This window comes from Mercenaria mercenaria, chromosome 3 (genome assembly GCF_021730395.1).
Source record: "Mercenaria mercenaria strain notata chromosome 3, MADL_Memer_1, whole genome shotgun sequence".
In the NCBI taxonomy this organism is placed as follows: domain Eukaryota; kingdom Metazoa; phylum Mollusca; class Bivalvia; order Venerida; family Veneridae; genus Mercenaria; species Mercenaria mercenaria.
The window spans coordinates 94,090,326-94,162,414 of NC_069363.1; the positions used below are offsets into that span (position 1 = coordinate 94,090,326).

A 72,089-nucleotide genomic window follows, 5' to 3' on the forward strand; every position below is an offset into this window, starting at 1 on the left:
TCGCGTCTCTTCTTTCAAGTCGTTAAGTTTTTGTAGTGAACCTCATGAATTTCGACCGCTGATTGGTTTATGTTAAAAAAATATTATTGGTGGAGTTGTTTATATAACGACGCTCACACAATTTTGGCGCCACTTGTTGAATTTGGTAGATACGTGTAACAAAAGTTAAAAGAAAATATGGACATTCTAGTATCATTTTTCAAATTCGAAGAACGACAGTTTAACGTTACGACACTGAGCACACAAAATAAATTGGTTGTCTAACATTTTACCATTTCCTCTAATCTTGATCTAAAGTCAACACAGACGAAAGTTAGATTGTGCCCGACATGTTGAGGAGATAATATCTATACTAAGTTATATCAAAATCATTGCATTCGCTGTTGCGTGTAAAGTTCAACAAATGTCGAAATCGTGAGAATATACGATGTTCTTACAGTTACGTAGACATACACTTTTCGCAAGTTGCAAAGCTACAACATAATTGGGCTGAAATTGAATACAATCATTAATGTTTTCTTTTTGCCGCCCGCTGGTATTGAAGGCAGAATATTGACAAGACCATAGTCTAATGAGTGTACGAAGCCGGAAATATGGTGTAATTCAGTGCGGATGGTAGTCTATAAAACGGTGAAAATCATTCTTTAACTGATAATTAACTGTAAGTACTAACCATTATTCAGCTGAATAATTGTTAAATGTGTTACAGGCAGCCTTACTTGTACTAAAGATATTTAACCGAATTTGTTTATCTTTGTTTTGGGTTTAACGCCATTTTTCAACAGTATTAAAGTTATGTTACGGCGGGCAGTTAACCTAACCAGTGTTCCTGGATTCCGTACAAACCTGTTCTCAAGCGAGCAACTGCCAACTTCCCCACATGAATCAGAGGTGGAGGACGAATGATTTCAGACACAATTTCTCTTACCAAATCATCACGGAGAACATACGCCCCGTCCGGGGACTGAACTCACAACTCCGCGATCCGTAGATCTTTGCGCTCCCTGTTAAGGGAAAATATCTACTACTTATCTAATGAACTGTATTATGGCTCTCCAACTACTATACTATATCTGTATTTACCGGTGTTTTTGAAAGAAATATTTTCTGAATGTTTTAATTTAAAAATTGTTTTCTATATTTGTTTTGCAACATTTAAAAAACGCAACGAACTTGAAACCGGTAAATTTGTTAAACATTTTCAAGATCAATCTCAAGTCATGATAATGTTATAAATCCATGTTTTTCTAGCATATAATACCGTTTACCAGCACTTCTCATTTAATGATCTGGATAAATTGAGTAATATCCGAGTTAACCACCTAACTGTTACGTTTAGTTGGATATTCTAATCTGCTTCTAGAAAATCTAATAGAAATAATTAATACTATTAATACTACTAATAATTAATACTATTTATCTCTTGAAATCAACAAGACGCAACTAGAATAAACTTTAGCGTAAGCTTAAATTCATGATCTAGGTCATTCTGTTCTATTTTAAATACTTGTGTAACTGCGATATATAATGTTATTAATTCCTTTTTAATAGATGATTGCAATATTTACATTTATATATTCAATTGAACGGTATATTTATACTAATGTAAAATATTTGCTACATCATCTTAATATATCAAAGAATGTTCAGTTTATCATTTCTCGGTCATCATTGTGATTTTGGATTGAAGAGTGAAATGGAGCACTGTATTCGAAATATCACAATGAGAGAAAATTATCGTCTGTTGAAAGGTAGCCTATGCTGAAATAATACATTTTGCCGAATTTTGCATTCAAAGTGTTTAGCCAGATTTACGTACAAAATTCAAAGGTCGTCTTTCGAGCGTCCAGATGATGTAAGAACCAGATAGAAAACTTAGTATCCATGTCAATGAAGCGAACATTCAAAGCCACTTTGAACTATTTGGCCAGTCCAGATGAATAACCTAAGATAGAAAATGTCTATGGAGAAGAATACTATAAGATACATTCTGATACTAAAGATTGTGAAGTTCGATTTTCAAGAATATGTAAATTATTGCACTCCCACTTTAGTGCGCCATCGTCCCGATTTTGTTAATTTTGGTTGTTTAAGTGGATTGAATCTTCATAGTACTGTGTTTACTGTGATGTAGTGAGTCAATGAACATGTTTCATAATACTATTCTATTTTACAAAGTCTACCATTATCTACTCAATTTATATTACGTTTCAATGTATTTAGCGTACATTGATATCTTGAAGTGACCCTTAAAAGGTAATGATACCAATTTACATACTTATTCCCTATAAGGTTTCAAGCAACGCAGAAGTTCAGTTTACAAAATTACGGTCCATTTTTTGGACATAATTTTGGTATACTTGTATGAAACTGGTAGATCTACCTCAAATCAACTTATAAGGAAGGACTAAAATATTCAGTCACATTTGTGCAAAATGCAACAGGGCTTTTTTCAATCCGGACCTATAACAAGCCATTCATCAAGGGATGTTGATGTTACTTTGCACAAGTATTCCTTACAATTATAACGGACCATGCGTCCCAAAGTCTAGACCTATCAAAAAATTCGATATCATACTTTTATAGCGGCCAATGTCAAAAGTATTTTCGTGTTTGAATGTAAATTCGGCCAATTCCATGGATTTTAACTTTTAACTGGCACAACGCAGGTCCATTAGAGTCAAACATTTATTAGGTATTGACGACCCATGTCTATCTGTCCGGTCCGTAACTCTGCCATCCATAAGGTTTTATACTTACTTGGCTCAGTATTTTCATAATGAGACGACAAGGCATGCGCAAACAAAGCCTAACTATAAAAGTAAGGTCACTCTTGGAAGACAAATATCAAATGGTTCATTTGCCTGTCACGCACATTATTCCTGCCATCCATAAAGTGATTTTAATATTACTTCGCACAGATTTCCCTTAAATGACATGTGTCAAGCACAACTCCCAAACCCTAACAAAAGGTCATGGTCAACGTTTGAGGTAATATTAACAGTGTCTGTTTGTTTAATTAACTTGTAAAGATTTCCCAATAATGAGACGATTTGTAACATATGTAAATCACAGAATCCCCAATCAAAGTCAAGGTTCCCAGGTGAGTTAAGGTTACAGGACATGTTTTCTGTCTGCGAATAATGCTATCTTCAAATGATTTAATATTACTTGACACAAAGGTTCTTCAACGTAGCTATGTGTAGTGCGTATTTATCGGACCTGGCTAAATGTCACGATTCGTTGGATGTTTAGTTTTTCTGTCACTTTGCTGTCGTGTTAATATTTCTTATGCTGGATAGCTTTGATTAATACATTCAACATAACAAGTGATGTGTCAAAGGGAAATCCAGTTCATGAATTATTGTGTATTTCTCGTAATCATTTTCCCATTTTATGAGGAATATTTTTAAATTTTTTTTGTTATTTTCCTACGAACTATAAATGAAATGATTATCATCAATACTGTTTTTATAATCCCAACTTACTATACTGTATCTGTATTTATCGGTGTTTTTGAAAGAAATATTTCCTGAATGTTTAATTTAAAAATTGTTTTCTATATTTTTATATTTAGCAACATTAAAAAGAGAACTTGGTAAGACCGGTAAATTTGATGCAACATTTCAAAGGAACATATAAGTCATGAGTAAATTATAATTAATACTATTTATCTCTTGAAATCAACAAGACGCAACTAGAATAAACTTTAGCGATAAGCTTAAATTACATGATCTAGGTCATTCTGTTCTATTTTAGAACATACTTGTGTAACTGCGATATATATAATGTATATGTATTTATTCCTTTTTAATAGATGATGCAATTTTACATTTATACTAGTTCAATTGTAACGGTAATATTTATACTAATGTAAAATATTTGCCTACATATCATCTTAATATATCAAAGAATAGTTCAGTCTTATCAATTCTCGGTCATCATTGTGATATATGCATTGAAGAGTGAAATGGAGCACTGTATTCGAAATATCACACATGAGAGAAAATATCGTCGCCCTTGAAAGGAGTGGACAAGTAATAACATGTTTGCCAATTTTCCTTCAAAGTGTTAGCCAGATTTAGTAGCAAAATTAAAGGTCGTCTTTCGAAGCGTCCAGATGATGTAAGAAGCCAAGATAGAAAACATAGTATCAATGTCTAATGAAGCGAACATTCAAAGCCACTTGAACTATTCGGCCGTCAGATGAATAACCTTAAGATAGAAAAGTCTCTACTGGAGAGGAATACTTGTATAAGATACATTCTGATACTAAAGATATGTGAAGTTCGACTTTTCAAGAATATGTGAAGTTATTGCACTCGCACATTTATTTGCGCCAGCGTCCCGATTTTGTTAAGTTTTGTGTGTTTAAGTGGATTGAATCTTCATAGTACGTGTGTTTACTGTGATGAAGTGATATGCAATGCACATGTTTCATAAAACTATTTATTTTACAAAGTCATACCCCTTATCTACTTCAATTATTAGTTACGTTTATGTATTTAGGCTTACATTGTATATCTTGAGTACCCATAAAAAGGAATGACTAACCAATTTACATACTTATTCCCTATAATGATCTGACAAGCAACGCAGAAGTTCGAAGTTTACAAAATTACGCCATTTTTTCGACATAGCAATTTTAGGTTGATACTTGTATGTAAACTGGTAGATCTACCTTAGAATCAACTTATGGGAATGGACTAAAATATTCCAGGTCACATTTGGATGCCAAAATGCCAACAGGGCTTTTTCAATCCGGACTATAACAAAGCCATCCATCAAGGGATGTTGATGTTACTTTGCACAAGTATTCCTTACAATATAACGACATGTCGTGCCCAAAATCTAGACCCCTATCTAAAAATTCGATATCATACTTATTATAGCGGTCAAATGTCAAAAGAGTATTTTCGTGTTTGAAGTGAAATTCCGTCGTCCATCAAGGATTTTAATTTTAACTGGCAAGATCTGAAGGTCACATTTGGAGGTCAAACTTTCATTAGGTATTGACCGGACCCATGTCATGTCCGGTCCGTAACTCTGCCATCCATAAACAGTTAATATAATTACTTGGCTCAAGTGTTTTTCATAATGAGACGACAAGGCATGCGCAAACCCAAAAGCCTAACATATGAAAGGTTAATGTCACTCTTGGAAGACAAATATCAACATGGTTTCTTTGCCTGTCCGCTCCATGACTCAGCCATCCATAAAGTGATTTTAATATTACTTCGCACAAATTTCCCCTTAAAAGGAGTATGTGTCAAGCACAACTCCCAAACCCTAACTAAAAGGTCATGGTCAAGCTTTGAGGTGAATATTAACAGTGTCTGTTTTGTTTAATTTAACTTGGTAAAATATTCCCAATAATGAGACGATGTAACATATGTAAATCACAGAACCCCTAGGTCAAAGGTCAAGGTCTCCCAGGACGGTTAAAGGTTAACAGGGCGTGTTTTCTGTCTGCCGAATAAACTTGCTATCCATCGACTGATTTTAATATTACTTGACACAAAGGTTCTTCACACGTAGCTATGTGTAGTGCGTAACATCCGGACCCTGGCTGAAAGGTCACGATTACGTTGGAGGTCAGATTTTTCTGGTCACTTTTCTTTCCTGTGTGTAATATTTTCATCTATGCATGGATAGCTTTGAATAAACATTCAACATAACAAGTGATGTGTCAAATGGATCCAGTTCATTGGAATTATTAGTGTATTTTCTCGTAATCATTTTCCCATGTTTATGAGGAAATATTTTTTAAATATCTTCTTTTATTTTCCCACGAACTAAAAATGAAATGTTATCATCAATACTGTTTTTATATCACTAGATATTAAAAGCAGTAAACAACTGCATACAAATTTAAATCCAAACATTTTGCATTATTACATATTGTACAGATAGCACAATAATGTATGTATGTCTTGTGCTTTGTCATGTTACCAAGCTTGGTCAATTTCTAACTAATGGACTGGAATTTAGAGAGGGGATCTAAAGTTATGGAGCCTGCATATCACAGAAACTTCCACAATACAAAATTAAAAAGCAGGCGCCATATCCAAGGAATAGGAGTGATCAGACAACATCCAAAGCTAATGAAGCGGGAGCATGCGATTATACAGTACCACTAACACAACATAAATGTTGTGATGAACGACCTGAAACCTGATTTAAACATAACAGCCCCTTACTTTTACACAGGCATCTCATACTCCAACAAGTACGAAAGTTGCTGCAAGATGCAGCAAAATGAAACTCCGCGCCAAACAAAGCAGTGTATGTAGTACTGATAGAACAAGAGGTGATATAACGATGCTGGTGTCTTTGTTGTAGATCCCAGGCAAACAGAATGTTGGACAAAGAGGCGTGAAACTCACATTTTTAAAGGGAACAGCAATGGGGCTATTTAGATTACCAATTGGCATAATTTAACCTTGAACTATAATGCCATACAAAAGAAAAATTAAGGACGTAAACAACGTCCTTGGTAAAATTATATTTTTTTATGAAAAATAATTAGATTTGATATTTTATTCGTGTGTTTGTGAAAGCTACAATTTCAGTTTTTAAATGTTAAACTATAAAGACATTAAAAAGTGAAGAATTATAAGCGTTTATAAAATACACCCAGAAAGACGATAAGTAACTCTAAAAACTACATTTAAAGAAATAAGTTGTACGAAAAATACCAAAGACGTAAACAATTTATTAAAATAACTGCTTAAATATATGGATCATCTTTTTTATTAAACAGTGTAACACCGTTGATTTTTTTCTTACTTGTGTGTATATTAGTTGTGTGTGTGTGTGTGTTTGTCTTTTGTACGTGGATGTCTGCGCTGCTGTGGTTTACGTTGTAGGATTATTGCGTTTAAGGAGTGTGGCTTTCCCTTTTGAATATTCTTCTTTGCTCCACTTTCCCTAAACATTCGTCACTTTTATCTACCCTTACCCTTTCCCGCCTCTTCTTCTGTATTTTGCATATAATTAAAATGTACTTGTTGGACTTTTGATGCAACCTGTCTACAGTATTTTCCGTTACAGCATCTTTTCTGTTGTGGCTGTGTTTGGGGTGCTCTGTGCTTCCGGGAAATCTACCCTTACCTTTTATCTTGAAGAAATGTACACTTAAAACAGAACGGCTCGGACAATTCACACCTTCTAGCATGTCTGGTTTTTGTCATTTGTATCATTAAACAATTTTATATGAAATGTCCTCTTTTGAAATTTTGTTGGAAGATAATATCAGTATGTCTTAAATCACGAATCATCGGTTATTTGCGCTGCGCGATTACAAAGCGCACAGATTGGTTAAAAATGTGCGTGAAACAGTTGCACAGCCACTGCCAATATCAATACGCAAATTACGCAAACGGTTATTATTGCAACACACTGAATAACATATTTTGATACGCTAACATTTAAAACAATATTGGTAAGCCATGAATCAAAACTTTTTCTTTCTGGCGCATTCATCAAACTGAAAAGGAAAGGATTTTCCAAGTGATGTCTGACAAAAAATGCTTTCTTTTCTGCTCTATGGTTTCTTTCCTGTCTTATGAAACTTATTTTTCTCGTTTATGTTTTTAAAGTTGATGCCATTATTATGGGCCGGGCCAGCCATTAAAAATAAAAACTTGAATTTTTGCAAATCGAAAGGACAAAATCAAAATCGTCATTCACGACATACATTGCACTGACAAAAGGCCATCACAAATACTCCGCTTCTTTTGGCGCGGAGAATAAAATAATGCACGCTGCAACAAATATGTTTTCTCCATTGAAATTTAAAAATGTCAGTAGATCAGTCGTGTCTTGTAGTATGTTTGAAACATTATCAAGAGGCCTTTGGTCTACACTGTTGACAGGCATGATATGTTCCGAATTCCGTCAGATAACACTGAAAATTTTATAACAGACATAAATCCTATTACTTACTTACTTTTATTGTCTCTTTATGCGATAGGTTTTTGTGTGGCTCTCCGCAATAATTTGCTTGTATCACTATAGCCACGTAATACACATTCCCCGGGCATCAGTGATGAGTGATCAGCATGTGGAATGGAATATATTTAATGACCTTTTACAAATGAAAATGAGTATGCTTCCTCTTTTATTTTATTACTTATTCATTATTTGTATATTTCAGTCATTATACAAGTACAGGTTATAGATAATTTATTGACAGTCTAATGCAATTGAGTTTGACGAAACGGAGCGCAGCGTAGTGAAGGCAAACTTAATGCATTATTAATGTCAATAAATGATCTATAACCGACTTATGGTTAAAACACCCCGTAGGTTAAAACAACAAAAATCTCCGTCTAAAGTAAGCTAAACCGAGTCTTCTTCAGTCTCTTGGATATCATTGGCTAGTCTAATCTTCACTCATGATCGAAGGGGTACATGTTTATTAAAAGGTCATTTAATGTTATTAGCAGTCTCTGTATTTGGAAGTTTTTCCGCCGCCTTGAATGTAGGCGTATCTATGAATTCCCATTGATTTTGAACCACTTCGTGATTAAGTGACTCATTTTTTTTCCGTTATGAAATAAGGCGTAAAAAATTTGTTTGTTTCCGGTATCCCGACCTACCCTAAATTTTTGGCCCGACCCTAAATGCTTTAATGGCCTTGGAGAATATTTTTTTCAACTTTTTAACAAAAAGATGCAAAACTGCACTTTTTATGTTTTAAAATAGCCAGCCAGTGATGTTAGAAATCAACTTACTGATGCTCTAAAGGCATAACCCCCTTATTTGTAATCATTTTTTGACAAAAAAATAATTTCCGAAAAGTCTCCCTCAATATAAAAAAATTCCAAAAAAAAAAAATCAATTTCCGACCTACCTACCCTAATTATTTTGAGCATGTTACCGGAAAAAAAGATTTTTTTTAGGCCAGATATGATTTAAGTTGGTTACTTTTTTGAAAATCCTTCGCTTGTTATAAAAGATGTTTGAACTATAAATAAGAAATAAGTTATATAAAATTATGCCAGAAATAATTGTTGTTTTTTTTCCAATGTTCATAATTTGGCAATTAATCCATAGCTGTAGAGGACTTCACAACAGGGGCATTTAAGTGGCGTGTGGCGGTTTACCCCTATCAGCCGTTTATAACTTCTAGAGATAGTACCTAAGTTTTTCAAATCATAGCTTTGAAGTTAAAAAGCTTTGAAATAGAGACAAATGTCCATATATTTCTCAAAAACAGAAATATAGACAATATTTTAACCAGAAGTGCGGAGTTATGAGCATTTAATATTTTCATGTTAACGAAAATTTTGTGATCAAGGAAGTGTAACTCTTCTTGAACATGGAGAGCATAAACATCAAAGGGACATAATATAGTCAATATTTTCTAATTGGGTGCATTTGATTTAACATTCAACTTTGATCTGGATTGCTAAATAATGATCCATGATACTGTGTGCTAAAAATTTACAACATCTGGAACAGTCTATCAACAGCAAAACTATGCTTTAGCAGAATCTAAATAGTTAAGCTCTAACTGGGACTCGAACCCAGGACCTCTCACACCTAAGGCAGACACTCTACCACTTCCCTATAACAGCAGTAGCTAATAGTTATGCAGTTTAATTGCTGGATTACATTGCGTGAACTGGAACAATAATCGGTGAACTCCGGATTATCGGTGTATTCGCTTTGTTACCTAACGGCAATTTTTGTGTAAAGAAAAAATATAATCTAATGCTGCCAACGTTATAATCGGTCAAATCTGCCCAAATTTCTCTGACGTGTTGTTCAGAGTATGAACTTACTAACTGGTAGTACCAGTGAAATATTACCTATTCTGAATCTTTTATATTTGCCCTTTTTGCAGCTGTCGAACGGCAAAGACGGTGAGTTTTGTCCAAATATAAGTGATTATTTTACCAGTTTTGAGAGGATTTCAATTGATGGGAAATTACAGTTACAAACTAAATACCTTTCTGCAACACATTGAGTCATTAGCATTCACTGTCAATCAGTATTATGACTAAGATCGACTGTCATTCATTCATTTCAAAGTTTCATAGACAGAGTCCGTTGTTTACATTTTTATCGTAACCGGTGCACTTGTAAAAATCACTTTAGTTTGAAAAATCAAAGTATGCGAAGAACTATGGTACGGTCTCTATAACTTCATTAATTGATCGTATAGTGGATTGTCTTTAGTACATAAAAACATAAGGGATATAGTTCTTTAAATATGATTTATTCATTCCAAAGCCCTAAATTATGCTGAATTAATACATAAAATCTCTTTCTCTAGCTGCACATTTAAAACGAATAATCTATCTTTCGTGAATTAATTAATCCATAGTTCAGAAATCGTCTTTCAAAAATAGAATAAATTTAAAAGTAATGATTTAGAATCGTAAATGCCAAAATCGAGAGACAGCCATGATCTTGCAGCTCTGTCCGGAAGCTACAATGTAAGGCGCTCTGCAGTCTATCGAGGAGACCAGGGTAATATAGCAGAACGGTAAAGTATGATGTGTCAACTAATGATCATTTCTCATGCCATTTTAGTGGAATTAGTATATTGTATAGTCTAATAAGGTATATTTAAGGAAAACTATCCAGTAACGTCTTATAATAGTGATAAATATCCATACGCCGAATAGATACCACTGTGGCATTTCTCATACTTTATCAAATGTTGCTGACCCCTAAATGTTAGTATAGTCGAGCTATTTTAAAGAAAATGAATATGATTTCAAGTTTAGAATATAGATTAAATCAATCTGAACTCTTCTAAATAATTACCATAATGATACAGTCATAGTATTATAGCGGCTGTAAAAAAGTCTCCTCGTTCTTGGACGCAGTGTTGTTATACTTTCTGGTCCTTTAGGATCACTGAGAACTTTCAGTTTTGCTGTTACAGAATTTTGCTCAAGCCGGTGCTAGGGGACGTGAGCGTTGTAGCATATTTCATTTCCTCCCATGAACAGACTCAATCAAACCGTGTCTGCTATTATGTTTTGCGCTTTATGGTTTGGTTGCGTTATATACTTCCGAAGTATCTTTTCACAGATTGCATTTACTTTCACACCAGGTTGTTTTGGGTGTCTTATGTCGGCTGTAAAATGTCTGCACGTACTTCGACTTAGTGTTGGTATATTTTGTGGTCCTTTGGGATCATTGAGAACATAAGCTTAAGCCGGTGCTTGGGGCGTGAGGTGTGTTGTACATTTTGTTACCTCTCATGAACAGACTCGAACAAACCGGCTCTGCTTTTATGTTGCTTGGTTCGGTTTTATGCTTCCTTATGATCTTTTAACATATATTATTTTCTTCTGTTGGCTGTTAGGTGTCTAATTTATGCTTTACTGCGTTTGTTTGGGCCTTCATCTTCCATCCAGAAAAATACACAGTAGAACAAGCAGATGCAACCATCCGAAGAAAATCCGTCCACAATCGTTGAATTTATTTATTTTGTTGGGCTTAACGTCGCACCGACACAATTATAGGTCATATGGCGGCTTTCCAGCTTTTGATGGTGGAGGAAGACCCCAGGTGCCCCTCCGTGCATTATTTCATCACGAGCGGGCACCTGAATAGAACCACCAGCCTTCCTTAAGCCAGCTGGATGGCTTCCTCACATGAAGAATTCAACGCCCCGAGTGAGGCTTGAACCCACATCGATGAGGGGCAAGTGATTTGAACTCAGCGACCTTAACCACTCGGCCACGGAAGCCCCCAACAAATGTTGCAGGAGTGGTTTGAAAGTTGTCGGTAAAGTAACAGATTAAGAACATATGGATTTGAAATAAGAGACAAAATCTGACAAGTTTGACTGCCAAGATGTAAAATGTTTGAGCGAAGAAAAAAGTCACCATAGTCCCAGGATTCATTCTGTCAAACATCTAATCAATGGACAACTCTAAACATTGAAGTACAGATTTAAACATGATTTGGTAAAATATCAGTGAGAAAATTTGTTCGGGTATGATCTGTTATCAGTATTTATTAAGAAACGTATTGGTAACTCAACTGGTACAACAAATGTCTGTCTCATGTGTATCAAACAGAAATGTTCAATCCATGACATCTAAGAGACAAAATGACGTACGGTTAGTTTTGCTGTTTACGTAATCTGTCCAATAATAAGTCACTTTTTAAGCCAAATAACACTATAAAAAAATAAGTTTAATATTGAAGAGTCATATAAATTCTATGAAATGCAGACCTACTTACGTTTTTGACAGAATGTCAAGCAACAAATTCTAATTGAATGTGAGGACCTCGCTCTTCAGCACGTTACATACTTTGACGTTCTAACTTTGAAAGAGTTGTTTGAAGCAGTTTCTATTCACACTGTTTTATCCTATTTAAATCAGACCGGCATCTGTCAAAAAATCTTAACACGAAATAATTTTTATTAATATCTTTTGCAATGTTATAATATTTACAATTAAATCAGACTCACCGTTCTTACCTTCTGAAGAAAGAAGACCAACTTAAATGTGAACCATGTCAAGCACCATTTACTATTACACATTTTTAATTGATACTGTGTGGACTTCACAGCGCATAACAGACTTTGAAGTTATTTGAAACAGTTGCTACAGACAATATTTTATCCTCTTTAAAGCAGACAAGCATCTAACATAAAATCTGACAATGAAATATTTTGAATAACAGTTATTGCAATTATAGTATTAAGTCTACAGCTAATATTTTAACATTGTTTAAGTTTGAACAAAAATGTTTTTGCAATTGTTTTTCAATGTTCGTTTCCAATATGACTTTTCAGCGATATCTGACCTTTTTTCTTGATTTATCGTAAAAGCAAACACACTCACTCACTACATCAGAGTCTGGTTTGTCTGTATGTATAGCTTAAATGCATTTATTTGCAAGAACGAAAATCATGAACATCCGTAAACTTTATTATGTCATTCACCGTTTCTTCTTCTACAAAGCAATCAACTGGATCTTTTTAATTTTGGTCCAAATTTAAAAACTTGGGTAAATGTACTTTATAAAAACCCGACAAGTTGTATACTATATAACGGTTTCTTGTCTGATTCCTTTAATATTAAAGGAGGAGTGAGACAAGGCTGTCCTTTGTCCCCTTACATATTTATTTTAGCTATTGAACTACTCTCTTTAGCCATTAGAGAAAATAAGAATATTAAAGGATTCAAGATATTTGATATAGAAGTTAAAAACAGCATGTTTGCAGACGATGCCACTCTGCTTTTAGACAGTTCTGAAAACAGTTTTAAAGAAACGATAAACATCTTTGAACAATTTTCGTTTATCTCAGGCCTTAAACTAAACTATAATAAATGTACAGTTCTTAGGATAGGCTCGCTCCGAAATCAACATGACCTAGTATACTGTAGAAAAAAATATGAAAACATTACATGGACTTCAGAAAGTGTAAAAACCCTAGGTGTAACTTTTCATTCAAGTACTGATGAAATACTTAGACTAAATTATGATAATAGATTATCACAATTTCAATCGGACATTAATAGATGGAAAGCTAGACACCTTACAACTATAGGTAATATTTCAGTATTGAAATCACTAATTCTTCCAAAGTTAACTTTTTTGTTTTCTGTTCTACCTAATCCTTCGGATGAAATTATAAAACGAATTACTCAAAGTTGTTATGAATTCATATGGAACTCAAAAAGGGATAAAGTTAAAAGGGATATAATAATACAAGAATTTGAAAATGGGGGCCTGAATATGATCGACATACCAATATTTTTAAACTCCTTAAAATCAAGCTGGATTAAAAGAATAATAAGCGACTCAAATAATGGACTGTGGAAAGAAGTAATAAAGAAACACATGCAACACTTAGGAGGAATATCTTTATTCAAATGCAATATAAATACAAAAGACATATTAAAACTAAAGTTAAAAAACAAATTCATAAATGATATATTAGTTGCATGGAGTAAAATAAATTTTATTGAAAATCCTCAAAACGTATTAGAACAAATCGTTTGGCAAAATTCATATGTGAAGAATAATAACTCTCTACTTTTGTTCCCGCTATGGAAAATTAAAAACATAAACCGTATTAAAGATGTTTATGATACAGACACAAATAATTTCAAAACTTTCAATCAGTTACAAATAGAATACAATATTCCTAATAATGAGTTCTTAAACTATCACATACTTATTTCATCAGTTCCAAAAGAATGGAAACGAAAGTTAAAAAACATTATACCCCCTATAATATCTGACAAAACAAATACGTATGAAATTCTAGAAAAAACAGAGTCATACGTTTTAAACAAAAAATTAACGCAAATACAGAAACAAAAAAGGCTAATGATTCAAAATGTAAAACCAAAGTCCCAATTAAAATGGGAGAATTACTTCCCAAACAGATCCTTTAACTGGCACGAAATATATAAGAATGCGTTTGTTATCTGTCAAGATAACGTTCTACAAAATTTTCATTACAACTTTTTGCACAGAAATATTGCAACAAATAAGTTTCTTTTTAACTGCAGGTTAAATGAGTCCAGTCTTTGTGATTTTTGTAATATGGAAATAGAGAGTCAAGAACATCTATTTTGGAGTTGCCAAAAAACACAAATTTTTTGGAACGAATTGTTTCAATGGCTTATTGAAGTTGGTATAGATGTTACTCAAGATAAATTTATATCCTTTTTTCATTCAAGAAATAAAATAATATCATTCATTCTCATGTTTTCCAAATATTACATATATAATTGTAAAACGAAGAAAACAATACCAAACATATCTATCTTTAAACAAAAACTGTCTAACAGATTAAAATCGAAAAGTATAGAGCTTTTCAAAACTCTTCTCTTGACATTTTCAACAATGATTGGAGAAATTTTATACCAATGTTGAATATGTAATATGTACAAACGATGTTTACTACCAAGGCCGTTACTATTTTTTTTTCTTTACATTATTCCTGTTCATACTCTTCTTGTTTGTTTCCCTTTTTTCTAGCTATATAGTGCATTCAAAATTATAATATTGTATAAATTTCTGTATATATATGATGTATTGATGTATTGATGTACTTACGAAATAAACGGGCCTTAAAAGTGGTTCAAAAAAAAAAAACAAAAAAAAAAACAAAAAAAAAAAAAAAAACAAAGCAATCAACACGCCTTGTGTTCACAAGGGTAACCTTGACCCCGAGTTCGTAACAAATTCAATATGGATATGGATTATGAAACGTTGAAGTCTGTGTAAAATTACTGTATAATATACTATACGAAAGGTTCCATATAAGATTACGACATTATGCCGTGCACGATTCATGTGCAATATAAATTCTTAATATAAAATGTGACACTTCAATATCTGATGTGACACATTCTACATTTTGATAACGGTTAATATTGAAACAGTACGCGCCTGCCACTATCAATCCAATTGCCATTAAACCTAAGAATATCAAAGAATCCGATTCTTGTCAGCTGCCTAGGGAAATAAAGCATTATATTTCTTAAATGAGCCGTGCCATGAGAAAACCAACATTGTGGGTTTGCGACCAGCATGAATCCAGTCCAGCCTGCGCATCCGCGCAGTCTGGTCAGGCTCCATGCTGTTCGCTTTTAAAGCCTATTGGAATTGGAGAAACTGTTAGCGAGCAGCATGGATCCTGACCAGACTGCGCGGATGCGCAGGCTGGTCTGGATCCATGCTGGTCGCTAAGCCACTATGTTGGTTTTCTCATGGCACGGCTCAAATGTGATCCCAGGATCTTCTTCGTCGCAATTAGGCTCCAAATTATTGAGCGAGTAAACTTAATATTGGGTTAGCAAATTACTTTCCAGAAATAAAAGACTGAAAAAAGTACATACTCTATATCAATTACGTTCGGGTCAAAGCATTAGTTTCATTAAATAACCATTAAACAGCGTAAATTGCCTCAGCTGTCTTAAATATTTTCTTTTGTAACTTTGTTTTGCTCATTGTAGTCATGCTTTCAATGCCAGTAGTTATCTAACGAGTGTGTTTCCACTATTTTATTATTTTCTTGTAAACTAGTCCTTTAACCAGGAACTTGTCAATATACTTTCCACTTCTAATGCTCCCCGAATGTGGGGAGCATATAGTCGCACTACTTATCCGGAGGATAACTCAAAAGTATTGAAGGTACTCTGGGTGGTCCCATTTTTTAAATATCTTCCTTTTCTTGAAAACCTTGTCCGGGGCATAATTCAAATACTATGTAAGGTAATGACTTGATATTTTACATATTCATAGAGATCAATGCGAAGAAGTGCAGTGTTAAAGAACCACAACTCTTGCTGACCCCATTTCCCCTTAACACAACCTTCGTGACTGAAAAGACCCTTATGCTACAGTATTTTTGTGGAGCATCCATCGGTGTTACCGATCGCCTTGTTCTTCCTTATGTCTACCTGAATAGTTTGCACGGCCATTCGAAAAAAAAAATATTAGTAAGAAATTGACAACTAATCATTTAATTTAAAAACATAAATCACACTGTCAGGCTAAAATTATAACATAATAATGGAAATGATTAATTTTGTTCACATTAAGTCAAGTCAACAGACTTTACTGCCGTCTTATAGCAAAATTTATGTCTGGATTTCAATGTGACGGAAGGTCCAAAATACTCAAATGTGAATTATTTTAGAGCAGAGACTGTCAATATGGAAGAATCAGGCAACAGGTTAGCTTAAGGTCAGAGGAAACTAACTCAATTTCCATATGCCCATAATGTAATGATTCCGGTATTGGGTAATTCTTAACATTTAGCGCTTTGATGCCACCTACATAGTATGAAAGAACTATTATACAACTTCAACAAATGTTCCTGCTGACCGTCACTTTTGGGGACTTTTTTTGCTCTTGAACTCGCTTAACCATAGTCCGGCAGTGATTTGTTCTTTTTTTTTATTTTTCATGAAAATGCTCTATTGTTAAACAAGCCTTGTGATTTGTTTACACGTGACCTTAAATTTTCACAAGAAAATATTCCATTTAGACTCCATGTTAACCACTAGGTTTCGACAGCCTACGACAGGAAATATTTACTACTAAAGATTACTTAACTCGTTGTAGGATATTTCATTGCAGGAACTGTCGTTGTAAGATATATCGTTTCAGGAACTGACGTTGTAGTAGATCTCGTTGTAGGATCTGCAGTTGTAGGATTTCTCGTTGATAGATTATCTCGTTCATTCATTTAAAGGCAGTATCCATGTCTCAAAATATATGCAGTTATTTAGCTTTATCAAAATGTGTTTCGATAAAATCATTTTAATTTCATAGCTTTAACGCTCTCGAAGTAGTATTCAAAAATCAAAAGTGAAAGCAAGAACATATTTATAAAAATATATAACAGTAGAAAATGAAATATTATATTGTAAATAAATCATTGCAAACGTGCAAACATTTAATCAAGATAAACATGCCACTGTGTTATAGAATCAAATCTACCTATGTGACAGACATTGTCGAACATATTTGGTATTGTCTATTAATAATTGCTTGCGTATTCAGTTTACCAATTTAATATTTGAGAAACAAATTAAGATTACCATCTGTTTTTAATACGCTAAGAGCCTTTCGAACTTACTTTTACCAAGTTATACTGGTACTGATGATAAACCCAGACAGATGATAAAGTCGAACACCTTGGAAATATTTGATTGCAATCGGTTATTTATAAAACTGAACACACCATCTAATAGTTTCCACTTACAACACCAACTGGTGTAAACAAAAACAAAATTGGTAAATATTCTGTTTAAATAAATGACTTACATAAATTTGTATTAAAAAAATTTATCCAAAATTACTGGGGAAGAGGGTGTTTTTTGCGCATGCTAACTGTCGAAACATGAAGGCCTGACATTTGTTAACTTTTCATTACTTGATCAGGAATGACTGTTGCAGCTTTATTGGGGAAAGTTTAAATATAATAATACCAAGAAATTTTTGTAAATGACAAAGGGTTCGAATTTATCATCAGTCAACGTTCATGAAGTCCCCTTTTAACATACCCCTTTCAGGCCTTCACTTCGTATAGTTTGCTTACTAAATATAAATTTGAATTATGTAAAGTTTTCAGCAAAGGTTAAGCTTTATTTTGATACCGACCATTGATTTCAATTTACAGAAATAAAACAGTTACAGGTAAAAAACCTCATTTTCTGTTCGGGTTTATCATCAGTACCAGCACTGCTATATATCATTAGATATAATAAAATAACCATTGCAGAATCAAACGGAACTATGTGAGACCTATGGAAGAACATACTTTGGCATTGCTTAATAATTGCTTAGCTAACTTTATTTAAATTGGAATACATTTATTTACTTTTTACAACAAAAGCTTGGTTTTGACTTTAATGACAGCTTTGCTTTTGTTTTTGGTATTTTTTTTGAAAACAATAAATCTTTCTTGTCTGTTTGTGTATGCAGTTTCAGCTTATCAAAGAATATTTTATTTGTGATCAGGGAAATTGATCTTCAGGTATTACATTTTATGAACTGCAGATCTGATGGAAAGAAAGGTATCCAATGAATATTAGAATATAGATTGGTTGCAACTAAATTGACACGAATAATGTCATCGAAATAAGAAAGCCTTTTACTAAAGAAAACAATGAAGAAATAACATGTTTTGACAACGTCAGATACAGTCGTCTGCAAAAATATAATACTGAGAAGAAGGAGCAACGATCGCCATCTGTATAGCATCAAAGGAAATTAGAAGCCAACATATAGAACTTGTAAACAACGACTAACGTAATCAAGAACGCTTTTTTATTACTTGTTTGGCTTCTAGCTTAGTTTAATCATATTTATTCCCAGTAATACATGTACAAATTAAATAAGTAGGAAAGGACACGAATGAAAGACACATAGTCTTAAAGAACTCTTCTCCTTTGCGGACAAAATAATTTGTGCAAATACTTGAGCTTTTAGTTGTACCGGGGATAATGAATGTAGTCTTAAGAAACAATTTAACTGAATATGGTTGTAAAGACGAGTATGATGGGTACTTTACGATTCATGTGATTTGAAAATAAGAAGCTTGAAAGACAGGTAAATTTTTTTCTACGTCTGCCTATATCGTCCATACACTAATTGCCAAATTGAGTTTGTAGTATTCAAATAAATTGCATTAAAACAATATGTAGTTGTAGATATTCTTCAGTATAGAAACTGATAGAAAGAAATGTTTGATTTCTATAATGAAAACATTCTGACTAATTATTTTGCCTCACCAAATTATCGCTCTAACATGATATCAAGACACTTTTATATATTGTAATAGTTCATTGATAAATATGACGTAACTGTATCAGAAATGAGGTTGATTTTCCATGTATAAAATTAACACCACGTGGGTTCCATGTATAAAATTAACACAGCGAGTGGTGAAAACAATGTAAGTGTCCGATATGTATAGCTCTGGCATCCAGCTGAAATGTAAAATTTAAGATTTGTAATTATAGTAACTGAAATATACCATGATATAAATATAGCAATACAGTTTAAGATTCGTAAGACTGTTGTTAGTGACACTGATAATGTCGTTCTCGTTATACATAAATGCTAAATCTAGTTATTTTCTTCTTGAAATAAATCCAAGGTTTCACTATAAGCATTGCCTATAGGTGCAAATAGGTTTGAACTAGGTGTGTTTGTCACAAAAAAGACAAATGTCTCCCCCTTATGTATACCTTTGGCTCTGGCGGCCATTATGTGCAGCAAAGCGGAAGTGTTGGCGATATGCAAAAGTAGGTTTGGTACTGATCACTCCTGTGAAATTCGTCGAAATCTGTCCAGCAGTTTGACCTGTGAAAGCCGGACAAGATTTTTCTATATTTAGCTCTGGTGGCCATTTTGTGCAGTGAAGTGGAACGTACTAGCGATATGCACCCTAGGCTTGGTACTAATCACTCCTGTGAAGTTTTGTCGAAATCCGGCCAACCGTTTGATCTGTGAAAGCCGGACAAGATTTTTCTATTTTTAGCTCTTGCGGCCATTTTGTGTAGCGAAGCGGAACGTGTCGGCGACATGCACAACTAGGCATGATACTGATCACTCCTATGAAGTTTCGTCGAAATCCGGTCAGCAGTTTGACCTGTGAAAACCGGACAAGCTTAATGCGGACAGACAGAAGGACGGACGGACGGAGGGACAGATGGCGAATGTAAAAACAATATGTCTCTCCCATCTATGGGTGAGACATAATTAAGATAAAATACCTTGAAACGAGAAGTCTGTACTGTCATATAGAAATGTAATGGTAAATACAGGGCACAACATGTGCTTAAATGATTTAACGTGTTCAAAAGACTTAAGAAACTTAAAAACTAGTTGCGTAATAATTGAAAACCTTACATGTGTAACCTGCTGCTTTAGTAGCAAACGTTACTAAAGTCCTTGTAACGTCAGAGTTCGGCAGTGATGCAACGCATCTGTAGGGAGCATTGTCTACTTCCGGTCCTATGACAACCGTTAGAGTGCTTATCGAGTCGCCGAAACCTATAAGAGAAGATACATATCACTTTATCGTAAAATAGTAAAAAGAAAAAATAATAGATGGTTTCATAGAACAAACAGATATTTGTATTTATCATGTAACAATTGCCTTAAAATATCCACGTAGTGAATACTTATACATTGAATATAAAAAGGTACAGTTGTAGTCTGTCTTCATCTAAATGTATTTGCAAGAAACATATACCATCTACATCATTAGACTTTTGACAAGTAGAAGCAAGTCCAGTTAGTTCCGTCTGCCCGTGGAACCATGTGACATCTGCCGGTGGTCTACTATGTATGACATGACATGTCAGATTTACTAGATTTTCTCCTGTGAATGGTGGATCCGTTCCCCAGGTCAATGTCATGTTGGTCATCATCACTAAAACAGTAGTAAACCACTATTGAAAAACAACACACTATTACTTAGTAAATATAAAATGAAGTTACTGCATGACACTACGACTAGACAGTAACACACTGTTATTCGTATCATTTGTGTACATACTTCAATACAAAACAGGTCATGCTAAGGTGTAATATATCGTGCACACATGCCAATACTGCAAAAGGTAAGAGCAAATATACTTTTTCCTAGTCCAAACATTTCAATTTGATATTATAAAGTATCTGTACACTTCTGTTGCTACCATAAAGTATATTTATTCGTATGCGGAGCAATACCTGCATGGTCAAGGTATTGTGCCTCAACGGCCACATTTATTATTTGTACATAGTTATATTTTTAAGATTATAATCATTGTTTCCTCAAATCATCTTTTACTTCACATACATTTGCGTCTGTGAATATAAGTGAACGGCCGTCAATCATTTCATAATAAATACATTCACTGTAGCAAATTTACGACTGGAGTGTTATTGTATATACTCATTATAACTCATAAGGATAAAATCGGAGATAAATAAAACCCGTTTAGTAACCAGACAGACTCTTGAATCATTGCATAATTATATTCATTGATGCATTAAAATTTCATTAAATAAAACCAACTGTTTCCTAGATAATGCAAAATATGATGACGTAATCGTTAATAGTCATGCGTACTACGTTTTTATATTTCCTTACCATTAACGGTTAACATCGCCTTTGCCCTATCTACGCCAGCCTGACATTCATACCACGCCTCGTCATCCAAAACGGCTTGCTTTATGGTCAGTGAGTACGATCCTTGTATTAAATACTTTGATCCGTTTATACTATTGCCATTATACGATAGTATTTCGACGAATCCGGTACGTGTCACCTGCCCAAGGATATAAAGTTTTATGTTCGTTATTAAATGTCTACTCCGAGATCATCTTCGTCTCATGTTATGAAGTCCAATTATGGACTCTCGTAGACTTAATAATGGCGGTCAAAATAATTTCCTGTATATTGTAGACTCTAAATGTCTTGGGTTTGTGCCAAGCGCTATTTTCAAGCTAGATAAGTGTCATTAATACGATAACAACAACAATACAACGTATATTACAATAGATGCCTTAAATGTTTTCCTTGACTTAATTCATAATGTTAAAAATGTATCTCAGTATGTTCAGTTCATTCAAAGGTTAGGCAGTTGTTCTTTTTTCCTTTCTTTTTATTCCATTTACAATGACCATTCGAAATTGCTGGTAGTATGAATAATGTTAATTTACTTTGTTGAAATTTGAGTTAACCTAGCACAATTTAAGTGGTATGGCGATGGCAAGTTTTAATGTAGAGGAAGACCCCGGTTCCCCTGTGGAAATTATTTCAGACTCGGCCGAACATTTTTGTAATCTAAAAGAAAGGTACACTGTGGCTGGACGTATAGCCGCTGTGTTGGCACCCCGTCATGCTTTGATCAATATAGTACTTTCGATTTAAATTCTTCTAATATTCAGAATTTTCAGAGTATAATAAAATATAGAATAGTTTTATTATCATAATATTTAAACCAACGGAAGTGGATAGTTGACTGAGTCCGGCCTAACAATGAAAACGCCCGCTCATGCCGAGAACCACGTTCTTTCTTCCCTTTTCAGGAAATTTGTCATTTTCATTGCAAATTTGGGCTCAATACACTTCAATTGGACAGATACTTCCAATATATAATTAACTACATTCTGATCAATATAAAACGATAGGGCATTAACTTGTACGTAACGTAAGCAGTCTAGAAGAACGACAAAAGTGCAAAAGCAAATTATTTTGGCACGAAATCATAAATTCTGTCTCTGCCTGGAAGGCACTTTCCATAATAAGTGCAAGCTAACTCCATTATTAGAATAAACGCGACAAATTCGTGTTGTATATATTCAACGACCAGCACGAGTCTTAGGTCTTAAAAGTACTAGAACAAAAACACATGCAATATTCATATTATTTTCATTTACCAATATGTTTCACAAAAAGGCACTACAGTCAACAGAATTCGAACAAGAAAAAGAAAGCTGTTGATCATCTAATCAAAAGATATCTTCCTCTAGTGGAAATAACTCGATATATAAAGTTTGAAGGCTGTAGCTCTTATGTTTTATAACGCCCAAATGCGATAGTGATCCTCCTCAAGTGATACAAATTAAATCTGTTAAAAGAACCTTTGGAAGCAAAGAACGCAACGCAGCATCATAATAACAGACTCGGTTTAATTGAGTCTGTTCATTAGAGGCATTGAAGTGTACTACGCCCCTCGCGCCCGAAAGATTATAATACTGTAAAATGGTTGTTCTCTATGATCCTGAAGGCCCAGAAAAATATAAAAACACTGACTGAAAGTCATTACGTTTAGGATAAAAACTGCAGCCATTATTCTTCCTGACTTAGAGGACGAAAACAAAACAAAATGCCAGAAATTAAGTCAGGTCTCTGTGACCTTGACCTTTGAAAGATTCCAAAGTCAGAAAATCCAAAAACCTGAGAGCATTTTAGTATCCAGGTCACTGTGATCTTAACATTTGACCTACTAAGTAAAAACATTAGGGATTTGTCTGAAGTAACACTTTGTCTATATGTTAAGTGTAAAAGCTGTAGTTACTTCAGTTTGTGCTTTAGATCCCACAAACAAAGAAATTACCAGAAGGCCCATGTGAGCTTAACCTTTGAACCACTGACCTCAGAATCAAAAGAGATTTTCCTCTAGTGGTACTAAGTTATCGTGTTAAGTTAGAAAGTGGTAGCTATTTCATATGCCTTATCTTCCAGAAACCATTATCAGTCTTTAGGTCTATTAGACCTTGACATTTGACATATTGCTTCAGATGTGAAAGCCGTAAATTTTCTTAACTACAGTCCGGAAACAATTTTCATTCAATAGATCTCTATGACATTGACTTTTGACTCATTGACGCAAAAAAAACAAACGAATTCCTCCTAAAGCGGTGCTAAGTAATCATGTAAAGTTTCAAAACTGTGACTGATATTTTCTGATTTAAAAGTACAGAAACTAAAAATGTTGACGGGCGGACACTGTCTTTCCACGATTCGTCCGTTTTAATGTTTTTTTCAAAACGCGCATGTGCTCATTGCCTTTGTAGATGACAGAGGATCAAGAGGAACACGGGAAACATACAAGAAGATAGACATCAAAAGAATTCAGTCTTTGTGGGATTTAAGAACTACCAGACCACCTGTCATAGAGTCCCGCCTGCTCTGTCACAGAACAGCATAGCGTTAAGCTGTAAAAGGGTTGAACGCATAACATGCAGATTGTCTCAAAACATCTGGGCTTTAACATAATTGAGCCGTGCCATGGGAAAACCAACATAGTGGGTGTGCGACCAGCATGGATCCAGACCAGCCTGCGCATCCGCGCAGTCTGGTCAGGATCCATGCTGTTCGCTAACAGTTTCTCCAATTCCAATAGGCTTTAAAAGCGAACAGCATGGAGCCTGACCAGACTGCGCGGATGCGCAGGCTGGTCTGGATCCATGCTGGTCGCAAACCCACTATGTTGGTTTTCCCATTGCACGGCTCATATTGTAATAAGACGTTTTATAACTTTACCAAATACAGTTGGAAAATTGCCTTGACCCAAAATCTTGCAAAGTATGTAGACAACATCCCCATTAAATTCGGGTTTTGATATATCTTATCGTAGACGTGTCTATAATAACTATCAAATTCTAAAATAGAAAAAGTGGAAACTCCCCAGGTCGCTCAACACAACAAAAACGAAAATGTTGCAGGCTCGGATTGATTGAGCCTGTTCATGGACAGTAGTGGAAATGCATGCTACCGTCCACGCCCCGGGTTGAGCAGAACTCAACATTTACACATGCTAAAAGTACAAATAAAAACTATTTAGAGACATCCGCAGAGGTGTTCATACGGCGGTGCACATGGAACCTTCAATGCTACACTAGCGTGTAATTCCATGAAAAGCGGCGTATGGTCCCCAGTTAAAATAATGGGTTTGCCCTAAACGAGAAAACAATGAGCAGAACTAAACAAACTGGAATTTAAACCCAAAAGTAAAATTTTGCAAAATATTTATGTAATTTACTATAACGGTAGGCTCTCTGAAGACGTTTATAAAAAAAAACGTTCACAGTTGTACGGAATTTCCCCGGATTACGGATGACAAAACAACGTTATAGCGTATTTCAAATATTTTCCACTGTAATGTAGGAGCTTATAATCACTGCCTTATAGCAAGGAAGCCGCTTAACGTTGTTTTTATGTCATCTTTATGCCTTACCTTCTAATTAATAGCTTTTACGATAAATTCAAACGTACTTAACAAACTGTTTGGCAGCAAAAAAAAATGTAAAGCACGTATTCGCGAATATTAGAAGATAAGAGGATTTCACTGTTTCCTAAGAATTGAAAACAGGATATCTCCATCACAAGCTTTCGACTATTCCAAGCAATTAATACTTAAGGATAAGAAAGATTTGAAATCAACAAACTAAACTAGACCTTTTTCTTCCAATAATTATGGCAGAACTAAAACAGCCCCATAAGATGGAACATATCTAATAATGGAAATTGCCAGTGCTCCGTCCTACAAATATTCCTTAAACATATCTCTTGGAAAATTCTAAAATATACAAACTGTAGTTTTTCAATGTTTTTATTCCTTAATCCGTACTTAATACCATCTGTTTAAGGATGCATTGGATCGAATTATTGTAATTTTCCTTGTAAAACCTGTATATGTCTCTCAAAGCAGGCATACTCAAGACCTAAGATAGACTATGCGCAAGCATTCTCATGCCCCATATTGAAACATAAAATTCAGGAACGACGTTTTTTGATATCAGGAACGATGTTTATGATATTAGAAAAGAAAATACATCATAACATATATGCATTCTTTCAAGGAAAAATTTGATAACTTTACCTTCTTCCAAAACACATAGTCTGTTAGTCGTTGTTCAATTGCGTTACAGAAGAATTTGGCGTCACTTTTAAAAAATACAACTTTACCTTCTTCCAAAACACATAGTCTGTTGATCGTTGTTCAATGACGTTACAGAAGAATGTAGCGTCACTTCCTTGTAGTACGGTTACATTTGTTGGAGAATTGCGTATCATAACAGACTGTACAAGTGTGACTGAAAATAATTTATAGCATAATTTGATTAATAGATTGTATCTTGTGGTTAAAATCTTTACAATTAATGTAGGACTACTGGATGTTAACAATAACAACAACAACAACAATAAGAATAATAATAATAATAAGAAGAAGAGCTTTATTTATAGAGGATAACTTATTTGGCTATAGCCAGATTAACATAATATAGTCATTTAACTCAATAATTCGTAAAGATTTCCAATGCTAATCATTCACTAAAATATTAATATTCTATCTCATATCAAAATATCACACTTACCCCAAATGTTGAAAATTCTCATCAAATATATTCAACTTTATTAAATGTATAAACTAACTGTGTACTTAGAGCTACCTTCATAATTAAATGTCACATAGTAACATATATTTTCTGTAAAAACTTCCAATTTTCCGTGTTATTACACATTTATACTGTGTTTACATTTACATGTATTCAGTGTATACTGTTTCAAACTTAATGCATAATAGTATTAATACATATAAACCTGTTAATTTTATGTTTACATAAACTATATGTAGCAAATGTCGTAATTTCCAGCTAGGATACATGTAATGGCATAAATTGCTGTTTGAACAGTTTGTAGACATATGAAAAGACTTTGATTTCGAGGCAACATCAGAAGATACAAAATATATGCAAGTAGTTGATGAACAAATGTTACTTTACATGAAATGGCATAAAATGAACAGTTTGTAGACATATGAAAAGACTTTGATTTCGAGGCAACATCAGAAGATACAAAATATATGCAAGTAGTTGATGAACAAATGTTACTTTACATGAAATGGCATAAAATGAACAGTTTGTAGACATATGAAAAGACTTTGATTTCGAGGCAACATCAGAAGATACAAAATATATGCAAGTAGTTGATGAACAAATGTTACTTTACATGAAAAGGCATAAAATGAACAGTTTGTAGACATATGAAAAGACTTTGATTTCGAGGCAACATCAGAAGATACAAAATATATGCAAGTAGTTGATGAACAAATGTTAATATAACCTGTTTCGATTCAAAATTTGATAAAACGTTGTTTTCGATTTTTTATGCGAACAGCAGAATCGTTAAAAATAAAAACATATTTTGATTTTAGTTTTTATATATTAGAAACGTGTTCACTTGGAAATATAAGGATTAAATATTTTTTCTGGTGTTTGTACATTTGAAATCCCTGCTTTGAACGCACACATTTTACATAAATACCATTCCTTTTAACTCTCTAATTTAAAATATGTGCGTTAAAGACCGGGTTAATATACGCACGAACACCAGAAAATGATTTAATCCATTCATTTAAAAAATGAGATCTTGTTTGTTACGTGAAAACATAACTTAATTTATGTGCTAGCGCAAAACCTATTAGTGTGTCAATACCTATTAAGTATATCTTATTTTTAAACAACGTGGACACATTGGTCGAAAGGGCTAAGACGCTTTCCTCCCCTGGTTCGAATCCTGGCTACTCCCATTGCGGTGTGTCCTTGGGCAAGGCACTTTATCATGATTGCCTCAGTCGACCCAGTTGTAAATGGGTACCAGCAAATTGCTGGAGGTAAGGTATAATTGGTTTAAACTGTTCTTAAAATAGGGTCGCTCAAAAGCTCTACAGAGTTTATGTTAATTAATTGTTTCACAAAGCGACGGTAAATAAAATTTACCTTTATCTTTGTATTGGTAATTACGTGTCATATTATCAACAAAATCATACATTACATTATATCATTTTCATTCATTTAACAGACTTTTGTAAAGTAACAAATATAGAGAATATTTGTTTGTTTCAGTGTAAGTTCACGAGTAAACACCGGACACGAGAGTGAAAATGTAAGATGTGATGTTCATGACCGAAAGATATTTTGATCTTACATGTAAAACAAACAAATTACTTTTTGTTCCATGTCTTGACTTAATTTACCCATTTCATAGTTTTTCACCAGTAAAAAATATATTTGATATTTTTCACTGTGAAAATACCAGATATATTTAACTATAATATTTTGATAATTAACACTGAAAAAAAAACATGTAATTAAAACATACTCATGATACTGATCAATATCTAGAATTCATAAATCTATGAGAAAAGAAAATGATGCCAAAAAAAAAAAAAAACAACAAAAAAAACCCCCAACATCGTTGTCATATCATATTTAAGAAGAAATCACATTTTTTGTCTGATGAATAACCATGTTTATGATAAAAGACAATACCTTCACCTCCGTGTCCTTGTACTGTAATAAGAACACTTTAGATGTGAAATTCTGCATTAAAAATGGAACAAGGACATAAAATGAACTGCAAATTTCAAACTGTGACAAAATTTACAACGTTTTATTTCAATACCTTTTTAAAGTTATTGGCAAATTATCAGGTGTTACAAAAGACGTTTGTTAAAGAGTACAAGAAAGCAGGAACATGATTTGAGCCGTGCCATGAGAAAACCAACATAGTGGCTTTGCGACCAGCATTGATCCAGACCAGCCTGCGGATGCGCAGGCTGGTCTGGATCCATGCTGGTCGCAAAGCCACTATGCTGGTTTTCTCATAGCACGGCTCATTTATATTTGAAACTCGGTATCTCGAATTCCAAAGGATCGAGATTTCTACTTCGAGATAACCGAAATTGAACTTAAAATGACATTTTGTGTGCGTGTTTTCGGGACCGGTCTTGAAAATATCCTCGCGAATTTGGAGATAAGCGAGTTTGAAATATCGAGTTTCAATTGTATTTTTATCACTTATAACTTTGCGATTATTAGCGATGCATGTTCTATTTCGCCCCCGTGAAATTATCTTCCTTCAGACAAAAAAAAAAAAGACAACTCCTGATCTGAGCTAATTATCGGCGTTAAGGTAGTTCTGCACGTTTGGATCAAAATTTTTTCTACAATGTAGAATTTGATTAAACTCCAATTTTTCAAAACTTCAAAATATACCTAGAAAATTCAGCAAATAAAAAAGATAGGGTCGTGTGCTTGATTTTTTGCTAGGCTGGTTTGAAAAAATTGGACCTCACGCAATATTTCATAATGGGAGTCTATGGGAAAATCATAACTTTCATAACATTTTCGCGAATAGAATTTTTTCTACAATGTATATTTTGATGAAACTTCTCACAATTGTAAATAAACACATGGCCTATAATTTGGTGAAATAAAATGTATAGGTCCGTGTGCTTACTTTTGAGATATTTTACCATGATTAAAGGGAACCGGGCATTTCACGTTAATTTTAAGAAATTATTTTGATTTTTTAACGTGTCATATTTTTAATATCATATTTGACTTTAGAAATATAGCAACAGTGCCATTATAACAAATTTACTCACATTTTCGATTAATTCATAAATTGATTCTCATTTCCGTACGCCGAATCAGGCTTTATTCTACGTTTTCCGGATAAATGACGTTATGCCATCACTTCCGGTTTTTCAAACGTGCAGAACTACCTTAATAGCGAGCTCGAAGAGCAGGCCCGAAGGGCCTGCTCGAGAATCGAGCTTTACGGTAACGCAAGTATACTTCCACACTTGGTGATGGATTTGAAAAGTTTCGTCGGAAGTTTTAAAAAAGCGCACCCTAGCGGACTGGTGCTCACAGGAAGTACTTTTTTCCGGAGTGAATACAGAACTTCATTCAATTGCTAAAAATTATTCATCACTCAACAATAATGAAAGAATGATTTCAAGTTGTTTGTAAAAATATTTGCATTTAAAAGATCAAGCATCGACCAGAAAATGGAAAAAAATGTCATAAATAAGCAGGAAGAAACGGGAACGCGGTAATGACGTCACCGTGACACCGGCTCCCATAAATTTTGCAACGTATGGTATTCACTGTTATAGGCATGGTGACACTAAATGTAGACTTTTCAAGTGAATAGGTTCTCCTGAATTCTTGTGACTAGTGAATAGTTTCTTTGTGACAAATAAATGATACTATTTTAGCTAAATCCGATTATTTTGAGCTCGCTTTGAGGCAGTGTTGTTTTTTTAATCCAAAATATACCTTTAAAATGATACGGAATCGATGCTGTCATTAGACAGTTCTTTTCCAACTTTCTGGGATGAGTTAAGTCGGATCGATTCTCAATCGAGGCAGTGCTTTATTTCATATTAGAATGTATCAATCAGCTTCACTAACGGTTCAAGTATACTAGCGGAATTCCGTGTGTTTCTTAATATCATACGTTTAAATTTAGGTAATATAACCAATGAGAAATTATTCAAATTAATTTCTAAAAAACTTGATTTTGAATTAACAAAAAAAAGGCTGATATTAACGGCCCGTACATTTAAAATAATATAATCTGTTGGAACGTCATCTGGAAGCACAGAACACAACCAAGCAAAATAAAAGCAGTCTCGGTTTGAGTCTGTTCATGAGAGGTAACGAAATGTACAACACCCCTCACGTTCCCTAGCACCGATTAAAATAGAATTGAGCCGCGCAGTTGGTCAGGATCCATGCTTTGCGCTAACGGTTTCTCAATGCCTAGCTCAAGCGACAGCAATGGTCCAGACCAGCAACGGCTGCGGAAAGCGCAGGTGGTTCTGGATCCATGCTGGTCGCAAAGCCACTATGTTGGTATTCTCATGCCGCGGCTCAATTCTTTTACAGTAAAACTGAATGGACTCCATGATCCTAAAGGATCAGAAAATATAACAATACTGTGTCTAAATCACGTCAACAACTATTAGAAGAATTTAAGAAAATATATGATACAATGTTATAGACCAAAAGACATAGATAAAACACTTACAACTGCATAAATAAAATACGCAAAACCTCATAACGCATGTCCAAAATAAAAACACTGTCTTTTCCATCTTTTTTTAACGTTATAATAAAACTGTATCAAATTCATCAATAAATCTATTATCGTACGTTTACGTTTACATAATGGATTAACAATATTTGTCACTTTCATTTCTGTTTACTTTTATGCGGGTATGGTGAAACTAAGCAGGTAATAAGTGGCTTTATTGATAGTACTTATATACTTCATGTAGTAATGCATCTAATTAATTCATAAAATTATGAATTATGGAAATCAGCAAGTGTTAATTTTGGACTAAACATGAAATACATTAGGTTAACGGAATATCGGCGCCGTTCGTATTTAATGAATAACGTTAATGCAACTCTACTGCAAGAAAACAATTTCCGATTTTTCATTTTACGTTGATCTTATTATAATAAAATAATTTCAATTTTATCGATTTTTTTTAATTTTACTAAAAATTGATAAAATATTGATTTCAGGAATGATTCCATCACAGTTGCGTGTTTTATACATTTATATATTGTCTGTGATTTGTATATACGTATCATGTATCTTATTCGTCTCTTCATGGTATGGAGAATTAAAAGAAATAATACGTATTTTAACCTTTAACAAAATATACATGGACATACTGATGCAAGTAAAATCTGTAAAAAGATCCTTTGGAAGCACAGAACACAACTAAGCAACACAATAGCAGACTTGGTTTGAGAGACAATGGCATGTGCAACACCTCTCAATCCTTGCATCGGCTTAAGTGGATCTCTATTACAGAAAAACAAACTGAATTATTTAAAATGGCTATTAGATTGTGTATGTTTCTGATATCAAAAATAAGAAACAAAGCACGTAAACAAGGTATGTGTTTATCCATTCTCATTTAAATGGAGGTAATCTATACCGGTTTTTCAGTATTTTAGTCCGTTCCCAATACTCAAGAGCTCGTTATACAAAGGGAGAAAATCAAATATTGTGAAATCGTTCATCCGATACGCGAGTAGCTGGAATTGGAACTGATATCATGTGATGATGAAGTTTTCTTACCTCTACTTCGTAACCAGTAAGTCAATGTAAAAAGTACCCCAAAAAAACAAACAAAAAAAAAAACAAACAAAAAAACAAAGCCAAACGGTTAGTCAAAGATTAGTAAACATTATTAAAGTTCTTTTTTACAGAAATAATCGATATTAAATTTTGTTAAAGGTGAATTCACCTATTCAAAATTGCAGCATTATGAGCTTAAAAAATTTTCAAACAGTAATACATGATATTAAAACAATGAACCAAGTAGATGATAAGCATATACCATATGACAAAATACGATTATTCGATTTATTCAAATAAATGCAATCAAAAATGAATGCACTGCTTACAAAATAAATTATATTTTTCATGTACATGCAAGTTGAACAGAGTGCCTGTTTCGAGTGCAGGAGGCCAGGGGTTTGCTCCATGGTCGCGTCATACCAAAGAAAACGGATGCTTTTAACAAATTAGTCAGCGATTAGTACAGACAACAGAAAATAATTATCATATTATGTTTGTGAATAAAGTGAATCAGGAATTGAATTCCATACATTAAATACGGTCTGAACAAAGAAAAGAAATGATAAATTTAATTCTGTTTTCAAACTATAATTCGCTAATTTGATTTCGGCTTAAATTGAATCCACACGACGAATACTGATAAAGTTGTTTCATGTTTAAAGGCAAGTTGTTTTAAACAAAATTCACAAATCTATACGAGACTGAAATGTGTAACCATGCATTCCATTCATGAGTTATCCCTCAAATTAGCGGCTTTGAAGAAATGAATATCACATTATGAAATAGCTGATCACATCTTCTACAGTGACTAGAGCCACTTTTGCCTGGTCGATTTTCTGCGTAAAATGAGTAAACGGATTTAATGGGAATTTACATTCAAGTGGTTATTTATGATTTATATTTAAGGATTGCCGCAAAAGATTATTTTTGTGTATAATTAATGAATATATGATTGGGATTTGCGGACTCCACAGAGACGGCCGGGACTAAAATACTTACGTAAGGTACGGAGGGTGGTCAAAACTGGAACAGTCATCGATCACCTTGGATTTGCGTAAAGAGGTTGAGAAAATGGTCACATGCTTTAAAATTATGTATATGTTTTAGGTCAGATCTCATGTACAATTTGGGTCATTTTCGCCTTAAAATTAAGTTCCTGAAACCAATAATGTACTCGTTGTTATCATTAAAACAACCAAGTTTACAGACTGAAAATGTGATGCGATGAAATGCTGTTCTGTATTACCCACATGAGACCAGACGTAAATAATGGCGGTGAGAAAAGTTTGTTTCCGCAAGTCTGAGCTGTATCTATTTCGATGGATCACCGTTTCCGTTTTGTCCGACTTTCGATACTTCAGGTACGTTTTTCCAACAAGCTAGAAAACACAGGAGATAACTCCTGAGGCTATTAAGATTTTATATAAAGTTATGTCCCTTCTCTTTTAAACCGTTGATATGGTCTTTGCCGAGATGGTAAAAGTGAAAAAGTAGAAAAAAACATCATAAATAACCAAATGAATATAAATGTCTTTCAAATACATCTTCCGTTTTTTTACTCCGAAAAGCGTATATACATATATAATGGGAATGTATTGTGTGTATTCAACAAACAGACAAAATGTATTACTCATTTGCTGTCAGCAACTGTCTGATTGAGTCCATTTAACACCGCAAAAACACGAAATCTTTATTTACAAACATGTCAAATTCCTGAATTAAGAGAGAAGTCACTATGTTGATAACATCCTGCATACTTTCCTTCTGACAAGTCAATCCTTTAATGAAGAGAGTATTTTCTGCTAAAGCTAGTACAACTTTCTCAGAGAAGCGGTTAGATGCGGAATGCTGGTATCTCTTTCCTCCACCAATATCTTACATACTGAATTATCTGCAAGCATGGGGTCGTCATATTTCATTACTGCTTTGCCTGGCATAAAAAGTGGTCTCTTAAATGCACACGAAAGCTCGTATTGCCCATCCAGTGTCATCTCATAGCCTGTAATGAAAACAACAGTCATTAAAACACCATGCAGTCTAAATATACACAGCAGTATTTTGTAATAAAGTTTCAGTTTCCCAACATTTCAAAATAAACTAGACATGTGTCTATAGTGTTCTGGTGCCCCCCCCCCCCCCCCCCCCCCACACGACACACACCCCAACTCTTGTGACTGTACATGGTTTCATTACTCTAGGTGAACTATCTTTCACAAACTCTGGCCTAGCTACTCTAGGTGAACTATCTTTCACAAACTCTGGCCTAGCTACTCTAGGTGAACTATCTTTCACAAACTCTGGCCTAGCTACTCTAGGTGAACTATCTTTCACAAACTCTGGCCTAGCTGCTCTAGGTGAACTATCTTTCACAAACTCTGGCCTAGCTGCTCTAGGTGAACTATCTTTCACAAACTCTGGCCTAGCTGCTCTAGGTGAACTATCTTTCACAAACTCTGGCCTAGCTACTCTAGGTGAACTATCTTTCACAAACTCTGGCCTAGCTACTCTAGGTGAACTATCTTTCACAAACTCTGGCCTAGCTACTCTAGGTGAACTATCTTTCACAAACTCTGGCCTAGCTACTCTAGGTGAACTATCTTTCACAAACTCTGGCCTAGCAACTCTAGATGAACTATCTTTCACAAACTCTGGCCTAGCTACTCTAGGTGAACTATCTTTCACAAACTCTGGCCTAGCTGAGTGAAATCCCAAAGAGAAAACCAGGTTCACAACTTCACATGCTATAATTGAGCCGTGCCATGAGAAAACCAACATAGTGGGTGTACGACCAGCATGGATCCAGACCAGCCTGCGCATCCGCGCAGTCTGGCCAGGCTCCATGCTCTTCGCTTTTAAAGCCAATTGGAATTGGAGAAACTGTTAGCGAACAGCATGGAGCCTGACCAGACTGCGCGGATGCGCAGGCTGGTCTGGATCCATGCTGGTCGCAAAGCCACTATGTTGGTTTTCTCATGGCACGGCTCATATATTAATCCTAGTATTTTATGGCACTAGGCCAAGAACGGTGGGACACAAACTTTTGTTTTTTGACTAAGCCAAAGGCCATAACTGGATTTGCAATGTGAAATAAAAAAAAAGAAGATAGGTGCAACAATTCACATGCTGGATAATATCCCTACATGGTTTCATGACCCCAGGTGACACATTTTTAAGACATATGAAACACAAACTTTTGAGCAATTATGTGTATTTTTCACTATGCTAAGGACCATAACTGTGATCTGGTTGTGTAAGATCCTAAACAGAACACCAGGTGCGCAACTTCAAAATGTTATGTAACAATCCCCTGATGTTTTTTTACTCTAAGTAAAATATCTTTTCAAATACATGCGACACGAGCTTGTATGCCCTTTATGCATATATATTTGACAAGGGGCATAATTCTGGCCTGACTAATAGAGTTCAGGAACAAAATACCAGGTGCACAACTTCACATGCTGAATAATATTCATATCATGTTTCATGATTCTAGGTCAAATACGTTTTCAGATATGTGCAACACAAACTTTTATGCCCTATTATGCATACTTTGACTAAGTAAAGGGCCATAACTCTGGTCTGGCTTAGTGATATCTCTAACAAAACAACAGGCCCAAAACCTCACAGTCATGCTGAATAATATTCCTGTAATGTCTCATAATCCTGGGTCAAATACATTTTGAGATATATGTCACGGACGGAAAAACTGCGGGCGTGTGGGGGCACAAATATGTTGAACAGATAAGTTATAAAGGGTAGAGAAATACAGCTTTAAACTAATCACGGAAGAAATCGTTGTTTCTGTTCAGATTTCTAGATCTAGCACGTTTAACTTAATTTGAGCCATGCCATGGGAAAACCAACATAGTGGCTTTGCGACCAGCATGTATCCAGACCAGCCTGCGCATCCACGCAGTCTGGTCAGGATCCATGCTGTTCGTTAACAGTTTCTCTAATTGCAATAGGCTTTGAAAGCGAACCCACTATGTTGGTTTTCTCATGGCGCGGCTGATTTCATGTCAATCTGTGTATTATTTTTTTTTGAAAATTAGCCCGTTCGCATAGCTCAATAGGAAGAATGAAGATCTACCGCAGATCTACGATTGTGGGGTCCAAGCAATTCTTATGTTCATCGAGACGATTTGATGGAGAACAGTGTGTCTTAAATCATTCATCCCCATCTCTGATTCATGTGGAAAATATGGCAGGTACTTGCGGAGAACAGGCTAGAAGTAATACATAATCCAGGAACACAGATTTGGTTCATAGCCTTCTGTGATATAACTTTGGTACAGTTGAAAAACGGCGATTCTAATTCGACCCGATTTGTTGCTGAAAATTGTGTGTCATTATGCAACAATTCATTTTTCTGACGTAACAATTATTACATCATTGCGTCAAATGGCATAGCGGTGCGCTGCGGAAAACAAGATGTCGTCAACAATATACATACTAATCCTTGATAACATGTTAGGACCGGAATAATATATCTCTTACAGTGATTTGCTCTTGAACAAAAGCATTGTCGTTTAGATGCGTATTCTTATATATCCCGAAGGCTGCGCTCATGTGATATAATTCCTTCTCATTTAAACTCCAAACAATGCTTTTATGTAATGACAAAACACAGTTTGGGATATATTACTTCTCAAACAAATCATTTAATAAATCATGATGATTTTAGACGCAGTGCCCCGTACACAGATCTAACGTAATTAGTCTTTTGATTTAACTACAGAACTTACAGGACCAGAAACAAACTCATTAGAGTGAATAATATTCCGCTCTAAGATAACTGTATATATTCATTTTAAAATTGGTCTCTATGTCTATACGGCATTTAAAGATATTCGTCCTACACCTCCGATTCATGTGGGGAAGTTGGCAGTTACTTGCGGAGAACGGGTTTGTACTGGTACAGAATCCAGGAACACTGGTTAGGCTAACTGCCCGCCGTTACGTAACTGAAATACTGTTGAAAAACGGCGTTAAATCCATAACAAACAAACAAACAAATAACATTAGGAAACAAGATACATTCTTTAAAATTTCTCAATATCTATGTTTTATAAGGTGACTGTATTCGAAACAGACTAGTGTTTAGTAAATTCTATTGCGCGTCGCGTGACAGCCTTGTTTTTAGAATAAAATATTTCCTGCAATCAGCTTCCTGTATTGAAGCTCTGTCTGAATTATCGAGATGTGTCAAGATTTTGTAATTGAACCGATATATTATCATTTGTTATCAATACTAAACTGACAGAAAATCTATTTGAGCACCTGTTAGAAAAGAGAGGTTTTGTATATAAATAGAACTTTTATGTTAGAACAGGTAAAGGCTTTTAACAGACCGGTGAATAAATAACATGCGCTCTGGAGGTAATTGACAGTCCATTATGTTTATGAGTGTTTCACTTTTTTACATATCGGACGCCGGTTTCAGACAGTACAGTTTCCCGCACTTGGATTAATACCAGAATGCTTAGAGTAGTGTTTCAATTCTATGAACATATCATGATATGCTGATTGGAGTGGTTGTTTAATCAGAATAAGTATTGCATTTTGAAAAGTGAGTGAGTTGGGTTTTCCGGCGAATCGACACAAAATGGTCATATATCGCCGATCATTTTGAACAGATAAATTTGAAATTCGAAGCATGAATATAAACCTAGGATGGTGAAAATTACCTAGCACGAAAGTAATCATTTCGCAATCAGCGCCTAATATAAGTTTATATTCAAATTCGCAGCAAGAAATCGATCATATAAGGCCGATATATATATTCCTATAGTGAAAGCGGTTATGTCGCAGCCAGCTCCCAAGCTTGAAAGTCATAGTCAGTGTTCATACCGCAATCAGTGCCTATTTCTGATATAAATATTCCTAGCATGAAAGCGTCCATATCCCAATCCGCGCCTGACCTTGATATTTATGCGTTAATTTCGCAGTAAGCGCCTATGCTTGATATTTTTGTTCCTAGAATGAAAACTTTCATATTGAAATCAGCGCCTGAGCTTGATATTCATATTCATAAGATGATATAGAGCGCCTGCGCTTTATATTTGTATTCTTATCATGAAAGCGTTTATGTCGCAACCAGCGCCTGCGCTTTATATCTATATTCTTAGCATGACAACCAGCTTCAGCAGTTTATTTTTGTATTTAAGAAATAATTTATAGCAAAAGAGTGTTTTAACACTATTTATGCACGATGGGCGGTTATACGTCAGGTGTAATAATTTCATGAGGGCGCAGCCCGAGTGAATTTGCACGACGTATTACTGCCCGAGTATATATAAATAGTGTTAAAACACGGTTTTTGCTATAATTATTTCGATTCTAATATGCCCTTAAACTAAAACAGTAGATAAAATATTCATTATATTGTAGCGCTCTTTCTTGGTCGCAACAAAAACACTGACGTCATCGCACGTTAACGTGACGTCATTGTAGTGTAAGAGTGTTTAAAGCATATTAGAATGTGAAATTCTTTACTTGAAAACGTTTATGTCACAAGCAGCGCCTATGCTTGATATTCGTTTTCGTTAGATGATAGCGTTCATATCGCAGTCAATGCTTAAACTTGATATTAATACACCTGGGGTGAAACTGTTCATATCGCAATCAAGCTTAAAACCATTTACATCATAATCATATCCGCTGGGGCAACTTCATATTTATATAAGTAACATGAAAACGTTTATATCGCAAGCATGGATGCAACATTGATGCCATAAACAGGACAGTGTTAAACATTTCTTAAAATATGCTGACATTACAAATAAATTTGCTGTTGATCAGCATTTTTTGACTCAGCGATCTACAGAGTGCCAGACCTACACTGATTCTCGAAAGTAAAATAACATATTAAGATTGGCTTCAGCTACATAGAAGAAACTTCAATGTCTGGATATTGTTTTTTTCTGCTTTTCTTATTGCTAGGCAACATCACAGAGAAATTGTTTTCTATTTTTCACTAAAATGATAATAAAACTTACGACGTTGAAGTTCAGCAATGGTTCTAGACAATGTCCACATCCCGTGTGCTATAGGTTTTTTGTATCCTAGCAGCCATGCACTCCATGTATATAGATGGTGTGGATTCCAATCCCCTGTCAGTTTGGCGTAGTCTACACCACAATTTCCCGGAACATCAAGATCATCTTCGAATTCGTAGGTACCTATCGAATACGTAAAGTATAATTTATCACTAATACTAACTTTATATTCTAAACTTGATTTCACTTAAACCACATAAAGGGTTAAATTTATTTTTAAAGTGTAATATGATAAACTGTTAACCTATGATTTACGTGTTTTAATACATGGTGAGTTCCCCCAACAAGTAGGGTACGTGTTATACGATTGAATTCAAGCACGTCTTGTCGTTCAGTAAGGTAAGTGTTTTCATGATTACTGTGAAACAATCGTCCTTCCTTGGGGACTACTTTTCATAATTTTCTATGTTGTCTCAAATTATGAAATAGAATCCAAACGAACAAAAATAATTCCCTCACCCGAGTTTCTAGCTCAGAACTGCAAGAATTAGGCAGACAGTCATACATTAAGCATTTCTGACAAACGCCATCACAAACAGGCCTACAGGTTCAGGAAAATAGTGGAAATTTCCTTTTTATGAATAAAGATGGCTTGAAAAATTATATAGTAGTAACTTTAGAAACATTTCTGTGAAAAAATTAAAACTAGACGTTTTGGTTAGGAGAAAATGACGTTTAGAGAAATGTTTAGCTCTGACTACCATGGGAATTATTTTAACAGGTAGACATTATCTTTATTGCTACCGTATTATACGTAAAGCGAAAAATAACAACGCTACATCTTGGTCATAATTCTGACGAATCAGAATATTTTGACAGTCTTGGCAGAGTGTCACCCTAGAAACAGTTCTGCTGAAATATTTTGAAATTAAACAAGAATGTTCTAACATGGAAATTTTGTTTACTAATTCCGTTTCCTCGGCAAGCAGAGTTCTACACGGAATGGATTTCATAGAAAAAAAGGACCGCTCAGGGGACTGGCTGATACTAAGATTAGTTTTGAAGATGTCATTGGGAGCAACAACTGTTGACGACGGACGAACAAAGCACGGCGGGTCAGTGGGTGACGAGCACTTTGTGTTCAGGCGAGCTAAATAACCTGTTTCGAAAGGACAAAAATGTTCGCAAATCAAACTAGTGGTCTTACAAACTTCAGTTTTGTCTACTTCAGCATTTGTCTACTTCAGGACACCGCTATATCTAATGTTAAAGTATGAAGTACTTATTGGACGCGTATGTACGTTTAAGAAAAGTAATGTTAGTGTTTAACCATTATTTCCTCCTGGTGGTCTTGACTTTGGCGTACTCCGTTGACCTCTGGATAATAGTGTCATCATGCCTTCCCATACACAGGTGTTGGAGGCCATCGCTCGGAGATTTATGTCAACCTCAACACCCCTATCATACTGCCTGTAATAAACAGACATTGTCACGAGTGTTTTTCGATACTAGTATTTTTTTCACATTTCTGTTATTCAATGTACTGAATTAAGCCCATCTATATCCTATGAGATAATTTCAACATCATTCTTCTTAGAAAATCAGTAGAATAGACTGGCTTTTGTCACTATGAAATGGAATTAGACGAAAAAGGAAAAATGTATATCTTCATTATCAGTCTAGATGCTAGTCTATGTATTGAGATTTACATACAATTAAACACAGTTATCTCAAAAGAATTGCACGAAGAAAGAATAAATAAACAAATGACTCCCTACCTATATTGCTTTACCGAGACTTCGAGCGTAAGCTGTGCTTTGATATATTCTTGAAGCGGTATAAACTGTTTTATATTCTGTCGGATATGTATCAGACCTAAATAGAAAAAATATGTTACATGTTGGGACCTTTAATTAAGCTATTTGATGTTGAGATGTGTATCGTGTTTAGGCTAATAAAATTTGCATATTCAGATTAGAAAAACAATAGATGCTGTAAAGATATCTCTGAAACGTATCACGCAATTTGAACATTATAAGCTATCTAAGGCAGAAGAAATATACCAATGGGTGACAGAGAGAACTTCGTAGACGAAATGAGGGCAATCAGCGGTTTCATGAATAAGGATTCAGCGTAGCACAGTGGTATATCGCCATCATTTGCATTGTATCCACACAGGAACTTGTATTTGGCTACGTTTTCTTCGTCGACTCTGTATAGAAAAGAGAATAACTACAACATTTACTAAATACACTGAAATTGCAAAATGCACCATTTCTAAAAGTTCATGTAAATCACAATCCGGAAAGTTTACTCGATGAAAGGTTCTTTCCTCAACATATACTAGATACTTAGATACATTTATACTTACAAGAAAAGAAATTTACTCGTTTAATATCATTTATCGGTAACTCATATTATATGTGAACCAATGAATAAGCTTACTTTAAGTATTAAGCCATACGTATCATCTGATAACTAAATATTACATGTTTACATGTACTTAACTTGTGTCTAGCGATAACGTAAAAACGGATAAAATATTCGCACATGATTGACATTCCAACCAATGTAACATCAATAATTAGTTTTATGTAAATAATCAGATGTATGTATATAGAACGTACCTGATTCCTTGAACTGTGATCGTATGATTCCGTGCTGATATTTCTAGTGTACAGTCCGCATTCCCAGTCCCAGCTACGTATACTAAACTTTTGTCCAACTGTAAAACGCCTTGTTTACGATATTTTACAAGTTTGTAAACAACTTTTATCACAAGTTTAAACCAGGATAACTCTGAAACACTTGTATACACTTCTTTTTCCTTTCCACAAATGACATAGACAACTAAACCAATAATTATTGCCAATATTGTAAAGAGGAACATGTTTACAAATCTACTTTCGGTTTCTCGTAAGCATGTTTAATACACGGCTTAACTTTTATTTTTCCGAACCATTAAGTAACGCGGCTGGTGTATTTGATATAATTACGACCTTTAAAAATAGCACGCCTCTCATAATTAGTAACATTTTATTCGTAAGTAACTGAAACTAAAGTGATTCAGTGTAAGTTTGTAGAATGTGAGTAAAAGCCAGTTAGTCGTAGTCTTGGTAAGTACTACTTACCGAAACCGAAAGTAGATTTGTAAACATGTTCCTCTTTACAATATTGACAGTAATTATTGATAAGCAGAAAGTATATTTCTGTACGTTTTGTCATATCCGTAAAATTTAAACATCAATATTTTTTCTGCCTTTTAAAAACTGAAATTGGAGACAACTAATTGGTATTGCATGTGTTCGAATGTGTTTGGAAGGTATTTCATACATCTGACAAGATATTAATACAATACTTTTCTGTACCGTAAAGCTAAAATCGTTTGAAACATTAATTTTATTACAGATCTCAACTAATAATCGTCAAATACAAGCAATACATTTGAGAAGTTTTCTTGAAACAAGATTTTGTTTCGACACTAGAAAACAGATTATGAAATTCTGTGCTTCATTCTTGGGGCCCAAAAAATGTATTCTTTAGAATGTTTATGCAATGAATTTATTCAAGAAAAAAAAAACACAGCTAGTATGTTATATTAAGTATAATATTTTGACAGAAATTTAAAATTTCTCGCCCAGAGTTGGGGTGCATTATTTCAACATGTTCATTTCAGGTTTTTGCATAGAATGTTTATATTACACTGACAAAATGATAAAGTGCGTGAAATAACTGTTACATTTTGATAAAAAGGTAATATGTTGATTTTCGCCACCGTTTTAAAACTGTTGCAACGGTATACTCCTATCTGCACAATATTTTGGGTACTTTTTGGATATCTTGCGAATATCATATATAAATGAGTTTGTGCCACTGGTCACTTTCACAGTATCAACATTTCATGGATTTTTGAGAGGACAGGTTTTCGCCCAAACAAGTGTGAACGAGTATTTTTAAAACACATATACATTTTTTTTTTGTCGTGTAGGCAAACCACAATAAAGCACGAATTATACCTGTATTTTTGTTATCTGTCTTAAAAGCAAAAATACAACAAGGCACGAACATGATGCATATATAACCAAACACAGACAGTTTTTTTGTATAATGATTAATGTACACCTCTCATTTAACATGCGTAGAAGAAATCAAAAGGAATATTTTTTTTACTTTGCTTCGTTAAGCCATATCAAAGATATTGTACGCAGGTTTATTTATTTTGTGCTTACTCATCATCAGAGGTCAATCCAAGGCTAAGAACCGACAAAAGAAAAACAAGTACAAAAAAAAAATGCACTCAAACTTTGGTTTTTATTTTTCGCATACGTCTGCAAAAGGCAGATATGGAAACGACTTGCAAACATTTTTGCTGTATGTGTAACAAGCCATTAAAAAAGATGGTGCATCGCAGACTAACTGCTGTACCATAGTACATTTTTATATTTAAAAAAATACAACAACAACAACAACAACAAAAAAAAACAACAGTTTATTGTCGGTCTATTCTTGGTTCATACAGTAGATGTTTGTTATAATATCAATGCCAGCGTCTTATGAATAACATCAGTTTGATGACGCATAAAAGATACTTTAACTGGTTGTAGGTGCAAATGTGAATATCCGGCTCAAGAGTAACTATTTAGGCGGTAACAAGGCTCTGCCAAGTTACCGCGAAAACAGTTAACCGAGAGCCAGATGTTCCCATCTGCATTTACAACCAGTGTTAGAATCGGGGCCTCCGTGGGCAAGTGGTTAACATCGTTGACTTCCAACCACTTGCCCTCATCGATGAGGGTTCCAGCCTCACTCGGGGCGTTGAATTCTTCATGTGAGAAAGCCATCCAGCTGGCTTACGGAATGTCGGTGGTTCTACCCAGGTGCCCGCTCGTTATGAAATAATGCACGGAGGGGCACCTAGGGTCTTCCTCCACCATCAAAGCTGGAAAATCGCCATATGACCTATAAATGTGTCGGTGCGACGTTAAACCCAACAAAATAAAATAGTTCGTTACAGCACGTCATTTACAGCACGAGAGTCATCTTACGTCTCTGGGTTAAGATGGAGTTTTCCAGCACCGGTGAAATCACCTGAAATACCAGTCCGGTATTTAATTATAAACTTGTATTAATCCTTAGCAATTCACATCCTTTTTAAACGAACATCCTGAGTATCAAGTACTGGCTTTAACTGTGGAGTCAGGGAATCTTCAGTTGCAGAGTATAGTCCTTACACACGTACTGAATACCTGTTGAACGAACCATTTATTCTTGGAGAATTTTAGCGTAATGTTCATCAATGTGTTTTGTAATTGGTTGTGATGAGATTTGTGTAGAAAAAGTAAGTTAGCGTTTATAATGAAATACAGGCATTGTCATGTTTTTATGATTATTGTCAAAGTAGATACAAAATGAACCTTTGCACATTTAAGCACAATGTCCCAGAAGCAACGTTGAGCCAAACGAAAACGCACAAAAACAAACCTAACATGAAGCGTTTGTCATGCGTCTAAAATCATCTTTAATTACTTTTGTGATGATACTGGAATAAACGATGCAATATGAATTCCATACTCCCCCGCTCGCTCACGTGGAACATTTATCTCTTATGATAGCATAAAAGATGCACCTCTACAGAGGTATGCATGTTCAACGGCATATAAGAAGAGATAAATATTTATATAGATTTTATATTGACAGGAAGTGTATCAAAATAGCATATAATATAGTGGGATATTTACCAGTTGTAGTGTTTTCTCATAATACTAGAACAAAGCTATTACAGAGAGACATAAATTTAGGACTACTGGGAATACACGGGTACCCGTTCGTTGAAAGTAGCCGCTGCTTCCCTACTATATATCAACATAATAAACCTAAAGAATAGGAACAATGATTCTGAAAAACGTCCAGTCATACTTCATATAGAATGTACGAGAATTTATAAAGAATCAAACAAATTCAGGTCATGACTGTCCTTGCAGATGTTTCAAAATTAACTAAAAACGAAAAAAAAAAAGAGAAATGAATTTGCATTAATACTTTTAGAACGTTTTATGATCAACAGCTATAGAGATGGGCCAGCCGTGAACTTTGTTTTTACAAGTTCCTAAATGTTTGTCCAAAATAAATGCTGTATACTTTTTGCTTAATGTCTGGAAGTATGTTAAATGGCTCCGATTCAACGGAAATAAATACATTAGATTTATGTGCCATTATTTTAAAAAAAAAAGTGAACGTTTACCATCACATGCCAGTTACGAAAATTATAAGAAAATATGTTGATCTTTTTTTTCTGTTAAACCTGTAAAACGACCAAGGTTCAGTCATCTTTATTTTCAATGAATACTCTTATTTTTGACTGTATGTTTCATTTGAATTTTTTCATGTTGATACATAATAGAATATTCATATTTGTTGAAACGTTCAAATATTTCGCAAAAATAACGTTAGAATCACACATCTTCGGACTCTTAGAAAATATTTTATCACGTTTCCGAAACAACTACTTAATTAATTTCATGTCTAGTTGTATTGTAATATAACTTATGTTAACTTAACACAATTATAAGATTTGATGAAAACTTAATCTTGTTACCGAATGTTGTATAGGCCTACATTCAAATATGTCTGTAAAACAGCAAAAGGTAATATTTCTTGACAGGTGGTCCCTGAGCACAAGTAAATATACGCTGTTTATGGTGTGACTACGTACTCTCGTTATCAATAATTCTGACATGGCTCGATTTGTCTGCCAGGCAAACAAAAAAGGGTCCAACTCTGTTTATTCTGCAATAAACAATGTTTAACGCGCGGGCCAGTAAGAGAGCATAACGACGTCAATTATGACGTCAAATTGCCACATGACGTCTGGTGCATTACTCCTTGGATGAATATCAAAATATTTCAATGAACGCCCTCGTTGTCCGATTACTGCGCATCTGTACTCTGAACCGTGATAAACTTGACGACAAACCACTCGAAGGAATTGATTATTTGATAATCAAATCGTCCTTCTTCGGGCGTTAAGCTATAGCTCACCGCAGTAAAAATCGGAGAATGCCGACTGTCATCGTTGGACGACATTGGAACATTAGGGTTCATTTCGACTTAATACAGTGTACCATTGTTATTCTATGAAAGTCTACAATATGACAGAGCTATATTTGTATTCCACGAATGGCCAGACTTCCCCAACACCCCCACCCTTTTATCTACCCTTAGCCATTTTTTGTATTTATATAGAATTAAAATGTACTTGTTGTTGGATTTTTGAAGCAACTCGTCTGCTATATTTTCCGTGTTACGGGCCTGTTTTGCGATGCGTGGCTTTCTGGCTGCGTTTGGGATGTGGTGTGCTTCTGGGAAATCTGCTTACCTTTTTCTGTAAGAAAGCGAAAGAACAACCATAATGATAAAGTTTTAAGTCAAAAGTAATCGCTGCTCGAGTTTTTGAGGAAAAATACGTAATTAGGCGATTGTCATTGCTGGTTCGCAACCTCAGATTGGTTGATACCCGTATAAATTTCCTTCGTTCAAACATTTTGGAAGGGTATATAAATTAGATTTCGCCAATATTTAGATACTTCGTAGGTAAAGCTTTTATATCACAGCAGTATTCAGCAATAGAAATTGCTATGCACAAAATGGTAAAGAAAAGGTGAACACCATGTATACCATTTATCTACTACAATCCTAGAATTATATATCAAAACAATGACATTTAGGTACTCTATTTTAGAAGTTTATTCAAAAGTAAAGAAAACCATTTTCAAGCTCGTGTAATCTAAAAGATGAAAATCGAATCGTCACTTCCTCTTAACTCTTGAGTCTAGAACGAATGCTCGTGCGCCAGGCGTTCGGATGCATTTTTTTCCGATTTATTGATTTATTGATTTATTTGGGTTTTGCGGCACACCAACACAGTATAGGTTATATGGCGCCAAACATGACTACAAATTTTGGTTCCACATCTCATTTACATCGAAATAAAAACATGAGGTATGGAATCAAAATCTGCATACCTGCTGGAATCACAGAGTTACTGCAAAACCAAGTGTTAAGACCCTATTAGTCGCCTCTTACGATCATGCAAGGGTAAGGCAGTGGTTCCAATTCTTTTCATATACAGATCATCCCAGAACCACATGGGGCCAATTTTTTCCGAAAGTATAAACATAGCTGATTAAAGTCGAAATAATGCCAGAAAGCTACAACAATTTTCCAACCTAGTCTAACATCCTTTTGAAGTTGTTTGTGAATGAAAACGATTAAAGATATAACCTGCTCATCCATCACTAAAATATTTATCTTTTTAATTGAAAAGAAGAAAATCCTCTGCAAACATATTTAGCTTGAACTTAGTGTATACGTTAAAGCTGAAGTCAGAAATAAAGGTCACATAGTAACAATCGTTTTTTGTCAGTGATATAAACATAACGTCTAGAACAGTAGTTTCCTGTTGGCCTTAACTGTAAGATATACAAAAAGAAAAAAAAAACTGTTTACATCTTAAAGTGCCGATTTCTTCAACTGAAAAGTCAAGCTCTTAAGGACATTTCTCAGAATTTTTCGCTAAATTTTATATAAAATAAATGCTACTTCAGGGTGTGTTCTGTCATTTTAAATGTATGCCACCATGCCCGTTGTTATGTTATGGACAGGATAAATGTATCACCGATCAGATATGAGAACGAAGAACTGAAGCAAACAATGAATAAATTTCGTTGCAAACTGGTTATTTTTTTTTAAGTTTCCACTTTAGTACATAGAATATTACCTTACTGACAAAATAATTATAATTAATTACAAATTTCAAAATATACATGAAAAAAATTATGTTGTCTTTAATTTCGTTTTTTGGGGGGATTTTTTTTTTCAGATATACTAGATGTAACTTAAACGACACATTTTTTTTCATTTTTTCAACGAACAACTTTCTTTCTATTTTAATGTATAAGCAGCTTGTGTCATATACATCAGAAACAAAGCATAAAAATGGTGGGTAAACATGCTTTGGTTTGCGATATTTAGATATTTTTCGAACTTTGATTCAGTTTTGCTAAAGGACATAACTCTATTTTGGTTCAGAAAAATCGTCCTTTGCACACGTTTCTTATGAAACACTTAAACATGCTTTAACATAAAGAAAACCAAAAAATATTTTAACTGCAGTTGTATTCATTAGTGGCTACATTACCCAAAGCTAAATTTTCTTTACTTTCTCTCATCTTACTTGTAAACAGGTATAGCCTGTGTCTCTCCTTATGATAGAAACCCCACAATTAGCTTTTTACCGACTAAAACATGTTCACAACCAATTTGTTTCCGTTAACGCGAAGTGTTCGATATCGTCTGAAAATAATTCAGCTTTCTATTTAATGAAACACTAAATCTATCAGTAATGGCCCGGCTGTTGCGCAATAGGCTGCGCAGTAACAATTGCCGGAAATGCGCTTAAATTAATGTTTACACTTGCAAACGCATTTCTCCGTCTCATGTAGGTATTCCAGGTCACTGCTTCACGCACAGTCTATGACAGATCAAGTCATATGTCAGTTTAAAAGTCCGTTTTAGAAATTGTCTTCAAAAAAAGTATTGCAAAAAACATATGGCAGAACGATTGCTCTATAAAATAACATATGACACATTTTGTACCCGTACTACGCTGTCATTAGTACGGCAAAATAAGGTGTCCAGAGAGAAAACCTTCACAAAGTGAAAACTATACAAAGCGGATCACCGTTCAATAGCTATGTTTTTGTGATACTAAATTATGTTTTATATTACATATGCTTTTAAAAGTTTTACAGTACAGCAAAGTTAAATGACTCCTGCTTAATCAATGTTTACCACAACAGGTTTTCTTTGACTTCTAGTCTAAGAAAATCTAAATGTTACAAGGTGTTGATCTGGTCACAAACGATTTTGATAGCCTGAGAGTATTTCAGCCATTTTGGACACAACGGGTTTTAAAATTCTAATGTCGGCTTCGATGAGTTGTTATAAAACTATTAGCTTATCATTGACAAATTACATGCAAAGTTTACCCTAATAACATAATAATTGTATAAAATCAAAAAAATAAACCAAATATTTTCATTGGTAGAAATTTTACGCAAGACAAAAATATTTTGGAGATAGATCTGAAAGCATTAAAGATATCTTTAAAACTATATAAAAATAGCAACAATAACAATAACAAAAAAAAAAAAAAAAACAACAACAATAAAACAAAACAAAACAACATTATACTAACACCCATAGAAACATTTAGAACAATAAAAAGTTAAATATTTTGTGATCACGCAAAATAAAGCTAGAATTCACGAATATCCCTGTATGAAAGAGTAAAGTATATTCAGATGTTCGTGCATGAAAGGAACAGATGCGTGTTGCAGGTGGTCCTAATTAAATAACACATCTTGGAGCAGAAAAGTTCCCTGATCGCGCTTCTGAATACACGGGACTAATAAATAAAACCACAGTAGTACCACATTACAATAAAAATACATGTTCTTGGTCAACAAATAGGCGTTCCGACGTTGATATTTTTTTAAAACAGGATCGTAACACTTAAAACCATTTATTTCAAGACAGAATAACATTTTATTCCATTCTACTGCAATAGAACTTTAAGTCTGACATGCGATGACACTTTCATCCATGTTTATTGTTTTGTTGATCATGCCCGATTTCTGCGTGTACATGTCTCAGTCATGCCTAAACTATAAAACAGTGAATGTAACATCTGCGGCAACTGTATCGCAAATATGACCACAGCAGAAGTTTGACCTGGCTATTTATTTTTGTACTAAACAAGAAATACAGGATTTTTGGTAAAGCATGATAAAGCAAGGAGTTCAGGTAAGTTCTGGGTCAGACTTATTGAAAAACACCAGTAGTAGAAATTAGATAATTCTGTTTTAATACTGTATACAGTTCAAAACATTTGTTCACACTCTTTTTGCAGATGGATAGTTAAAGTCATATGCATGTGAGATTTTTCCGTTTCCTTCTTGCGGGAAAAAGAAAGTCGGTTTAAACGCTCAAGTTTACAACGTACGTGCAGTTAATAGGTCTGTTAAACACGAGACTATAATCGAGACTGTAATATATATGTATTAAATCTTTACTGTATCAATGCACGCGAAACAACGGCTAAGAAATATCTATTTTCCTTCAGAAAAAAATGATAAGAAAATCACAATCGAACGATTAGCCACGATATTGGTTGCATTTACATGAACAACAACAATTCGGATCTTTGGCATTTATACAGATAATAATAGCTAATAACATCGATTCGGTATTTCGTCCGCAGTTAGAAAGACAACAATATTACGTGTAAGCACGTTTAAATATGGCCTACTGAACAAACAATGACATTAAAGATAAAAAATGTACGAAATATCTTTAAAACCTTAGAAACACAATAGGTCTGTAGTTATAACAAAAAAATTTCGTTCCAAAAATAATCTCGAAGAAAACGCCCAATACTTTAGAGTAAATATGATCTGAAATCAAAGTAAACTGAAATTCTGAAGTAGCTTCTATATGTAAGTGTGTGAGTGGGTGTGCTAAACACCAGTCAACTCTCGCAGTTGTTTCGTTCGAGAGCTGATAGCAAATATTGCAAGTATAAAAAATTAACATGTAAGTCTGCTTAGCGTGGCGTTCAAAGGAAAGCAAAACTAGAATAGAATTAAATTCGTTTTATTGTTTGTTTACTACCGAATTTTTGAAAATTATACATTTATTTATTTCGTATTAATGAAGAAAAAATATTAGCATTTTCCGTCACATCATAATATTAATATAATGGTGCCAAACAATTAAAAAGCTTATCTAAGGTAAATTATTTTAACAACCGATTCAAATTTCAAGGTGCATGTTTGATTAATTCTTTTATTGCAAAGTAAAATACAATGTCTATAACAAAAATGTAGTGTTGGTCAAGAGCGATGGCTGAAGTTGCACAAATAATACTGTATTATTTCAAAGTATGAATGTGGAATGTCTCCTTGGTGCTGAAAGGCTGAGAATCTCTTGGTCCGCTAAAGCACTCCAGTTCGAGCCCCTTTTACTTTGAATATAAGGGGGTATAGATAATGTATGTATGGATACCATACTTTTTCTCCGAGGGCCTAATATGTCACTGTCCCGTGAAAGTCGTGCTGATTGTATAAATTTTTGTGGTGGCGGAATGACATTTGGTGAACTGCAATTTGAACTAATTGAATTAAGATCTGGCGGCACATATAACGTTACAGATAACCGTTTTGCTTTTCTGTTTAGCTGTGCATTGTGGAAATAATATGCAATACACAAAAAAATGGAAATACTGACAGCAGCTGTAGGCACTGCAATTATCATCGCTACTGGCAGTTCCCTCTTTGGTTGTTCAAATGTTGATGTCGAAAGGTGAACTTTAGAAATATTTCGATCCGTACTGTAATATACAGAATTGTTATTAAAATCCATATCATTATCACTTTTATGTTGCAATGCAACGTGCGTTCCAGCGATCGAATTGCTCTTGTTACTTGTCACATTTTGTGACCAAGGCTTTATTGACACAGCATTATCTTTCTCCAAATCAAAAAGTTGACAATAGTAGAGTTGACTTTCCATGAAAATACATACTATTATTGTAGATAAAATCAACAAATCGCATTTCATCCTTTTAGAAGCTTACTCCTATATTACTGACACATTTAATCAATCTAGTTAAATCAGACGAGAATTTCATCTATTTTTTTCAAAAGTTTAACTTAAACAAAAAGACGTACAAATAATATGGTCTTATATGGTAACCACATTTTCGCTTTTTGTATTATAAACAATTTCAACAGTTCTTGAAATTTGGTGACAGTTTTATATTTCCTCGGGGTTATCAACTCAACACACTTGCATAAAACTCCCTGTACATTTTTTGGTCAAAAGTATGTTTCTGAAAAGTCTAAAAACACACCAAAAATATCTGGAAAATAATCCTTCATTTTATTTTACATGCGTACCAGTATTAATAAAAAGATTACTTAAGTTCCATCCATTTTATCAAAATGAATTTAACTTGTAAATGTGATTTCACTTTATCAGTGTTGTCATGGTAACGTTACTTTGTATCAGCTTATTCCAGCATTTAAACCTTATTCCAATGATTATTCCAATGATTGCTATTGTTCATTCTGGACGTTATATCTATTTTTAATTCCAATGTCCGAATTTGAAAACGAAAAACACCACCAAAATAAAACCAGTTTCCGTTATTTTAGTTTAGATAATAAGAATTTATAAATTTTAATATTATGCAAAGGCTCCACAAATATTTTCAACATCCTGCCTCTCTACCATTCAATAAGCTACATCCTGATTTTCAGGAAAGAGCCCGTCAGAAACATACTAATAAACGATTGATTTCTTCCAGATTCTCCGCACTGATAAAACACTCGAACTGATAAAAATCTTCCTGTTTAAATAAACCTATTTATAAAACTTCTATTTATATGCAAAGCTGTTTAGACATGAGTCAAATGGTCTATGCGAATAGAAAACATTTTACTATCGATTCTTTAGCAATTGTTTATATATTTCACTAAGACGGCTTATGTATCGTCAAAAGCATGTAAACATTGTTGAAATTTCGTAAAGCTTCCGTCAGAGTATTTCAATGCATGAAACGAAACTTCTGCTACTTTCTGCAGGATCCTGGGGTCATGTACGGTAAGTGTTAATTTCGGGTCTAGGCTAACTAGCTTGCAGGGCTAATACTCTAAACTTATGAGTTGTTGAATAGTTTTCAGTATTTTGTAGCTGGTATAATAGGGGTTGTTTTCACGTTTCTGTGGCTTTATCTGGGATTTTTAAGTCAAGAAATCGTAGATATGTGAGAAAAAGAGAACTTATCGTTTTTGAAACAACTAATGAATATATTCATCACAACATGACATTAAAATGTAGTTAGAATTTTCTTGAATATCACAAACCTGTTAGAAGAGTGACCTTATTTTTGCACTCACAACAAGGGAATTTTTACTAACAGTATGATGTTTTTGATCATACGTTAAAGTTTCAGCCAGATGGACTTCGGTTTCATAGATTTAATACAAACTTTTACATTCTCAATATATTTTGTGTTGAAAGAAAAAAAAAGAGTTTATCTTCGTAAAAACAAAACACGAACAAAATGACGCCGTTCGAAAAATTCTTTCAAAATTGGGCGCAAAATGTCAAAAAGAACAGTATATTATAGCTAAAACTAATTTTCTCACTGTAAAGATCAAAATTGAATCGACATGGCTATATGGCTTTTCACTGGATTTAACGATAACTTAAATATAAACCAGAAACTGTATTTTCATATGAAGGTGAATTACAATTGAATGGGCGCGGGGTCTGTTTGGCTGTGAAAATATCGATATTCTGACATTTATTTTTATATTCTGGCACTCATGGAAAGCAAACCACTTATTTTTGTAGCAAGCTACTGTAAGAAATGTAAATACTAGAACTGAATGCTACTGAGTGTGTTTAAAGCGTTTGGATGATTCAAAAAGTCCCCCTCCTCTACTTAAAGATCACTGGAAGCATAGAACCCAACCAAGCAAAATGTTTTATAGTTTCTCGTAATACCCAAATGATAATTACTCTTATCTCGACAGGTTTTGATAAACATTGTAGCAGAAGTGTCTTTCTTACTCAGAAGTAGATTTTAGTAATAAATTTACGAAGTTTACGATAGCGGTAGCCCTGCTGAAGGAGTTTGTGATATATTTTGTTCATTGAAATCTTGAGTATGACTACATGCTGTAGCTTATCTAAAAAGATGCAACTGCATACGAACAATTCTTATTCAATCGATCATTTGCGCAGAAAAGACAGATTATCAATATTAAAAATATCACGCAGTCAGGCTAAACGTGATTTGTTGTTAAATGCTGTACACTCTGGAATATGTTTGACGCCCTGGATTTAATGCAAAAATGTAATAAAACACAGCATGCTGAAATACTATATCAGAATTGAAATATATCATGCAAAATTTCCACATAAAGTATACATTGAAACACACAATATATTGCAAATATCTTTTCTAGCTTGAAATGATTGTCAACTCTGATCGACTTAGAATGGAATATGGCAACTATATTTCAAATGGTATCTAAATGATATGACTTGTGAAATGCGAACATAAAACACATAGAATAGAAGAAAATGTTTATGTTATTTTCAGTTGTAGCGAGCATGCTACCATGAACGAAGTAAAAGAAAATTAAGTAATGAAGAAAACCGAACTGTCCTTATGTGGAAGAATTGATAAATCGAGACGTAAAGCTACGAGACTTTTCATTCATATTTTAAAATAATTATGTTTCATTCCTAACCTCGTCATTGGTTAAAGTTGTTTTTAATTTTGAAGACATATTTATTTATTATATTTTACAAGCAAATGCACATTTAAAAGGAAATCTCACTAATATTGCAAAATTTAGTTAAATTTACAAAAGATTTACAAACGTTTTACCTGACGAGGTACATTCACTTTTTCGGCTGAACTTTGTGTGAAAATTTCCAATACCAAACAAAACAAAAATTGCAATTTTAGATGCAGCTAGGGTTTACGAAACAGAAAATGGAATTTTGACAGCAATGTCAAATCTACAAAAGTCGAAGATATTCATTTGTCTCGTAATTATGAGATCTGTTATTACAAGAAAATAACCCGTAACACCTAACTACAAGATTTTTTTTCTCGTTTTACGAATTGCTTTATTGCTATAAATAATATCGACTTGCCAGAAAGACGTGTCAATATAATATTATTACGGCCAAATTCTCTCATAATAATGTGACCAGAACGTGTAGTAAAATTTTAGAGAATTTCCCTTCGTAATTTACTGTATAGTAGAAAGGTCAAATTGCACATTTCTGTGGATAAGAGTTTGCACAAGAAAGATCACAAGCGTACATTAAAATCAATTTCTGAATAAAATGGAAAAAAACATGTGATACTTGTTATAATCTGATTCAGTGTCAGACAGTGTCCAAAATAGAAATATTTACTGTTATATTTCAGTATGTGCCACATAATAGTGTTATATAGTGGTAAACTAAACATTTGAAAGTGGTTGAAAATTCAACCAAAGAACAATTTCCATACTTATGTGAGCATTTGCAAAAGATAACAAGGAGTCCTACTGAATTTGCTGCATTGCGTCATCATACAAATGTTCAGCGTACTGATAGCAATTTTCTAATAACATCGTTAGTTACCTTGTCAGTTTTATCTAAGTTTATGTTCTATATTGCAAGGTAAACATCTGATAACATGGAAATATTAAAACATAAATCAAATCCATACGAGATCCTTTGGAAGCATAGAACGCTTCTAAGCTAAATTATAACTTACTCCGTCTAATTGAGTATGTTGAGTCACACAAGGTAATGAAATACAAGTGGTATAAACATGCCTGTCCAATGTCAATAAATGATGTTTCGCGAACATTTCTGATTTGATTAGCTTCGCAGGAAATGTTTTCTGGATGATTGTTATGCTTTTCTATATATTGCGCGGAAGACAGGTAGACATATAAATTTACATATGGAAGGAGTATGGCGGTGTTTAGTTTAGAGTATTTCATTTTAAACTGATATTTATCTTGCTTGTGTTTGATTTCGTTTCGTAACATAGTTTTTGTTGACATTTACGAGAAGTTTCGAAAAGCGTTAAATGCAGCCCGTGATGATAAATTATATTAACCGTAGTACAGGTTTATTGTTTGTGTCGTATTGACATGCAAGAATAGGAATTGCTACGATACAATACGTACATAAAACAAATGAAAGATGTTTTCGCTCTAATGAAAAAAGCTAAGGTAATAATAAACAACTTATTGATACAATGTACAGAAAGAGAAAGAAACGTGTGCATTTAATCGTGGCTACTTTAAGATTGTATTTGAACAAGACACCGCTATGCTAGCGTAATGGCAGCAACCTTGTGTTATGTAAATTAATGACGGATTGAAATATTGGACGACGACTGACATTCTACTTTATATTGATTCTGCATGATATGCACGAAGAAATCAACTTGATTAGAGGTTCTTAAAATAGATCAACCTGGAAATACGCTGAGTGTTTACGTGTTTTATCTAAAGACCTGTCCAGGAATCATAATATCTCCTGGAAAACTGTTGGAATTATATTAACAACTCACCACTTGTAGCCTTAGATCTTGAGCACAAGTGTTACTGTTTTGATTTATATAGTACATATAAATTGGATATTAATATTTTAAAGAATTATGTCTGCTTGTTAAATATGATTCGAATATACATGATGGCAGACTCTGATTTAAATATTGGTTGAAAATGATATTGGAAATAATAAAACCATGGCTGGATGCATATATGTGTAAAGGGATAAAGTATGTGTATATATCAAAAAAGCATACAGGATTGAGTAGGAAGCTGAAAGCTTATTTGAAACTCTCTCCTTACGTACCTTTAACAGTGCAGTATCATTAAAAAAGAATAGTATCACCATATCGATGACAGGTATGTTGATTTTGATGCAAAGGCAATTGTTCAGATAAACACTTTATTTGAAACACACAATGGCGGCAAACTGGAACACGTCTAAATCATAAAGTGCCCTAGGAATTCTTGACAAAATTAGTGCAGTAGGAAGTAAGCATGAGGATTTTCATTAGGAATATTTACAAATTCCATGCCTGAAAAGAGTCATTGGATAGTTCTCTTTAGTTCAACATTCGAAGGATGAAATACATTTCGATATCAAGTGCGGCTTTATGTATTCTTACTCAATGTTCGACTTATCTGTCTGTCAGTTCAGAAGAAAATAACATTAACAATACGATGGTTCATTTCCATAGCTACCTGAACTCCAGCAACGTAGAAAACAGAACGTCTAAACTCTTCATTCGGGAAAATAGTACTATAAAATACAATTTAACAATAGGAAAACTGAACGCATCACAGGAAGTTACTTCTAGAATTTCGAAAGAAGTCGGTAACCATTCCAGCAAACAGTTTAATGAGTTTCAACACCAGAGAAAGAAAGAACTTCCTTTAGCTATTATAATTGCTGGACCAGCAGCTGCATTAAGTATTTGCTTCTTTCTATGTATTGCATTTTATTTCCACAATCTACAGCTTAATAACAGAGCAAAACGTTTGTCCTATACCTTATATATCACTCCCGATACGAGTTTAGAAAGTGCAAAATTCACAGATTTGGATGGCGAATGTGTGCGAAGTCTCCGGTCGGTTTCACCAAGTTTACAGATCTCGCGAGAAAGTGTATTTAGTCAGAAAAGAAAAAGTACGTTAACTGCCTCACCAGCAGCTTTCCAACAAAAACGTGGATCAAGCTGGAGTGCAGTTGCAGACCAGGAAATACTTACTCTAGCTGCGCCAAAAAGACATTCCACTTTTATCATTTGACGCAAATGCTCAGATCCAATGCAGCTGAACCTGCCTATTTAGCCACCTGCCTTGAGCAACCAGTCAGGTATTTTCCCGAATGGACTTTTAATTCAATTTCAATTTGTCGTAAGCAGCCACATGGCTTAAGCAGCCATAATATGCCAGTCTCTTGACTGATTGCTTAATACAGGATTGACTGTAAAGTTATTTGCTAGCAACATAGGATTATGACGATTGTATTTCATAAAATTAACTGTCAGGTTCATATATTTCAAGATCTAAATTGTCTTTAAACTGTTATTCCATTTAATGTCTATGAAACAAATACGCCTTTGTACAGTTATCCTACTAGCAAAGAGTAAAAATGTCAGTTATAATGCAGAAAGATACTCTTGCCTCGAACTACAGGCCTAGTTGGTATTTTCAAATATATTAGTATGAGGTGTGCATTTTGAATTTTAATAAATTGACATGTTCTTTTTCACCTTTCGTTGTGTATATTAAATAGTATGGTATATTAAATGTAGCACTGATTGATTCCAAGTCCTTGTAACTTGTCGAGAATCAGAATGGCACGCCGTCTTTGACTATGGATATGTTTGAAAGACTTTCCCTATCTCCTTCTTGTCCCTCAATTTTGAAATCGCTCTTATGACAATATATTTCAAAATACTTGCACTTTACCTTTGTTGGTTCGAAACACCTTTTGAGATGGAGATTTAGAATTATGTAATAAGGGAGAAAAAGTCGTTTAACTGCCTTATCTAGACACCACTTTTGAAAAATGGAAAGTACCTACATGACCGTAGTAGCAAATTAGTGAATTGTAAAGTGTGATATAAATTAAAAAAAACAACAAAAAAATGTGTTGAACATTTCACCCATATGATCTCAAAATAAGTTTAGTTACATTAAGATATAAGGAGTGGAGACAAGCATTAGCCCAACTGTTTTAAAAACGGGTAGCATTTCTATACATCTTTCGGTATCGCGATGGGGGACAAAAGGTCAATTTCACTTCTTTACAGAGACTGTAACACCATTAATTTATAAAGTATGGGCCTTTAGTTTGGATTTTTCGTATTGATTCTGCAAATCCTAATATTTCTACTAACTATATATGAAACTACTGAAATAACTAAAATCAATTTGCAACTATTAACGTACAAAATTCTGGACAGCTACTGCGTTCTTTAACTGATAAGCTTATGAGAACATTTTCCTGAAAAAAAAATAATATGAGTTAATAGTGATGAAACAAATGTCGACAAGTTGTGATTTTCGTCATATATTATTTATCAAAGTTATTCCATAATGAATGAGTTATTGAATTGTTCTCGTCATTTAAGCTGCAAACAGTTTGCTGTATTACAACATTTGAATAGAAATATTCCTGTGAAATACATGACAGGTTACTGGACAGGGGACAAATAATACAAGCAATGGTGTGTTGGTTGTTCTACCATACACACTAATAATTATTCCACACCAGAGTAACTCTTCCATTACCTTTTAATCCTCCCTATTTCTGCAGTGATGCAACAGATTATTACAAGAAAGCATCAGATGTTCTGATATTTCACAGATAAAGGCTTTTAAAACTGATCTATTTATAGATAACTACTACTAAGAAAAGGTAAAACGAATATTTCCCGAGTCATCTGTTTTACATCAATTTGATTGAATGTGAAATGAGAGGAATATATAAATTTCTGAAATGTTCTTGCATAGAAAATTTAAGCTAATTGAAAATCCTTAAAGGTATACTAGATTCAAATGTCATATTTGAAAAAGATTTTCTAAGATGCTGGAATATAACTTTAAAATATGATAAAAACTATTATCATTTAAGCGCATGACCAACTTCTCACAAATAAACATGACTGGAAGTATTAGATAAATTTGTTGCACATATGATATAATCAACATTAAATTTTTCTAGTCCTCTTCGATTTATTAGCACTAAGACCTTCAGTCAATGCTGTATTGTTTGCATTAGATTTTGTTGCTGATTTAATATGTTCATGTGTAGTGAAGGCATTGAAATAAGTAATTCACTCTTATACTAGTTTTCGTGATCATTGTACACATTAATGTTATAGACAGTTATCCTATTTTTTTCATTGTTACCCAATGTGGGAAAGGTTTATCTTCTAGCTTTAACCTACTAGAACGCCGTTTCAAGTTTAGGCTTCTAATTGCTGTTCACATATGAACCGCTTTGAGTGTTTGCAAATACTTTTTCTAATACGTCAAAACGTTATTTGTTAACTTTGTACCTGTTTTTGAATTTTATCTAGGTTCATTTTCTGTGATTTGCAGGCTCCATAACCTCGAACCCCTTCTCCAAATTCCAGTTTGTTTATTTCAGCTCATTGTTTTTCTTGTATAAGGACAAGTCAATACTTTTAAATACTCAACTCTGTGTATCATTGAAGCTACCATGCACACCGTCGTATGAACACATCTGTGGATGCTTCTTAATTGTATTTTGGTACATCTAACATGTGCAAATTTTGAGTTCTGCTCAATCTGGGGCTAGAGTGTGTAAATGATAGTATGCATTTCCACTACTGTCAATGAACAGGATCAATCAGACCTTTCCGATCAAGTTATCAATTCATGATATATACATATAATCAGTACCCCTTTTATATCAAATATTCAATTCGTTTGTAATTAAGGAAATAAATTAAAATAAACAATTCAACAAGTATAAGTATGTTGGACATTACTGACAATTACACGAAAAGCACAGATCATATCAAAGCTTGTTAGTACTATGTTCTTATCTTTTTTCTGTGATGTGTCAATGTTTTTGTTATATATCAGATGATGTAAACATTGCGAAAAATTGATCTTAAAGCATGCAAGCACGTGTATCTTACCAAGACATTGTGTATCAAACTATCACTACAATATAAAATTGGAAAGAAAAAAATTAAAAAAAAGTCATATATTTCTATCAATTATAAAAATAGCCCTTTTTAAATCGTTGATGTTATTAAAATGACATCGTAGAAAATATATACGATGAATTCTATGAGAAGGTAATAGAATGCACACAATAATGATAATACCAGACGAACTAATTCGGGTTTTCGTGAGAGGTAAGACACGGTATGTCAAAGCACGATATAAGGAAGTTTATGATACATTTCATCACGGACAAATGAATATGTATCGCTGTCTGCGCTCAATATTCAAACATAGTCCATTTAATGTAGTAATTTGTATGAACGTACTGATTGACTTATGATAAATAATAAAAGTTCGTAGAAGACATAGCAAATGGAAAAAATATTTAGCGATGTGGCGGCTTCAGCTGAAATATAGCTAGGTATTGAACAATCTCAAGGGCTTGAACAATCTCACGAACTCTATGGATTTTGATAAGCCACTGTTCTGTTCAGCGCTTTTGAAGAAACGTTAGATAGTTATAATGAACTCGTATAGCATGTATGTTACATTAATTTTATGAGAAAGTTGCATACAAGTTGACACAGTAGAATTTAATATTCAGAGACTGTTTGAAAACGTTTTAAAGAAACATATCTATGTATGCTTGATGTCTTCACAGGCCTTAAGCTATAAATCTCTGTATTCTCATACGAGTTTTGGAATTTGTGTTACATAAATAGCATTTCTTTATTTAAGAAATGAAATATTTTTCTCGGTGTTCATGCGAAATGAACGACAGAATAGGATCGGCAAATTAATGAATCGCGCTCGCGTTTCATGTTTAATTTGCCGATCCTATTCTAGCGTTCATTTAGCATGAACTCCGAAAATAATTAATTCATTTCTTATATTAACATTATATTTCATTTCCATTTGTAAACAAGATTATATTATAAATTGCACACATTTTATTTTATTTAACATTAAAATCAGCTTCCCGGCCATTCCGTTCACCAGACGAAACAACTATTACGTCATCTAAGGAACGTTCTCCCTGACTACACGCGGACGTCGTCAAAACAGCGACCTGTTATCACTAAGCAGCATTGACGTCACATTGGCGCCTTTCTTTTTGCTGTTCATACAAAACGAACGTCACAATTTTCAATGGAAAAAAATAGGGCGAATGTAAATATTCAGTATTATTTACTATTTTCATTATCTATATAGTAGATTTTTCGTTGTCTTGTAATATAGTAGTTTCTAGCTTCTGCATGAAGACAAGGATGTTATGTTAGTAGGAAGCGAGTTGATACCTTACATTTTATCTAATATCATACTTTTTTCAGAATATTCTTAACTGAAACGCAAGGTTTTAAAAGCCAAAATTTCAGACACTTTATTGCGGAACAAAGTATAAAATGTCCTTTTGAGCCCGTTAATGTAATGTTATCAATATATTTTATTTAGCTTTCCGTACATGTACTCAATACACTTGAATAACGATCACTAATGATTAACAATCTATGCAGTTTGTCCATTATAGGGGAGCTCAAGGCTTAGTGTTTGTTCTTCTATCTATTTTAGACTTTCACTTAAAAGGAAAAAATGTGCTAAGCCCCAGGTACAGATATATATGCCCAGTTGATATAGGTTCAATGTTGCCTATTTAAAGCATGACAATAAACCGAATTCGCATCAGACGTTGATGCAATTTTTGCGAGAGAATGATAGATGCGGATTCAAGTCGCATCATCTATCTAGTGTTACATTCTTTTGAAGTAAATTCAAGATTAATAAATAAATCACACTCAGAAGCATAATGGAATCCCCTAGCTTCGCAGCTCTTACAACGATATTTAAGGAACGAATTCCAATTTAAAGTTTCCGGTATAAAAATGCGCCAATTGACATCATTGCTTGTTGCTTCTGCTCTATCCTGGCCATAACAAAACTCGTTATTGCTGTTTTGCAAATTAATACCGCGACGTCGTGCATATTGTCTAGAATGGTAATTTCCTGTTGGCTGTGCTAATCATATCAAAATATTCTGCCAAACAAAAATGTTAATACTAGTATCTCAATCGAGCCAATATCACCGACTGAAAAGTGTGTACTTTAAGTAAATTTTTGCAAATGCATTTCTCCGACTCCTATAGATATACATGGTATATGCTTCAACGTGTATATTGTTGAACAAGTTTAATATTAGTTGAAAAATTATAATTGTACAAATGCCCTGTTTAGGAATTATCTACCTTTTAAAAGACAGTAGCAAACATCCTCGCTTTAATTAGATAGAACGTACGCCAAGATTTATCGTGCTCCTACACGATATCAAACAAATGATGTGTTGATCTCAAAATTATGTATTGTGTACTAACCATTTTACGTTAAGTCTCTTAAATTATTGTATACACTCACATTGTGTTTTGCTGTCTATGTGAACGACTGGAATATAAGATACTGCTTTGAGTGAGTGAGTTGGGTTTTACGGCGAATCGGCACAAAATGGTCATATATCGTCGAGAAGAAGGTAGTATTGAAAACGCTAATTGTAAAGCATATCTAAAATCATTTATGTAAAAATGTAAAGCATATCTAAAGTCATTTATGTAAAAATGTATATACGTTTGTGTTAAATATCAGCTGCAAACATAATAATATTGCAAAAGATGTGGATAAAAATTAAAAAGGTTCAGATTTTTTTGAGAAATTCCTGTCTGCTTAAGAAAAAAACGATAAAATATTTCCGACTGAAACTTTTTCAAATAACTCGTCATAGTATGTACTGCGGTGTGGAGCAAAGTCCACACAGTCGATTAAAACATGTTTAATAGTTAGCGGTGTTTGACATGTTACACATTCGAGTTGACCTTCTTTATTCAAAAGATAAGAATGAGTCAAACGGGTATGACCTATTCGACAACGAGAAAGAACAACTTCCTCCCTGCGAACACCTGTTCCTTTGGTTCCATTCCCCTAGAGTAAAATTAATAACATTAAGTTTATTGAATGAAGCATTGTTCCATGACGATTGTCATTTGGATAAAATGTATTTGCTTATATTTGGCCTAAAAACGGTATGTGGTAATTTCAAATTAGATTGTGATAATGAAAGGGATTTCTTTGCTGCAGTATCAGCATCCTCGTTTCCATGAATACCAACATGACTGAGAATCCAACAAAATATGATAGACTTTTTTAAAGATAGTTCATGAACCCTGAGAAGAATATTTTGAATGAAAGGATTTTCCATATTTCGGTTATGAATTTGTATTCACATATACTTTTGAAAGTATTTCAGAAACAAAGTAAACATTTCTTATGTTTGATAACCGTTTGGTCACCGTTTTCAATAACCTTGTTTTTATGGTTAGGACTTTGCGCACGGAAAATACATTTTGGAACAAAATGTAATGTAAAACAATAATTACTGCATTACTTTGAGATACATTGTAGTTAGAATGATTTTAACATCTCTTTCTTGAACAAATAAAGCCGAAATCTACGGCATACACTGTGTCTAATTTTGCGGAACAAACAATAAATGTTAAAGCGTATTGTGATGTCTTTTTATGATAGCTGCAGATGCATGAACTTACAAGATGATCACGATTTAACACAATCTCTTGAATCGGAACTGGCATGTGATCGAGTATCTAAATACATCGCTTTTATTTATCAAACCTGATATTATGAGCTATTTGCAAAATTCTTTAAATAATGTGCCACATTGTCAATGTTGATATTTTTCAAAAATATTCTTAATATTAAAAGCAATTTATTCCAAGACAGAGTAACGGTGTATTTCACTTAACTACAATATTAATTGAAGCTTGACATGCAATGAATATTTTTGTACTTGCTTATAGTTTTCATGCTCTTGGTTTCCTGAAAACTACGTATACATGTTTTCAATACTCTAAAATACATAGACTTGTCTTACATTGTAATTATCAAAACTACAATATCCAATCGTGCCCGCTGACAAAAAGAGCTCAGTTCGTTATGAGTCTTAAGTTCAACAAGCAATTTATCGTAAGAAAGAATATTAGGTTACAAATTCATTAAAGCAGTTAAAATGGGATGGAAATTAAAAGGGTTCTAAATACATTAAAACGCCTATAATGTTAATAGAAATATGCGAGGTTATGTATGAATGTGGTCTTCGTTTAAACCTAATCATTTTGCATTGATTGTTGTGACTGACGTTTATTACGCTCGATGTTTTCTAGATTCGCGACTATCGGTCAAGTTCCGTTTTCTCCTGGGCCCGAACCCGCGACCTCTAGATCACTGATTAGAAGCTCTACCATTTGACCACTTTGCCCCATACAGGCATAAATGAACTATTTGATGCACAAAAATGTATATTTTACCATTTCTTTCGAAGGAATTAAAGGCAAATTAAGGCAATACTAGTTATAGATAGTCAAGTAGTAAACAAATAGGACTTTTGTAAGTAACACAGAAATATCAGTATTAAAAGGGTGTTCATTCGAAAAGTATTGAAGAAAGAGTCTAATTCTTCAAGATTGTATAAGAATATTATTGGGAAAAGATCAAATTGATTAAAATTCTAAATAAATAAACAAATCTTTCTGTGTTAAATAGAACATGGATAAGTTTACCTCCCTCAGTTTTTCCATTCAAGGGTTGATAGCAGGTATTGCAAATATAGAGAATTGTGCAACAAGATTTCATTTCACATAAAAGGAAATTTAAATGAACGTGAAACTAGAACACTATTTTATTCATAAACGTATCATATTGTTTCTAAAGAAAGTTTATTTACAATAGGAACGTCCTCGTACCACATGCTCACAGTTGCTGCCGTCATCGGTATAGCATCAATATTATAAGTGTCAGCATTCTTTTCGTATGTATCCGTCGTTATTTGTATTTGTATCGTGTTTATTTACAATGTCGTAATCGGCACTGTGTTCAAAAGTATACACGTCGACACCAACGTCTAAGTCTTGTTTATAAATGATTGTATCGCCTTCGCTGTTATTATAACTGTCGTTTGTGAAGTCTTTGAGACATTTCTGTAGTCGTTGGGTTGACTGTCAATGTTATTAAAGTCAATACAATCGGTTTCGACATTGTCTACTTTGTACCGTCATCATCATCCATGCTATTGTTAGTGTCAGAATGTATGTGTGTTCCTGTGAAATCAGTTTTTCAGTTGTCGTATATATCAGCGCCGTGAGCTTGAATAGGAGACGTTCAGGGAACTCGATTTCAAAAACGATTTGTTGATCTTCCGTTATCGACAGTCATCCGCAACAATCGAAGTCTAAAAAGACAATTTTGAGTAATAAAAAGGGTCCCTGTGAGCAGGTGGTCTCCCTATACTTGTAAATATACACTCGTTATTGTGAAATTGAAATAGAAAATAGTTTTGAAGGTGATCTTTATCCACAGGTATTCCTTAGTACAAGCTTTGCTGTATTCAACGGACGGGTAGAAGACGGGCAGCATGGTATCACAATAGCTCAGCTTTGAGCACTTCATGTACAGAAGTGTGTTTAAAAGAACAATGTCCACTTTTAAACAGATTTCTGATGACTAATAATATGATCAGGTGTTGTCAAACAAGATGTGACTGGTCAGTAGTTAGTACTAATTGGGAAATACATTTCTTAATTAGTAGTTACTATCTCTGAAAAAGGAGTAACTAAGTCTTAAGTAGAGGTTACTATCTCCTGATAAGTTCTAATTCCATATATATATGTTACACATTTGGCATTGTGACCAATCCATTATTTACCACACTACACCGATTTAAGTCTTTGAAAAATTACGTAAAATTATATATGTATCGATTTCATATTTATAAATTTATAAACAGAAAATAAACATGTTTCTTAAATCAAATATTATAAGATAAATATAGGTGTCAACTCGCTAATCATTAACTAGATAATTGCGTGTCACAATACTTGAAGCATTCTTTAGTTTCAGATAGAACAACATTTTTAAATATTACGGTGTATAAGTCAAAGTATAAATGTGGAATGTCTCCTTGGCGCTGAAAGGCTAAGAATCTCCTGGTCCGCTAAAGCACTCCAGTTTGATCCTCTTTTATTTTGAATATTAGCGGGTATAGATAATGTATGTATGGATACCAAACTTTTCCTCCGTGGGCCTAATATTTCACTATCCCGTGAAAGTCGTGCTGATTGTAAACATCTCCGTGGTGGAGGAATGCCGCTTGGTGAACTGGAATTTGAAGTAATTGAATTTAGATCTGGTGACCCATACAATGTTACAGATAATCGTTTCGCTTTTCTGTTTAGCTGAGCATTGTGGAAATAAAAGGCAATGCACAGAAAAATCGAAATACTGACTGCGGCCGTAGGCGCTGCAATTAACAAAGCTACTGGTAGTTCTCTCTTTTGTTTCTTTAATGTTGTTGATGAAAGGTGCACGTAAGAAGTATTTCGATCGGCATTGAAATTTTCAGAGCTGTTATCGAAATCAGTATCTACATCAGTATAAATAGATTCTATTATACCATCTCTAATTCCATAACGTTTCAACGTAGTATGCGATTCGGTTGTAGAGTCGCTCTTGCTGCCTGTCACATTTTGTGACCTAGGTTTCATAAACATAATACCTTTTGTTTGCAGTGCATTATCTTTATCTAAATTGGAAAGTTGACAATGGTAGAGTTGACGTTCCATTAACAGAAACAAAATTATTATCAAAAGTGTAAACACATCACATTTCATCCTTAATGTTAGATGCAGACTTCTTTATTAGAACATTCAATTAATTATTTTCGTAATAAGTTAAATGAGTGCTTCTTATATTTATACTCATTTTAAAGTTTAACAATATCCAATAGGATATATTTACACTTTTCAAAAAGTTTTGACACATCCTGAATAAAACTGTCGTCGTCATATTATGCAATTTTATTCCAAAGCCTTTAAATCGAAAAACCTCAGTAAAATACTTATGTCATTACATTACATCAACACTTGGAAAAACAACACTCAAATTCCATTAATTTCATCGAAATGAGCAGCAAAACGAATTTAACTGTCATTTCGCTTTATCAGCGTTGTCATGGTAACATTAGTTTTCATCCATTCGTTCTGGCATTTAAACATTAATCTAATGTTTATTCATTCTGGAAGCTGTATCTCATATTAAGTCCATTGTCTTTATTTGAATAAGAAAAATGCCACTTAACATCAATTTCCGTTTCAGCTATTCGTTTCAGCGTCATCAGAAAGATTCTTAATATTATGCATAAGCTCCAAAAGCAGCCCTACGTCACTACCATTCAATACGGTTTACATTATTTACCAATAAACGATTGATTTCTTGCATATTCAAAGCAATGATGAAACACTCATCAGATTATAAAATATTCTTGTTCGAACCTATTTATAAAAATTCTAGAATGTATTTGTAAAGCTGCTCGGGCATAAGTTAAATGGCTTACGTGCATAGAAAACACTTAACCATATCCATTCTTCTGCATTCTTGTCTTAATCAAAAGCTCGGTATTTGTTAATGTACTTCGCAAAGACGACCCATTAAATTGCTAAAGCAAGAATATATTTAGATCAAACAGCCAAATTGACAAATGGTGTAAATGTTTTCAAAGAACTTTATGTGGCGTGTTTTAAGCGTTTTGAGGCGGAAGTCCCGGTGCATACCTTCCAGTAAATATCTAAGGGACTCTCATTCGAAACAGCAAAATAATAAATTGCCTTTTCCTTTACAGAACGGCATGCAAATAGTTAGCAAAATATTGTTTTGCCGTACAGTCGATTTCTGATAAGCCAGCATAATGAAAGTATAAAAAATGAAATGATTATGAGGTCACACTTTTCAGTCAAGTGTGTTTAAACAGGAGAGTGTGTATTAGATATTTACGTTCATGTTAATATTCAATATCAGGACACTTAACATGCGTTTTAAGGTTACCACACACTAAATAGCTATTCTTCTTTATTCTATATAATATTGATATATTTCCAATGACCGCAGCACACACCAGGACCCATTTTAAATGTCTGTAACTTACATCTTCTTGAAGAATATTGTCAGTGCTGAATCAAAATCTAAAGAAAAGTGGGGGTCATGTTTGATTTAAGAAAAATATTTTCATTCAAACACACAAACTGCAAAATAAGCTAAAAAATGAGACCCCAAATTGTACTCGTGGTGTATGATCTAAGTTTCCATGAAAAATTCTGTCTTGTTATTTCATTATGAAAATGCTACCTACATGTCAAGTATAGATCTGTCATGTGATTTTAGCAAAGAAAAATGCAAAGGAAGTAAGGAAAATAGCTCTACAGAGCAAAAGAACTGAGGACTATTTGTATCCGCCATTATGCAATTTTTGCCATTTTTTTTTTTCGCGCTATTTTCCTATTTAGTGTCTGTATGCTTAAAAGACACAGGTACCTTCAAGATATCGGCACGTACACAGAACAAAAGGATGACGGATGCTAGGTTGGGGAGGATGAAATGGGAAAGATATCGTTCTCCTGAATAAATATATATTATAGTTACATAAGATATCCTTCAAGTGAAACGTCCTGAATAATTCGTGAAAATCAAATACAAAATGAAATTAAAGGCAAAACGCAACAATATGAGAACTGTCATGCACATGCAAACAGTTACGTAGCCTGTCGCTGCATCTGTCTACAATGATACATTCCTGCATCGTTAGTTATTACATTTGAATTGCACTCATGTATATATAAACAGATGCATATAGAAATGGATAAAACACAGCAATGACACAGTTTTTGTGTAATCATTGAACTGGCTTAACGAAAGGAAGGTTAGGCTACTTCTGTAGAAATGTTTAGATAAGTCAACTACTAACCTCTTAGAAGAAGTCAGGCTATGTATCATCTATGAGTGTTTCATTGTCGCGTTTTGACATCCTGTCAAAAAAAAAAAGAGAACGAAACAAGAGCACTGTTCCGCTCTTTGTACGTCCGACGCAATGTTATAAAACCTTAGGTCAGAACAGTGTGAGATTATTGAGCGGATATTAAATTGCAAACAGACGGATGGTTTACCAGTATTGTTAATTATTATCTGAATCAATAGAGTTACAATTACATTTGCATTTGCAAAATAATATATTACAATGCTTTATTAACTTGACCTACGTATAATACCAGGTTAGGAAAACACATGAAAATTAGTATAAAATATCATATATCACTTTTCGCTTTGAATTTAACTCTTACTATGGATAAGGTAACGACAATGAAAGTTTCATCTTCAGGTTTTTGACAATTTGTCACAAGTTTTCGAGACTTCGCATATTGTTTTTATTGCCGAATATTATTAGTATTAGGTAATGAAATATGTAACACGTGTCACACCCGAAGCAAAGTTTTTACAGACTTATACCGAAGCAGTGAACGGACTCAATGATCCCAAAAGACCGAAAATATACTGATGACATTTTACGACCAGCAAAGCTGTTGCGATTGTCACTAAGAACTTATGATTTACATTGGAAGCATAGAACTAACGGAGCAAAATATTAGCAGACAGTGTGTTTTACTAACTTTGTCCATGAATGGTAATGGAATGTGTAAAACCTCTGGAGTCCCCTCCCCCTGGTGTGAGCAAAAGACGCAGTTGAAACTATGTATATATATAAAGCTTCAAAAACCAAGAAAAGGAAAATAATTTTGATTTATTATTCTATCCATAATGAAAGTTGCATTAACTGAAAAGTCAATGACAGACAGAAGATGCACGAAGTGAACGAACGTTCATCCAATATTTCTTTTAGATATTTCATCTATAGATATTTCATCACCTTTAATTGGTCCGCAAATTAGTTTAGATAAATATTGACAAAACACCAGTTACAGTTCAATTACCAGGTCATACGTGCTTACACGTTTTCAAACCAAAATTTCTCTACTTACAAAAAGACCTTCCTACTTTTTGATTATGTTTTGTTTTAGCTTGAGCTCATGTTTTTCTTATACAAGACACACTAAAATATGGAACCCTGAGTTTAGATTACAAAACGCAATCTTTAATGTCTACAAACATGATGTTTACGAAAACGAGCTGTATCTGTTCATCTGTAGTTGAAGACGGGACTTTGCAAATTATATAGAATTAAACTTGAATCTCCGTGTATCATATTGCAATTTCTATTTGTGCTATAAAGAAGCAGACAAACTGTTAAATGTTAAATAAGTTTTATAAGAATATAAAAAAAATCAAAATGCTTAAAATCAATTGTACCTCAGAAAACTTACTCTAACAAAATCAAGAGAAAATGTTGATAACAGGGAAATGCATTTTATTGATTGCAAAACAGCAAGGTGTACAAATCTTTTATTTTCAATGTTTGATCTGTACCATTTTCAAAACTTTTAATAATGGAAAAAGTTATTTTGAAAAATCCTTTTAATAGTTTCAACTCATGTATAAACACTTCTCAGGTTACTAAACTTTGGCAAAAGTCGATTTGAGGCTAAAATATATGTTTGCTTTGTTTATTTCCAAAACTTTCTGCGTAGGTATAAGTATTTTATGTTGCAAAAATAAATACAATTATATCAGGGTGTTTATAAAACAGGGTGAAAAGGTTTTCGATTTGTTGAAATAATGAACAATAAAAATTTGCAGATAAAGTTAAGGTATTTTTATTCAAAAACACTAAAACAAGCATTACTATAAATATAACTGATCAAAATAATAATACAATGTGTTCAAAAAGAAAACTGAAGATAGTCGCTCTAATCGTGAAGTGGAATATTATTAGCTTGATAAAATGTATTTAACATTTCCAACACGTGAACATGTTTATGATTACTATGTTGTCAGAATAAGTCAGGTCTTAAAGAAGAATGTAGGGTCCATGCCGTTTGTTGCATGGCGTTTTGCACAAAATACATTACATTGACGATAAATTGTTGTATTGTATCATACCTATGGTGGTTTTATCAATCACAGTAGTTTTAATGTGATCGTTATTTGGAACAAAAATCATAATCGGTTACATGACAATTTCCTTCACTGTTGTACATAACATTGTCGTTTTATAACAGTTTTCTAACGTATTGACTTAATATTTAGTATATTGCATCCCTAGCAAATGAACTTACTCCGTGCAGCTTTGCGACATAACTCAAGTTATATAATTAGTATTATTACCTTGTCAGGTTATTAATTGTCCAGTTCTAATGGAAAATATTTTCTTATACCGTCGTTATATTTTCCCAGGCTGCAACTGATTTGATAATACTTAGCTTCATCTATTTTGTACTCTCTTTGTTTACTTGTCTGCGTTATGCAATCTGATGACAAAAGCTTATTAATTGACTGTAAGGACATTTGCCATTTGTTGGAAGTCTGGCTTGTAGAATAACGCAAGAAAAATAGCTATGTTATTTCGCGTCCTGAAGATATTTAGATTAGTTGTTTCTACATTGTTTATACTCGTTATCAATAATATGAAATTGTAAGTAATAAATAACTCAAATGAATGTTAGTCCTTAGAACCACTAAGATATTTAATCATAACAAAGGAGAAACAAATTGTTCTACTTCCCTTTTAAGTTTCAGGTAAACTACCTAAATGTCTGCATTGTACTTCTTTATTTACCAAAGGCACATGTAATGTCGAGTTTGCGAAATATATGTTGTACATGTATGTAGTAGACATAAATTGTGTAAATATTACTGAAGATGAAATAAATAAGAATTGCATCTTTAGATGCATATCTTTTAAACAATTAGGATACTATTAGAAACAGCACCCAACCAGAAGATGAAAACGCTCTTTATCTAAATAGTTTTCTAATC

General features: G+C 33.8%; 2 protein-coding genes across 2 annotated transcripts; both read right to left on the reverse strand.

The window, feature by feature from the left end:
* Window positions 1-18,242: 18,242 nt before the first annotated feature.
* Window positions 18,243-26,113, reverse strand: LOC123523347 (cell adhesion molecule 2-like). The gene is made up of 5 exons (XM_045301032.2): window positions 25,925-26,113; window positions 21,599-21,776; window positions 20,714-20,893; window positions 20,368-20,511; window positions 18,243-19,442 (listed from the first exon to the last, which is right to left on the reverse strand). Exons 1-5 carry the CDS (start codon window positions 26,030-26,032, stop codon window positions 19,354-19,356), a joined length of 699 nt encoding a protein of 232 aa, XP_045156967.2. The 5' UTR covers window positions 26,033-26,113; the 3' UTR covers window positions 18,243-19,353.
* A 5,883-nt stretch (window positions 26,114-31,996) lies between these two features.
* LOC123523996 (3-hydroxyacyl-thioester dehydratase X-like) lies at window positions 31,997-41,855 on the reverse strand. Its single transcript, XM_045301848.2, has 6 exons — window positions 41,538-41,855; window positions 40,974-41,122; window positions 40,689-40,785; window positions 40,241-40,380; window positions 38,911-39,093; window positions 31,997-33,911 (listed from the first exon to the last, which is right to left on the reverse strand). Exons 1-6 carry the CDS (start codon window positions 41,798-41,800, stop codon window positions 33,721-33,723), a joined length of 1,023 nt encoding a protein of 340 aa, XP_045157783.2. The 5' UTR covers window positions 41,801-41,855; the 3' UTR covers window positions 31,997-33,720.
* Window positions 41,856-72,089: the final 30,234 nt, after the last annotated feature.

Bases quoted from the DNA above. Each gene is read 5' to 3' on its own strand.
- LOC123523347 (XM_045301032.2), bottom strand. From the start codon at position 26,032: ATGATACGCAATTCTCCAACAAATGTAACCGTACTACAAGGAAGTGAC. The intron at 20,894-21,598 runs GTAAGGAAATAT...CTACTGTTTTAG, and splicing joins GGCGATGTTAACCGTTAATG to TGATGATGACCAACATGACA. The intron at 19,443-20,367 runs GTAAGGTTTTCA...TTTACATTTCAG, and splicing joins TAAAGCAGCAGGTTACACAT to CTGGATGCCAGAGCTATACA.
- LOC123523996 (XM_045301848.2), bottom strand. From the start codon at position 41,800: ATGTTCCTCTTTACAATATTGGCAATAATTATTGGTTTAGTTGTCTAT. The intron at 41,123-41,537 runs GTACGTTCTATA...TTTTCTATACAG, and splicing joins ATCACAGTTCAAGGAATCAG to AGTCGACGAAGAAAACGTAG. The intron at 33,912-38,910 runs GTAAGTTTTATT...TTTTCATTACAG, and splicing joins CATTGCTGAACTTCAACGTC to GCTATGAGATGACACTGGAT.